This window comes from Leguminivora glycinivorella, chromosome 25, assembly GCF_023078275.1.
Source record: "Leguminivora glycinivorella isolate SPB_JAAS2020 chromosome 25, LegGlyc_1.1, whole genome shotgun sequence".
Taxonomy (NCBI): domain Eukaryota; kingdom Metazoa; phylum Arthropoda; class Insecta; order Lepidoptera; family Tortricidae; genus Leguminivora; species Leguminivora glycinivorella.
The window spans coordinates 7173421-7235037 of NC_062995.1; the positions used below are offsets into that span (position 1 = coordinate 7173421).

Here is a 61617-nt window from a genome sequence, read left to right on the forward strand (position 1 = left end):
ATTATTTTTGAGTGTTTGTAATTTAGAAACATGAAAGATTGCATTAAAATAAGCATCTTTTATAGAATGAAGTTGTTTGAAAAACCTTCTTATTTAGGAGTTAGAGCAGTACGAAGTTGCGAATTTTCCCATAGTATTTCCTAAGGCGCCAGAGACTTAATAAATTTACGATGATTTTTTTTACCAATATAACCTATGTTAATATTGATAAATCATATAGAACACGTTTAAATAAGGATGTTTTGTTATATAAACTTTTTCTTCTCCATTAATATTTACTGAGATATTAGGGTTCTAAGATTAGTAAATGGCACTAGCACTTTAATAAAATTAACGCGTGTCTCGCAAACGGTCTAGGATACAAAATGACGACTTTTATATAGGTATAGGTTAGGTTCGTTAGGTATCTTCAAACGGCCGAAGGCTCCTCCTATTCTGTGCAGTTTCTGTAAGCGGGGCTCCGTCGATATCGCTTTCTGTCTCTGGCGCCTTAGTAATGCTACGGGAAAATTTTGCAACTTTGCACCACTCTAACTCCTAAATTAGTAGGTTTTAAAAAAAACTTTAATTTATAAAAGATGCTTATTTTAATGCATTCTTTCTAATAAGAACAAAACACTATGCTAGAAAGAGTGCAGAGGAAGTTCTGTAGGCACATTTACAAACGACTGTACGGATATTACCCATATATGTATCCATCTCTATTCGTAACAGGAATGGTTGGTCTTCAAACTCTAGAAACCAGACGGAAACTGCTGCATATTATGCATTACCGCCAACTGTTTCACCATAGAGTAGATGACGCATCCGTGCTTGAGAGAATGGGGCTGCAAGTGCCAAGAGCGAATGTGGTGGTTGGCATGCCGGGCGCGGTGCCGGCGCGGCGGCGGCGGCGCCTGTTCGCGGCGGCCGGCGCACCGCTCGAGCCCGAGCTGCTCTTAACCGCATCATGTTGGAGACAGACGATATTGACATATTTGCTGATAGTGTTGGTGTGTTTTACAGAAAACTCTTAAGGTTCATAGACTCTACACTCCTTAGGTGATTAATGTAATAACCATAGTTTAACTTTTAAGTGTGTTTGCTTTTATTTATGTCAATTTAACATGTACATAATTATATTACCACATAAGTGCTTTGGTGAAATACTGTTAACTTTTGTGTATTTTTAATAAATAAATAAAAAAACGTGAAAAAAGTCCCAGAATCGGGCCCCTTTTGCTATACTCTGACCGCCCCTGTCTATACTACTGTAATGTTTGACGTTATCACGTTAAACTACCGTCCGTAAACCGACTTTACAGACAACCAATTTTTTTTAAGAATTTTAAGACTGTCTATTGCCGGCCTTACACATTTAAATTTTATTGTAAAAAAAATCTCAAAGTCATAGACAGAAAACTCTATGCAATTGGTTTGTAAAAAATATTTCTTGGCATAAAGTAGCTAGGACTCGACCTCGATGACACCTGTCAATGTCAATTATGTCAAACACAGCTCGTTTCTCAGATATTGTATAGTGATTTTATAAACACGATTTTGGTTCTTTTAATCCCCAAATATACCTGATTGTTGTTTTTATTGGACCATCAAGATGGAAGAATACCTGTCAACAACTGTTTCGAATTTGGTATGTATTAGAATCGTAATTTACGAAATATACAAATGTGGAATACCAAGTTTTATACACGTTAATGAAATTAATTACTGTTTAAGTTAGTTTCTGGATATAAATTTTGTGCAAAATTTCTGATTTAAAATGCTTTTGGATGTATTTTTGTTGGAAGATCACAAAATATTAAAACTACATGAAAAGTCGGCTATCTAGCAACTAGCAAAATTTGGTTAGGTTTGCAATAAAAAAAAACATTACAATGATATTATTGAAGGAATAACTTTTTACAGTAATAGTTTATACCTTTAAAATATCCATAGTTCATTTTACATTATAAAGTGTACAAAATAGCTTAGAATTTTTTTTTTTCTTAAATGAAGTATTTAGTTATTTTTTTAGATTCTTATTTTGACCAGACTGCACTTACAAAATCATTAACTTTTCATGATTTTTAATTCAATATATTTTTACCAAAATTAGCTAACATCTATTTTGACAGCCTCACTGTTGTAGAAGAATCCGATATAGAATGTATGATCGTCAGGTTCAAAATCCCATATATTAAACACTCCACCTTTTTTATTTTTATTATAAATGGGCTTACCCTTGGCCATAGACTAGTCAATGGAAAAAACGTGGCCTACAATGGAGTGAGCTCGCCCAGAAGATGCCTGTTCACCCTAGATTTGAAGGTGGTAACATGAGCTTATATGAGCTCAGAAATATGGCCGCTGGCAAGGTGCCATCTTTGTTTTTGCCTTTGACATCCTTTCAACATCGGATTGAATAATGTGAAAACACATTCAAGTGTTATTTGAAATTACTTGTAAAACTATCTATCTATCTATCTATCTATTAAGCCCCTTTTTCCTGAATTAGAGAATGTCTCTTAGTTCAGTGTGCCGCTTGGCAAAGGCCTCCTCTAGCTCTTTCCATTAACGTCTATCCTGGGCCACTCTTCTCCACTTCGAGCCCACTGTAAGCTTCAGTTCGTCCTCCCATCTCATTCGGGGATTTTTCTAGCCCCTAATACAACCTCTAGGGTACCAATCCGTTATGATTTGGCTCCATTTCTCCTGCTTGTCTCTGAGCATATGGCCGGTCCATCTCCACTTCTGCTGGTCAATTTTCAATAGTATGTTGGTTACTTGTAAAACTATGATGTTTGAATATTTGTGCAATGTTTTGGGCTATTAATAATTGCTGTCAACTTAGACTTTTCTCACTTTAGTTACACTTTCAGAGATCCACCTACTATTCTACCTTAAATCTAACAATAGGCAATGAAAATTGCAGTTTAGACTCCGCAGTATCCTCCATAGTCTATTCCAAGTTTTTGCACTGGCAACTCGGTCAACTAAAGTGTGGTATATGTAAAAAAGCTGATAAAATTGGACATAAGGACCAGATATTCGTACCCATTTTGAATTTGAATAGAGAAGATTTTGAGATTAAAACTGAAGTGGAGTATTGTGTAAATGAATATGGGATTTGCAAAGAAATGTTAGTTTTTCGGTGAGTGTGGAACGCTTTTATGTACCTAGTTAATGGGCATTTTCAGAATTTGGGAAAACCTAATTAGCGTAAGTTGTTAAAAAAAAATAACTCTCTGTCAGTTTTGTGACGACAATTAAGCATAAAATCTGTCTAAAAATTCACTTTTTCCACATTCTGAATGTAGATTATCGCTTGAAGTTTAGGTAATTAATACAAAAACAATATTTTTATAGAAATTTCAAGGTTAATTATCGTCACAAAACTGACAGATTTTTGTTAACTTATGCTAATTGGGGGGGTCCCAAATTCTGAAAATGCTCTTATATTCAAAGTTGTAGCGGTATCATAGCTTCACACTTACGTAGTTAATAGCATATGTTCAATACCTAATTGTTTACTACAATTCTCTAAATTGATATTTTTTTACTCTGGCCGACCCAGAGTAATCCCAGGTTCCCAACTGGTAGACCTGACACAACCTTTAAGTCTACATTTCCTAATTTTGCCTTTCTTTTTAACGAAAACGGCTTGCCACACTATACATAATTGCTGGTTGCCAGTGCAAAAAACAGCTAAAGACACAATAAAATCTTGTTGTTTTTAATTTACAGAAATCAGAAAACTATGCCGCCCTAAATCTAGTCATAGGTAATGAGAGTTGCGATCTAGACTCTGCGGTGTCCGCTCTAGTCTATGCCAGTTTTTTGAACTGGCGACACAGCCAGATCAAGTGTACGGTGTGTACACGCCCTACACCGGGAGCTAAGGACCTGTTGTGTGTACCGGTCCTTAATGTTGATAGGGAAGATTTTGAACTGAAAACTGAGGTGGAGTTCTGTTTAAGGGAGAGTGGGGTTAGTAAGGAAGTGTTGGTTTTTAGGTGAGTAGGCATGAAAATTACTAAAAATATGTTGTAGGGATAATTAATTAGTGTATAGAGGCGTTTAACGCTTAAACGTAAATGCGGGTTATTTATAGTGACATCTAGCGTCATTCACGCGTCAATCACGCGTCAAATGGCGTAAATTATCAGCACACCACTACTCGACACTAGGTGCCAACAGTATTTGTATTATTAAAAACATTTTACAACTTATATTACAAGCAAAAGGAATTGAAAACAGAGTACTGATTGGGACTATTGTAATATTAGCTAAAAATTATTTGACGCGAGATTGACGCGTGATAGACGCGTGAATGACGCTGGCATACAAATAACTTGCTTTCACTGATGTATGGAGTTACAACTTTTTTCTTACTAAACTTATTCCTCTATGCCTACCACTAAATTAATACCATCTAAAATCTAAATTAAAATATTTACATATTTACTTATTCATATTATAATAAAATACTAGGGTTGCAAAACAACGGTTTTTTCTGGCTTGAAAAAAAAACATGAAAAAAAACAGTTTTTTTTTCTGGAGTATGTTTTTTTTGAAATCTCTAAATTTGCAAAACAGTTAATACTTTTATACGGTTTTTTAGACTTAATGTTAACTATTAAACGAATTTAATCAAATAACTTTAATTTCTGGTCTTATAAAAATAACATTTACGAAATCTGTAGTTGGTACTGTTGGCAACACCACCGCCTCTCCACGCTGCACGCCTCATCGGGGATTCCCCAATAAACATTTGTATACTGAATGTTAATCGAATTAAAACGTACGTTATTGTTATTGAAACACGTTACAACTCACGAAAAACCGTTAATGTCGAATTATTTGTTCATCTGAAAATAAAAAACATGTTTTTTTTCATAATTCTGAAAAAAAAAATCATTTGTTTTTTTTTTCTATTTACAACCCTATAAAATATCTAATTAATTTCTACTTACAACATTACCTAAGATCTTTATGTACCCATGTTTATACAATAAAATATTTTTGATTTTGATTTTGACTTTTTCAGAAACGACTACAATCTACAAGAATTAATAACGAAAACTAAGACCAATGTTGTCTTAGTAGACCATCATACATTAGCTGTCAAAGACAAGTTCCTAGCTCCATACGTGACTGAGATCATAGACCATAGACCCATAGACAAGTCGGAGTGGACCTACAGAGATGATACGAGGTAATTTTTTTTATACTACGTCGGTGGCAAACAAGCGTACGGCCCGCCTGATGGAAAGCGGTCACCGTAACCTATGGATGCCTGCAACTCAAAGAGTGTCACATGCGCGTTGCCACCCCATTAGAAACTTGTACATTCCCTTTTGCTGTGTTAAATACACAGTAAAAATGAGTGTACAAGTTCCAAGGAGGGTTCGGATTGCCGACGACTCAAAGGACAATAGACAGTACTAATTAGTTCCGTAGGTCCTCCCGTCGTCAGCACACTGCACCCTCGTTGAGCTCTGGCAGCCTTACTCACCGGCAGGAACACAACACTATGAGTAAGGTCTAGTGCTATTTGGCTGCGGTCTTCTGTAAGGCGGAGGTACTACCCCAGTTGGGCTCTGCTCTAGATTCGAGCGAGATGATATCCGCTGTGCTGTGCCCTACCACACAAAACGGAATATCATTCGCTATGCCCTACCCCCTACAAATATATTGAATTTATGTATTTAAAAAAAAAAAAAAAAAAAAAAAAAAAAAAAAAAAAAAAAAAAGTAAAAAAGTAAAAATATTTATTTACCAAAATGACCGACCGACGACCGCGGCGGCGGTTTTGACGACCGGTCTGGCGTAGCGCGTCACTACGCTACGCTAATGATTTGTGTGATGAGCACAGATATTTGCTCCTGAGTCATGGATGTTTTCTATGTATATGTATTTGTATATTATATATATATCGTTGTCTGAGTACCTGCAACACAAGCCTTCTTGAGCTTACCGTGGGACTCAGTCAATATGTGTAAGAATGTCCTGTAATATTTATTTATTATTATTATTTATGTATTGAAATATCATGATGTCACCGAAATAAATTACACATATGAAAGAAAAAGTGACCAAAGCCTGCAGTGCCTGAGGCTGGAATCGAACCAGCGTACTCTGCAATCGCGGCAGATGCCTGTTTCCGCTCGGCCACCCAGGCACAGTATAATAAAGAGTACTATCGATACTATCGTACAGTATGGCCACTCCCTCTCCCCGCTGAAAGTGCCGCCCACCCCCTCGCGGTTACCTCACAGTTACCGCCTGTCAAAAACGCGAACAGTCGACCTGTCATATCTCACTCATACAAGCATAGTACGCTTAGACTGTGTGCTAGGAACGCGCCTCTTTCATATATTTGATCGCCAGTGTCCGAGGTGTGACCCAGGTCACAGCTGCTGAGGTCGACATTATTTCTCATATGAGTAATCTTTACAAGGACTCGTAGTGCCCTTTAAGATATCGCGAGTTGAAATATTTTCAATCCATCCATACTAATATTATAAATGGGAAAGTGTGTGTGTCTGTTTGTTTGTCCGTCTTTCACGGCGAATGGAGCGACGACTTGACCTGATTTTTTAGGTGGAGATAGTTTAAGGGATGGAGAGTGACATAGGCTACTTTTTGTCTCTTTCTAATGCGAGCGAAGCCGCGGGGAAAGCTAGTGTGTATATGTTTTGCAGGTCTACAATAGAAGCAGTGGGATCATGTTGCACGTTAGTCGCTCAGAGGATCATTGACATGTCGGCAGTGATGGCAAAAAAGACGGAGTTCTTCGAATCCAACACGATATGCACACAGCTACTGCACTGTAAGTAGGTATTACGGAAATTCAGAAAAAAATATAATATAATATTGTCTTCGGTTACCGCGATAGTTACTCATGAAATAAAAGTATGGAAACGGATTAAATCGCGTATAATGAATCGACGTTTCGAACACTTTACAGCGTTGACCACGAACGTCGAAACGAAACGTCGGGATGAATTGTAAATTCATTATACGCGATTTAATCCGTTTCTATAGTTTTATTTCATAAAATATAGTATTTAAATTGAAGAAAAACATTTACCGGATGACTATATTTACACGGATATATGAAGGAAAGAGATCGGACATGATGGGCGATTTGGATGGAATCTTCTTAAACACACACACACACACTTTTAGATGAACGCTCCTATTGGGCTGTTGCGCAATACACGCGCATCATTTCCATGTCTGTGTGTAAGGTTCAAATCCATAAGCCCTTTCGGAGATAACACGTTTTGTCATCTTCTAAAAAAGTTACCTGCATACTGCGAACTGTTTCATAAATTTGAACCTTATTGCTATCATGATAGTTGCTTTTTAACTACACTGAGACTAGCGCGTGCCGTTTAAATGGGAGCTAGCCGCCATGAATAATAGAAACAAAGGCTTTTGTTTAATATTAGATTACGGCTAAAGCCAAAAAAACCATCTCAGAATATTCATACATGTGAAGGACCAGCGAGTCGTGTCATCACGCACACACACAAGGATAACTGTATGCTCAATGAGCTAACGACTGCGACACGTCCAGGTCCTCCGGCGGCTTGTTCTAGTATTAAAATATGCTCTGAGGTTATTAACCTCATCAAATTAAAGCAAACATGGGCAATTTCCTTACAGTATTTTATGCAACAGGCGTTTAAAGGAGGTCAAAAAAGACGAGTGGCGTGGGTAACAATTTGAGGCGAAGCCGAAAATTGTTATTAAGAAGCCCCGAGTATTTTTTGACTCAGTTAAACACCGTTGCATACAATACTTTTTTACGACCATGCACTTAGTTTTTCCAAATCCAATCATTTATTCGTGATAAACAACATACACATATAAAACAATACAAGCACATTCAAAAGTTAAAAGAAAAAATAATAATTAAAAACAAAGAAAAAGAAAACACATTGATAGAATTGTTTACTACGAAATGGTCCCGCCTCAGCGTAATGCTAACCACAGGGTCAGCGCTGATCTTCCGGCGAGAAGTTTTTAATAGTTTTCTTGAATAACTTTCGTGAAATTCACACTGTTTCCTGTATTTTGACGCAAAGGTTTGCACTGTCTGCTCAGCTGCCCAAAGCCTTCCCGCGACGCGCGCAGTATCGTTATAATGCGTTGCCATGGTTACAGAGCCAAACAATGCGTTTTCAGTTTTTTCGATACTGCGCGTTGCGTGGAAAGCCGGCGGACGCTGGCTTTGGGGAATATACTTTTATGTAGGGTTTTAAAGATCTATGCACGACCCTGTAAATGACGAATAACAGTTCGGGAGTAGAAAAAGTATTTTTCAGAATTTTTCTGTTTCAGCCACAATAATACTCGACACAGTGAACTTTTCTAAAGAAGTGAAAAAGGGCACGCTGCACGATTTGGAAATAGTGAAGTTTCTGGAAGGAATTCTGAAAATAGAGAATCCAGAAGCAGAAAGGTATGTGTTTAAATTGTCATGATTACTTACCAAAACATTTTACAAGTTGATCCTTATAAAGCAAGATTCCAGGGCCGCCAGAACTTCCTCATTTTCTCAAGGATGAAACTTTGGGGTAATGTAGAGTTAGTATCGACGATTAAGGTCTGTAATATACACCCTGTTTTTATTGAATTCCGTTAACTTTAAGGGAAGGTTCTTTAGATCAAATACAATTAATTTCTCTAAGAAACTAGCGTCTTAACTCTTACGGTTATTGAGTTACTAAAAAAATAAAGGTAATTACTGAACACGTTACCAATTCCTAATATTATTATTTTTTGACATGTGCCGTCAATCACTTGACACTAACTTGAATGATATTATTAAGGGTCCCTCACACTAATAAATTCATTTATTATGTATGAAAATGATGAAAAATTTTTTTTTCGCGAATTTAACTAAAACTGATATACAGGATGGTTCCTGATAATAAACCTAACGACGCGATTTAACGGAAAACAAAAAAAACACAGTGTATTACCTAGTTCGGCCCGACGGCGTTTGTTTGCTACACGTTTTTTTTTCAAATACTTTCTTTAAATTCTCAACCCTGATTTTTATGTGTGTTATTTTTATGATAGTGTTAGGTATCATTTCTTGACCATCTTCGTCGGCCGTAACTGTTATAGTATGAATTTTTGCCTTATTACTATTATAATATTTCCTTTTTAACTACACTGAGACTATAGCGCGTGCGCCGGAGACGGGAGCTAGCCGCCGTGAATAATAAAAACAAAGGCTTGTGTTTAACAGATTACGGCAAAAGCCAAAAAACCATCTCAAAAAATTCATACTATACCAGACGCTTGAAAGTCTCTCTAACGGCTCAGCCACGACATTGGTCTAAGCGCGACAGCGGTGAGCGGCGGCCATACATTAGAGCGAGACACAGCGATGGGACTTTTCATTCGCACGTATGGCTGCCGCTCACCGCTGTCGCGCTTAGACCAATGTCGTGGCTGGGCCGTAACCCAAATTTATCAAGCTACGCCCCCATAAGAATCATCGTTAGCGTCTCAGGCACGACAGAGAACAACCCTTTTAGCGCTCTTCAGCGTTCAAAGGTTTAACGAGAGTGCTACTTAGTAACTGCTTTATTCAGAACCTCACAGACTACTTATAGCTAAATCTTATCAATATTACAACTGTCTAATCTAGTTATACAATAGTATGAATTTTCTGAGATGATTTTTGGCTTATGTCGTAATCTGTTAAACAAAAGCCTCAATTCTATTATTCACGGCGGCTGGTCCCGTTTGAACGGCACGCGCTAAAGGCTCAGTGTAGTTAAAAAGCAACTATCTTGATAGTAATAAGGTTCAAATCCATAAAAAGCCGTTTTGGAGATAACACTTTTTGTCATCTTCGAAAAAAGTTACCTGCATACTGCGAACTGTTTCATAAATTTCAACCTTATTGCTATCATGATGGTTGCTTTTTAACTATACTGAGACTTTAGCGCGTGCCGTTCAAACGGGAGCTAGCCGCCGTGAATAATACAAACAAAGGCGTTTGTTTAACAGATTACGGCAAAAACCAAAAAAAACCATCTCAGAAAATTCATACTATAACACTATCTCCATCTACCCTTATCTGAATCCGTGCTTGCGATACCTCACGCTGAACCCGTATCGGCACAACTCAGGTAAAGGACGCCATAAAAGGGTTAAATTTTTTTTGCAGAGAAAACAAGCTATCACACTTGCTAGAGGCCCGGACAAATGTCTCCCGTCTCACGGCGGCCCAGCTTCTCAAGAAGGACGTCAAAATTGTAAAGGAGGTGTATGTGCCTAGCTTTCCTATATTAGTGGAGGTAAGCATAGTCATTACCTTTTGAAGCGCTGGTAGCCACAGTATAATAAAGAGTACTATCGTATGGCCACTCCCGTTCCCCGCTGAAATTGCCACCCACCCCCTCTCGGCCTGTCATATCTCACTCACACAAGCATGGTACGCTACACGAGCTTAGACTGTGTGCTAGGAACGCGCCTCTTTCATATATTTGATTTGATCGCCAGTGTCTGAGGTGTGCTTTAGCGGTAAGTACGTGCGATTTTCGTTCCGAAGGTCTGGGTGATATTTGCCAGTCACTTTTCGGTGAAGGAAAACATAGTGAGGAAACCGGACTAATTCCAATAAGTTCTAATTTACCCTCCGGGTTGGAAGGTCAGATGGCAGTCGCTTTCGTAAAAACTAGTGCCTACGCTAAATCTTGGGATTAGTTGTCAAAGCGGACCCCAGGCTCCTATGAGCCGTGGCAAATGCCGCGGGATAACGCAAGGAGGATGAAGCATTGTCATTATCTTTCTATTTGGAGCCAGGCTCACCGTATTCAGTTCAGATTGAGCGAAAGGACAGAGACAGTGCTATAGCGTTGTCCCGTTCACTCGACCAAAAAAAGGAACTGTTTTATGAAAACGTGTTTTTTTTTAGTTTTTGAATAAGAGTAGTCTGTGGCCAAGAGTTATCATCCCCCTTGCGTTATCCCGGCATTTGCCACGGCTCGTGGGAGCCTGAGGTCCGCTTTGACAACTAATCCCAAGATTTGGCGTAGGCACTAGTTTTTACGAAAACGACTGCCATGTGACCTTCCAACCCGAAGCGTAACCTTACTGGAATTAGTCCGGTTTCCTCACGATGTTTTCCTTCACCGAAAAGCGACTAGCAAAATATCAAATGACATTTCGCACATAAGTTCCGAAAAACTCATGGTGCGAGCCGGGGTTCGAACCCGCGACCTCCGGAACGAAAGTCGCACGTACTTACCACTAGGTTACCAGCGCTTCTTAGTCTGTGGCCAAGAGTAAGCCCGTTTATAATTTAAAAAAAAGAGTAATTTTATAAGTACGGTCGCTAGAGCGCGTCACTGTCGTGCACGTAGCGAATATCGAGAACTGACTTTTGCCTGGTTAAATTATACAAACTTCTACCCCCCATTTTAGAGAAGTAGAGGGTCAAAAAGAGACAAAAAGTAGCCTATGTCACTCTCCATCCTTTCAACTACACTTAAAAAATCACGTCAATTCATCGCTCCGTTTTGCCGTGAAAGACGGGCAAACAAATACACATCTTTCCTATTTATAATATTACTAGGTTTTGCCCGCGGCTTCGCTCGCGTTAGAAAGAGACAAAAAGTAGCCTATGTCACTCTCCATCCCTTCAAGTATCTCCACTTAAAAAATCACGTCAATTCATCGCTCCGTTTTGCCGTGAAAGACGGGCAAACAAACACACGTTTCCCATTTATAATATTAAGTATGGATATGTGTTTAATTTACCGTATCTATCACAGGAATTCTTGTCCAAGCCCGGAGCCCTGCAGGCCGTCCCCGAAGCCCTATTATCTAGTGGGTGCTCCTTAGCGCTACTGCTTGGGATGAGTCTGCAGAATGGATTGAAGCGAGACGCCGCTATATGTGGGAGCGAGCCAGATAAAACTGCCAAAGTGAGTATTTACAAGTAAAGAAATATAATTTAACACGTTCGACACCAAGAACCCGCCTGGTGGGTACTCATGAACTTTTCTCAATTGCTGGAGAACCCGCTGGGCGGGTATGATTTTTTTTTGCTTCTTAGTTAATGTATGTGAAGTCCCTTAAGTTTTTGGTAAACAGTTTTTTATAAATGGCGGAGTATTTTACTGCACAGAATAAATAATAGTAGGTACTAACGTACAAGAAGGACCGAAAACAAGGTCGAATCGAGTGTTTTTTTTTTATGGTACACAAGGTGGACTTAATATAATTTAGGACATGCATATTTCACCAGCAGCTGGCATGCAAAAACACAAACATAATATATACAACTCTAGTTTTCTAAGCGAGACTAAAATTTGTAGGTACATGTCAATTCTTATAATTCCCAAGCTAATAAATATTTAATATGGATATTCTACGAATCCGCACGAAGCGCTTTGCTTCTTCTTTTCTTATGCGCACTGCCAAGGAGTGGAATTCCTTGCCGGCGGCTATATTTCCGAGCTCATATAACCCGGCAACCTTCAAATCAAGAGTGAACAGGCATCTTCTGGGCGAGCTCACTCCATCGTAGGCCACGTCTTTGCCTTTGGCTAGTCTGTGGTCAAGAGTAAGCCCATTTATAATTAAAAAAAAAAAAACAATATGTCATACTTAAACTAATTTCAAATTACAATTGTCCTAGTCTATTAATTATATCTAAAGTAGTCAAAAATTCATCAATTGAATAAAAACATTCCTGTACCAACCAGCTTTTAAGCTTTTAAGCTGGTTGGTATAGGAATCAGAAACAGCGTTGTCCCTATCTAATGCGTGGCACTATCCCTTTCGACTGTTTCCACCTGGTCTCAGAGGAAATTGCCATTTCGTGGTAAACTATAATTAAATATTATACAGTGTTTAGCTATTAAATGTGTTTGTATTGCTATGTTTATTTCATGAAATCATGTATTTTTGGTTCCAGCTAGCCCAATTTCTCCAAGACTGGAGCGCGCCATCTCTACAACTAACACCAACAGATCTCCAATACCCCAACACTTATTACTTCAACCAGCTGTACTTAGGTGCGTCTAGGAAACAGTACATACCGGCTATCAATGCGTTTTTACAAAATCCATGAAATTTTAACACTTTCGCAACCAATTAAAATACCCGTCTGGTGGGCGGTCGCGAACCTTGCTCTGATGCCGGATAACCCGCTAGGCGGGTTCTAGAGCAGGTTTCTGACGTATTTGCTCCATTTTTTGGATTAAGTAAATAATTTACTCGCTAGATGTCGCTATGATACGCGCTAGTTTTTTTTGTATCAAATTACGCAGATTATTATTTAATATTTAAGAGTGAACTAAAATGTATTTAAATGAGAAAAATATCACTAAGCGCCTAAGTCGTATCGTTATGTTATATTCATCTAGTTACTTTTATCTGAATAAACGTTAAAATTCTACTTTTTCATTCATTTATTCAGTCAATGAGATACTTACCCAAACTTTACCGAGTGAGCCTCTTGATTTTTTTTATTATCTACAATTCTACATTTTATACATACATACAGCATACATACAATCACGCCTGTATCCCATAAAGGGGTAGGCAGAACACATGAAAATACTAAAGCTTCAGTGCCACTCCTGGCAAATAAGGGGTTGAAAGAAAACGAAACTGTGACATTGCAGTGACAGGTTGCCAGCCTCTCGCCTACACACACGCGACATTTTATAAACTTGCAAAAGCCCGATGTCCAGAAATATATGACTACGCGCCATCTAGCGGAATTTTATTAGAACTATTTTCTTCATACTATACTGAACTGTTACCGCATACATCAAAATAACAGCGCCCTCTTGACAGCAGTCAAATATTTCAGATGTATTTCAGGTCAACCGTTAAAACCGGCCATGTGGTGCCGGGTTAAGAATTTCACCACCCCCTGTCTTCCCGTGGTTGTCGTAGAAGTCGACTGTAGGAATTGGGTTAAATTGTGGCGTAAGCACAGTATAATAAAGAGTACTATCGTGGCGTAGGCGAGAGGCTGGCAACCTGTCACTGAAATGTCACAATTTTCGTTTCCTTTCAACCTCTTAGCCAAGAGTGACACTGAGACTTTAGTAGTTTCATGTGCTCTGCTTACCCCTTTATGGGATACAGGCGTGATTGTATGTATGTATGTAAATTAAAACCTTAAAAACCGGCCAAGAGCGTGTCGGGCCACGCTCAGTGTAGGGTTCCGTAGTTTTTCGTATTTTTCTCAAAAACTACTGAACCTATCAAGTTCAAAACAATTTTCCTAGAAAGTCTTTATAAAGTTCTACTTTTGTGATTTTTTTCATATTTTTTAAACATATGGTTCAAAAGTTAGAGGGAGGGGGACGCACATTTTTTTCCTTTAGGAGCGATTATTTCCGAAAATATTAATATTATCAAAAATCGATCTTAGTAAACCCTTATTCATTTTTAAATACCTATCCAACAATATATCACACGTTGGGGTTGGAATGAAAAAAAATATCAGCCCCCACTTTACATGTAGGGGGACCCACCCTAATAAAACATTTTTTTCCATTTTTTATTTTTGCACTTTGTTGGCGTGATTGATATACATATTGGTACCAAATTTCAGCTTTCTAGTGCTTACGGTTACTGAGATTATCCGCGGACGGACGGACGGACGGACGGACGGACGGACGGACAGACAGACATGGCGAAACTATAAGGGTTCCTAGTTGACTACGGAACCCTAAAAATGAAGTTCATAGGATGTTATAAAACTTAAAAGATTAACACGTTCGACGCCAAGAACCCGACTGGTGGGCACTCGTAAAATTTGCTCAAATGCCGGAGAACCCGCTGTGCGAGTTCTCGCTATACAAGCAGGCGGTTTTAACACTTTCGAAACCGGGCTCTACGCGGCGCTACGACATTTTCGCTACATACGGGGAAACCCATGTAATCGGCTACGCTTCTACGAGCGGTGTGCCCGACAGTCGGGTTCTTGGTAGCGAAAGTGTTAAATTACGACCAGCTTCTGATGTAGTGCGCCATTTTAAATAGTAAATGTGTTAAGATAAGAATGCGATTCAGGAGGGCCATTTTTTTTTTCAAAGTTGTCCACCTCACTTTTTTTTGGATTTGGCATTTTTATGTGTTTTCCACTCAGAATCGCGAGCTCTTTCAATCCTAATAGGAGAAAAAAAGTGTCCCAAGGTTTTTTTCCCATTCCGTTACCATTTTTTCATACATTTTGTATGGCGGTAACGGAATGGAAGGTTCGAAAAAATGGAATATGGAAATCTTGGGACATTTTTTTTCTCCTATCAGGATCGAAAGAGCTCTCGATTCTCAGTATGAATCGCGTAAAAAATAACCATGTTACAAAAAAAGTGGGATGGACAACAAAAAATGGCCCAGGACCGTATAAAACAGGGCTATCATCGCTTTCTGACAGCTGAGATGGAAATAAAACAAAAATATTACATAAAATATGTATTCAAAATATCATAACAAGATTGTCAAAACTATATTTAATAAAGCACCGCTTACATTCTATTAAGCGTTTAGAATCTATATTTTAGAAGGAGCCTAAACTAACTCTGCCGCGAATTTGAAGAGAAGTTGGTTTGTCAACTATATCGTCACTGGACTATACATATACTTAACAGTCCATTTTGTTCATTACTTTTTAACCCCCGACGCAAAAACGACGGGGTGTTAGTTTGACGTGTCTGTCCGTCTGTCTGTGTGTGTGTGTCTGTCTGTGGCATCGTAGCTCCCGAACGGATGAACCGTTTTAGATTTGATTTTTTTTGTTTGAAAGCCGAGTTAGTCGGGAGTGTTTTTAGCCATGTTTCATGAAAATCGGTCCACTATGTCGGGGTTTTTTTTTTTCAAAATTAGAATTTTGTGGTTAGGTTATGAACAACACTTATGGATACATACCTATTTGAGTTTATTAAATAAGTAAGTATATTTGATCGCTTAAATTATGTCGATAATCTCTTAACTAAATTATAAATCTACTTTGCAAAATGTGATCGTTACCTATTACTTATTATTTTACTCTAAATGCTTACCACAAACACCTAAATTCACATATCGCGGACATCTTTCTCTGTCACTCTAATTAATTTTTTAATTGGAAGAAAAGAGATAGATACCGGCAATTTCTGAACATCGGTACCCGTAGTAGGTCGGTTCATTCATATCTGTCTATCATTCAACCGATGTACACATACAATAATATCTCCGGCATTTAAAAATAACGGACAAATAAATGACTATTCTCCCCGTGATGTCCCTCCGGGTCTCCCCGTGATGTCCCTCCGGGTCTCCCCGTGATGTCTCTCCGGGACATCACGGCGTCCGATTTGCGGATAGGATAGAGGTTCCCTCTAAAATCCCAATTCTCATACCAAAAAAAAAAAAATACTTTTCGTTATTTAACATTTAAGTTCCATTAGAAACAGGGTAGATAACAGTATAATTGAGATTTTTTTTCACATATGGTGTCTGTTACAGTTATTGATTACTAAGGCACTGGTCCCACCGCGAGCTATTAAGCTATGAGCTATCGGCTATAAAAACGAACGAAGGATAATCACTCCCGTGCAAATAAAAGAGACACGGCGATGTTTATAGTTACTCGCCAAGCGGTTAGTTATCAAAATCGCCGTGTCTCTTAATTTTATTTGCACGGGAGTTCTTATTTTTTGTTCGTTTTTATAGCCGATAGCTCATAGCTGGCGGTGGGACCAGTGCCTAAATAGGTTTATTACTTACCTATTAATGACCCACTCTTAACAATAACTACTTTTTTGTTTAATTATTTTACATTGGCTAGAAAAGATCAATTACAATAGTACCTAGAACTCAATAACTGTAGCAAGATCCTATCCGAAAAAAAAAACAGGTCCGCTAAAGACTAACTGACCTTGCATTTTGACAATCCAAAGGGTTGAACAATGTTATTGTGGGATTTGTCTTACTTTAGCCATTGAATTAACACATTTACTGCCAGACAAAAAATGGCGCACTGCTCGAGTAGCCGATAGTTGTATAACCGTTATAGTATAGCGTCTACCCGCCTAGCGGGTTGTCCGGCATCTGAGCAAAGTTCACGAGCGCCCACCAGGCGGGTTCCTGGGGGCCGATTTTTGAATCTCGGCCATTCGATTTCGTGAAATTCGTTCAATAATATCTCCACTACTAGCGATTTAAATTCTACTAACAGAATCGAAAACGAGTGGTCATTACCACTAGTTTTAAATGACTAGCCGTCCTTTTTCAAAAATAGCATTACGTCGTTTTCCACAGGCTTTCGAACGGCGAATTCGTGCGTTCTAAATTCAAAAATTGATCCCCTGGCAGTGAATGTGTTAAGTTTTAAGTTTTTAAACGCTATTTGTCAAATCACAGTTGTTGCCTAAACATGGCGGTGACCTCTTCAACGGTCTTGTTCTTCGTTTCTGGAACCTTCATGCTGATAAAGATGATGAATAGAAGTTGGAAGATCGCGAAAATTACGAACACGTACGCTTTTATCACCAACTGGAAAAGATGGAGTTTATTAATGAAATAGACTAAAATGTAAAGACACTGACATGACATAATATTAAACATGTAAAATCGGGTAACTCACGTAAAATAGTCGGGATACCATGGACATCGCGCGTGCTCGATGAAAATGCTCCCCGTTACGGAGCGAAACATGTCGAGCGATCTTCGACAATTTTACGTGAGTTACCCTATTTTACATGTTTAAGGCTCCCCACAGACAGTCTTAAAAATTCATAATCTTAAAAAAAACTTGTATGCAATCTGACAGTTCAAACTGACACTGACAAGACACTGACAGATCTGAACTGTCAGATTGCATACAAGTTTTTTTTAAGATTATGAATTTTTAAGACTGTCTGTGGGGAGCCTAATATAGAACACCAGAGAATAAGCATCGCCATTCAGCGAGGCAATGCGGCCAGCTTTTTGGGCACGCTGCCTGTTGGTGGCGACTTGCAGGGTGTTTTTGAGTTGTAGGTGTGTGTGTGTGTGTGTGTGTGTGTGTGTTTTTTTTTAAGTATGTACTTTTAGGTTTAGTTTATTGACGATGCATGTTGCGGATTTTCCATTGTCTTACTTTTTGACGAAGCTTGTAGCTAATAACGGATTTTGTATTCAGTTGACGAAGCCTGCGTTGTGGATTTGAGAATATGGTCTCTGAATAAATTATTTCCTAGTGATATAGAACAATATGTGGTTACATATTTAGGAATACATATCATTTCGTTAATTACTAACCATTAAGTATACACGGTGCAACATAGAGAATAGAATAGAGAATTCATTTGCATACCACACATATCGTCACTACTTTTAAAAAATCTCGTATCTCACGCTGTTCCTCAAAGTTAAAACGCAGTAAGTCTATATGCATTCCATACATACTTACTACAATTTTCTTTTCATTGACAGACGAAGATACACGTTTTTTTAAAAGTAGTGACGATATGTATTACATACATGGACCCTGAGGGTGTAGCAAAGTACAAATGTGTCACTTAGGTACTAACTATATACTAATAATTATACAGTTTGCTTATTTATAATATTTATGATCAGAAGTACTATAAAACTACATTGTGTCATCATCTAAAAAATCTGCTATTTTGTAGTAACATTTATCCACCAGTATAGATTTAAGTAAGTCGGCTTATAAAGACTGAGTCTAACCAAACTGATTGGTGGACATCTAATATCACATAGGATCGAATATATACCTACCTATAGAGAATTACTGTGAAAAATGTTTAGTCACAGTGCATAGACTGTTATCTCGACCAAGGATGAAAACATTTAAACCTCAGTTTTGACAATATGGCTTATACTTAATTCTTAACTTGATATAAGTTAAAATTGTCAAATATTAATATTAGAGCCATCTTGCTGAGAACCAACGAAAGGCGTAGCGTAGCGCCATCTTGAGGACTATACTTCTTGATGGGTCCGAGGTAGGTTTTTTCTTAGACTATCTGTCTATCTATACGGAGTTATTGTCCCGGAGCTGTAAGTTCACATTTTTGACACATGACAGCGTCCACAAAACGTAAACTCGCGGGACTTAATGAAATTTTAAATAAAATCCTGTAATAATATTTGTAAAAATCAAGTAGGTACTTAAAAACAATATTTCGCTTACTTTAAAGATAATAAATAAATAAATAAATAATAAATAAATAAATAAATATTACAGGACATTCTTACACAGATTGACTGAGGCCCACGGTAAGCTCATGAAGGCTTGTGTTGTGGGTACTCAGACAACGATATATATAATATATAAATACTTATATACATAGAAAACATCCATGACTCAGGAACAAATATCTGTGCTCATCACACAAATAAATGCCCTTACCGGGATTCGAACCCGGGACCACGGCGTAGCAGGCAGGGTCACTACCGACTGCGCCAGACCGGTCGTCAAAACAATCTAACACATGTTACATTTTTGCGGATCTTCGTTAGTGAGTATTTTACGATATTCATTTATAACGCAGGATTTACTTATTATGTCATTTATCATTCATTTTTATTTTTAAACTAGTGCTGTGGCAAACTTTGTCATTTCGATTCAAATGACATTTCAGTAAGTTGATAGAAATCGTATATTTGTTTAAGCGCCTCCTTGTACATAGGGCCTAATCGATTCAACCAATTCGTAATTAATCGCTAGATTTGGCAAACGATACGTCTTAGCCACATCGCAATACTTCAAAATAAATGTGTCAAAAATGTGAACTTACAGATCTGGGACAATGTGCAGTTAACCAATTGGAACCCTAGGCCACTGTAGAACTATGTCATAGTGACGTTTCAGATTGTAAGAAATCTCTTACTGCTTGTCATTTTGACATGGTTGTACAGTGGCCTAGGGTTCCAATTGGTTGACTGTACATAGGGCCTAATCGATTCAACCAATTCGTAATTAATCGCTAGATTTGGCAAACGATACGTCTTAGCCACATCGCAATACTTCAAAACAAATGTGTCAAAGATGTGAACTTACAGATCTGGGACAATACGCATTTGGTGCTACTGCTCGTACTTACTTGAAGTGGGAGGAAAGTGAGGCCAACTAGGAAGTTGGCCGCCCAGTTGACTGTGACAGCCACTGACGCAGCCGCAGGCCTCGACGATTGGTTGAACAGCTCTGAAAGCATTCGTCATCATTATCATCCGAATGTCTGTTTTATACATTGAGCTCAAATACTACTCAAATAGGACACTTTTACACTACTTTTAGGCTTGTGCCGTTTCGTTCGTTGATCGGAGCGCTCCGATCTCGTTCAATCGCTCCCACGAACTAGTTCGCTCTTTTAGGTCTTTTGCTCATTTACTTCAGCCAGACCAGCGACCACTGCGGTCGGAAAGATCAGAACGAATGGGACCGAATAGTGTCAAAATGATACGAATAGTCCACAGATAGTAACATTCCGGGCCGAAAGGTTGTAAGTAACCGAAGTTTAATATGAAAACTTGACTTTTTTTGTTGCTCTGCTAAGTAGCTATCGCTCTCGGTCGGCGCAGTCACACATTCGTTCTCGATCCCAACCGCTCGCGCTCGCCGATCCTATACTGAACTAAATGAGCAAAGACCGATTCTCAGACCACGGTAAGATTCAGTTCATTTCGGTCATTGATGGGATTTTATTCCTAACAGTTCATAGTTCGTGAACGACACAAGCCTACTACTTATGGACAAAATTGTATCGCCATACCTAATAGGGAATTTGCCGATTCCCACCGGCTTGTCTAAAATGGATTACTAGTACCTAATGTAAAGAAAGGTTTCTTTTTGCTCAGTGTTGCCTAGCAGAAATGTTCACCAGCCGCCACTGCTAGGTAAGGTACCTACTTAAAATAAAATAATATAAAGAAACATTTTTGGAAATTATTAAATCCAATATCTACTTAATGAGTTGGATAGAGATAAGTTGGCCGTGACGTCCCAAGGGTCCCAACTCGACTTCATAATAAATTGACAATTCTTAAAAATAAGCTAATTTCAGTATAATGAGAAGCTAATTTCAGTATATTGTTAAAAGTGGCAATGAAACTTGAGCAGTTTCATGTGCTCTGCCTACCCCTTTTGGGAACCGAGGAGGTTATGTTGTATGGTTCTATGACGTACCAGTGACAAGGAACCAGGGTATGGAGCCGGGTCCCACGGCGAACATGACCACGAAGAGAATCACCAAAGCGATGCACGCGTACGGCATCCATGCGATTGACGTCTGCAACAATAAGATTATTGACAATATATATGCATTCAAAACTAGTTTATAAATCTTCTAAAACAGCAAGCTATAAGATTTCATAAAGATAAAAAGATAAGATAAAAATTGGTTTATTGCACATAAACACAAACATAATAGGCGAGACGACTTATTTATTTAAGTATTTATTTTTATTTTATATTTCCTCGCTTCATTGGAAGATATAATTATTAAGTTTACCTACATATTGTAGTTTATTTAATCTACTGGCAACATATTGCACGCTTATTTTATATCGATCGAACTTCGCTTGCGAAGCTCGTTTGATCATATATTATTTATTTAATTAGTCCGTCAGTTAATTAGATTATCAAAGAATTTTATGGCCGCTGTACACACATGGCCAACAGTTCCACCAACCCCCTTGGCCATGTGTGTAGAGGGCTACTTGGCCGTAAGTTGGCAGTTGGCGCTTGCGCTTGCCGGCCAACCGATTCGTGTCGGTTTTTTGTCCACACATCAAAGGATCTTGGCGCCAATGGCCAACTGCGTTTACACGTTGGCGCTTCATTCAGTTGGTCGTCAGCCGTCAGAGAGGACAGTAGTGATATATTTACGAAAATAATAAGTTTATCTATGCCAATAATAGTGTAGATTTTAGGAAATAAAATAACCTTGCAAATGTTTAATGTATTTCCTAAAAAAGATAAATGTTCTTATCAGAATATTCAAAAAATTGTTAATATTGCAAATAATTTAATTTTACTACGGGGTTATTATTTTTTAATATTTTTTTTCTGACAACGTCTATGACCAAGAATTTCCTAGATTTTTTCATTCCACGTCCATCTTTCATGAAGAGCCAATGCCAAGTGATTGGTTCGCCAATGTGTAAACAGCGGCTCTTATCTTGGCCAAGGGGTTTCACAAAGGGCTGGTGGAACCGTTGGCCATGTGTGTACAGGGGCCATGAGACACGTATTTTTTCTTTTTTAATTAATTATTATAAATGGGCTTACTCTTGGCCACAGACTAGCCAAAGGCAAAGACGCGGCCTACGATGGAGTGAGCTCGCCCAGAAGATGCCTGTTCACTCTTGATTTGAAGGTTGCCAGGTTATATGAGCTCGGAAATATAGCCGCCAGCAAGGAATTTCACTCCTTGGCAGTTCGCATAAGAAAAGAAGAAGCAAAGCGCTTCGTGCGGATTCGGATTTTTTCTCGTAAACGAAAAATGACGACGGTACAGTGCGTCGAAGTTTCGCGTGACGTCACGCCTTGGTACAATTTTTACTTAGAAGTCACGTCACAAGCCCCCACTCCGGAACTTTGATGCTCTATATCTTTGTATTTTTCATTAATTATAAAAAGCGAAAAATATGTGTTCAGTATTTTTGGACGATCTAAGTGACGGACTAAGCAGAATGCCATTTTTTATGTAGTCGTCATCCCTGTTGTTGAAGGATAAGTTTACGTTGATTTGTGCATGTAGAGAGAGGTATTTCATTTGTCAAGTAGTTTTCCCCAACAGATATTAGGCACTCGTGATAGATACATCATAACTCATAACACGCTTAGATTTTTGTAGGGTTAACAAAATGCGGCGTATAGAACGGCCCCGGGTTGCCCGTGTGGTGACGGGTTAAGAATTTCACCACCCCCTTTCTTCCCGTGGGTGTCGTAGAAGGCGACTGTGGGATATGGGTTAAATTGTGGCGTAGACGAGAGGCTGGCAACCTGTCACTGCAATGTCAGTTTCGTTTTCTTTCAATGCCTTATTTGCCAAGAGTGGCACTGAAACTTGAGTAGTTTCATGTGCTCTGCCTACCCCTTCATGGGATACAGGCGTGATTGTATGTACGAGTATGTATGTATGTATAGAACGGCAATAACAAAGTGAGTTTAAGTGACAATGTTACTGTCAGTAACTTTATATTGTCAGCAATATTTTTTTTTTATTGAATATTACCCACAAAACGTACTATTGTAAGATTGTAACTTTGACAACATACATTTTAGCCACGCCCCGTAGCCGAATGGCATTTCTCCGACGCGAAACGAAAACGAAACGCCTCGAAGGGTAGTCTGGTTCTGTCGCGCCAATATGCAAGAGCGATAGAGATAGATATCTACTAGCATTTCGTTTCGTAAGCGTTTGCGCCATTCGGCTACGCGGGCGCATTAGTAAAATTGTCAGCAATATTTTCCTCAATACCACATGTAGCATTGTCTTTATTAGGTACCAAGATAGACCTGATAATCACGTCACTATGCAACACACACCAGTTATCAGTCACCAGTACAAACCAAACAGTCATCGGCAACTTCAGTAAAATTGTCAGCAATATTTCCCACAATACTTACCACAACATTGCCGCTAATAACAAGACTGAGCTGATGAACAAGCCGCTAAAGTAAACACATACCTACACACATATCAATCTTCACAAGTATGAAGCTCACTGTCCATCTTCAGTAAAATTGCCAGCAATATTCCCCAGAATACATTACTATTCCTTGACGATCAGAATATACATTCGCATAGATTAACTTAGAATAATTTATATTATGAAATAAATAAATCTAAATCAATTACCACATATAACATTGCAGCTAATAACAATACAGAGCTGATAAACATGCCGCTAAACCCGAAGTGGAGTATAAGTGGTTTAGTAGAATTGTCAGCAATATTCCCCATAATACTTACCACATGTAACATTGCCGCTAGTAACAATACAGAGCTGATGAACATGCCGCTAAACCCGACGAGGAGTAGCGTCTTCCTGCCAGCTATCTCCACCAATACCAAGCTCACTACGGTCATCAGAACGTTCATGGCTCCTGTGCCTGTGAAAAAGTCATCAAGTTATTTACTCGTATTTATTTATCGTATGGCAAGTTTACAATCTTATAAGCGAATTTCAATTTAAATATAGCATTTCGTAAATAATCGATACCGTCGCTGCTGAGTGAGAAAATTTGAAGTTTGGTCGTTTTACGACAAGCAACAATCAAAGCCCGTCTGAGGGTTGACGTGACGGTAGCGAATATATAATAATATAACATCACTGTTAATAATATGCTTAGTAACAATGCTCTGCTTAACATAGATAAATATTATAAATAATACATTAAAGCACTTGCACCAACGAAAATAGTGGGTTAACCCTGCATTTTCGTTGGTGCAAGTGGCCCTTAGTGGGTTAAACTTGGTCACATTGAGAGGGGTCTACTGTCTGTGACTATAGTTACATTAAGTATAAAGTTATCTTACAAGCAACTAACATTTTATTTGAAATCACTTATAGTGATTTCAAATATAGAAAAAAAAAGATAAGTATTATGCATTTACCATCTTATTCATAAAAAAGTTACTGAACTGATTAGTCAAAAAGTGTTTTGTTCCTTTCTCACAGATACATTAGTCATCACGAAAGAAAGGGACAAAACTACATTTTTATAAATAATAACCCCCTGATAATAAATCAGCTTACCCAAAGTAGCATACTGTGAATAAGGAGGCTTAAGGCTAGCCTGAGAGAAGATGTCAGTAGAATAGAACATAACAGCGTTTATGCCAGACAACTGCTGGGCAACCATGACTGTCATGGCGATGAGGAGCGGTTGCCTTAGCTGGCGGTTGCCGAAGAGCTCGCGGAGTGTGACTTTCTTGCTCACTTTGTTCTTTTCCGCCTCCTGGAAATGACAATTGTTGTGTCAATGTGGGAAATACTGCCAATGTTACTGGCAATATTTTTGTGTCAGGTTTTTCGATAATGTTACGCGATTTGAGACTTGAGTCGACTTCATATTGTCAGTTAAACTGTAAAACGTTATTAGTGAGAAGGTTCGAGCTAATTTTGGCCTTATGGTAAGCGACAATGTGGTAGTTTTTACTTTAATAAATAAATAAATTTTTAATAAATAAATATTGGGGGACACCTTACACAGATCAACTTAACCCCAAACTAAGCAAAGCTTGTACTATGGGTGCTAAGCGACGATATACATACTTAAATAGATAAATACATACTTATATACATAGAAAACATCCATGACTCAGGAACAAATATCTGTGCTCATCACACAAATAAATGCCCTTACCGGGATTCGAACCTGGGACCGCGGCTCAGCAGGCAGGGTCACTACCGACTGAGCCAGACTTTACACTGACCTGGTGCATTTCTTCCATTTCGCCGTGAACAGCTACGTCACCCCTTAGCCAATTTAGAGCTGAAAATATAAAGAAAAACATCAATCAAACAAACATGTCAATGTGACATGGATGACAATTAATGCTGTGTTGTCTCGGGAAATATTGCCACTAGTGTCAGCAATAAGGCCTGATGTAGACGGCGTGCGAACTCGCATGCGATTTTAGATACATTACGGGCTGTTGAGGGTACATATAATTTTGCACAGCCTTCAAATACCGCAATGTAATAAAACTCGTATGCGAGTTCTCGTACCGTCTAAATGGGCCTTAAGTATAAATTTAATCTAATGGAATGAAATCTTAACTAAAAAACTGAGTGGAAGTATTCAGTTTTTAGGATATTGATTTACAAATAACTACATAACCGCGAAAATCATCTTAAATTATAAGTTACAAAGAACAATTCAAATAAATAATTATTCATAAGACATGATTTTAGTATTTTAGTACGTTGGCGCCTTTATACACATTTTGAGTAAACCAACACCAGACACAGCGAATATGGTGTAAAGGTTGGCGGACGCTATTCTTAACAATATAGTACATTACATCAGAGGCCGGGAAAATGAGGATTTCCGGCCAAGTGGCTATATATCGGGAATCCGTTTTCACGCCGAGGCATGTATAGTGCTTTTCTCAAACATACAATGAAATAAAAAAAAAATGCTCTAAAGGACAATATTTTATAAAAAAAAGTTACTTTGCAGGCCTAGGCCTAAAAATAATATGAAATCCCTTTACAGTCCTCTCGAGTTGTTGCGCCCAAAAAGCGATACTTCCCAGCCCATTTTAAGGAACGTAAAGACAATATTTCATTGCATGTTTGAGAAAATGTAATTTGCGGGCATGAAAAGAGTAGACGGCCGATATGTAACTTTAAAAAAAAATATTCATGAGACATGATTTTAGTATGGTGGTAAATACTGTTGACAATACTATTAATTATTTTTAAAAACCGGGACTTAATCGCGTATAACTACATATTAAACTGACCTCCAACGTTTCAAGGACGGCGTTGTCCCCGTGGTCTCGGAGAAGACTGGCTTGAAATGACATCAACACCTTCTGACAGCCGCGCGAGTTTTTCGAACTACCCGCACTTGGTTTTGATTATCAACTTGAACTGTTATCGCACTAGGGATGTTACTCTGTCGACATACAACACTGACGATATTCGATTTAACGACTGTCGATATTATTTTCGGCTTACACTTATTAATGACAGGATTCCATGTGGATGAGATCCTAAAACCTTCGTCCCGATTGAAATTGCGATGTTTTTTGATTTCAATGGCTTCACGCACTTTTCTACTGTAGAAATGGCGTTCCGTGGAAAGGACTTTCAATCGGGACGAAGGTTTTAGGATCTCATCCACATGGAATCCTGTCCATCCATTAATAAGTGTAAGCCGAAAATAATATCGACAGTCGTTAAATCGAATATCGTCAGTGTTGTATGTCGACAGAGTAACATCCCTAGTGCGATAACAGTTCAAGTTGATAATCAAAACCAAGTGCGGGTAGTTCGAAAAACTCGCGCGGCTGTCAGAAGGTGTTGATGTCATTTCAAGCCAGTCTTCTCCGAGACCACGGGGACAACGCCGTCCTTGAAACGTTGGAGGTCAGTTTAATATGTAGTTATACGCGATTAAGTCCCGGTTATGAAAAATAATTATGTGTAATAATCGTGAAAGTTTAAATCAGTGTTTGACAATACTATTATTCAAAGGACGGTATTGGCATTATTTTCTCACAGTAGTTAGTGTCCATTACAATTGATTATTACATTATTAGTAATATTGGAGATTTATTTTTATTAGAAGGTACTGGTAACCTAGGGATTAGAGTTCATTCGGTAAGAGTAGCGGTAGGGTTCAAACCCCGGCTATTATGAGTTTTTCGAAACTTATGTGCGAAATGTCATTTGATATTTGCCTGTCGGTTTTCGGTGAACGAAAACATCGTGAGGAAACTGGACTAATCCCAATAAAGCCTTCGGGTTGGAAGGTCAGATAGCAGTCGCTTTCGTAAAAGTAGTGTCTACGCCAAATCTAGGGTTTAGTTGTCAAAGCGGACCCCAGTTTCTTACAAGCCGTGGTAAATGCCAGAATAATGCGAGGACGACGATGAATTGACTATTTATTACCTTCCTGCGCATGTAGTTCCCTTCCTTTATTCAACAGCAAGTACTTCGGAGACTCAGGACACAGTGGTAACGTCACGCTCTGTATGACGGCCGGTATAGCGCAGACGGCGAGCAGCCAAGGCCAGCCTTCCTCCGTTCCGAGGACTGAGGGCAAGCCGAGCCCTTGCGAGAGGAGAATGGAGATTGTGATGACTAGCTGGTAGACTGTGCCGATCTGGAAAATATATTCATGTTTTTTAGAGCGCCAATAACAAAACTTACGGTCTTTTTAGAATAGAATAGAATAGAAAATATTTATTTGGCATACAGATACATAATAAAAACAAGTACATAATACTTAATAACTAGTACACCAAATAGGATGCCACTCAGCGAATACCGTGTCTTATAGACGCGGCACTGGTTTTCAGGGCACCCAGAAAATTAATAACTAGGTTTTATAACTAAACAGAACGTATGATCACTTATACAGAAACTATGTTAGAGAAAATGTGTGTGTGTGTTAACCTACTGACAGAACATATTATTGTATTTATAAGTGTAAATGTAAATAAATGCAAATGTGGCCGCTTAGTGGTTAATCATTTAGTTGAGATTCAAGTAGATGCTGTTTAAGATTGTGCTTGAAAGAGGTAATGGATTTAATGGATTTCATATTTTCCAGTTAAATCTGTCTGGCGGATAAAAAATATCACTTTCTCTTTCTTTCATCTGCAAGAGGAAAGAGAGCGTGTTATTTTTAACTGACATATATCTTTAACTGGAGATTCTGAAACAGACCCTTGAACGAACATTTGATATTAGACAGTAATTATAGGTAAGCAGATAGATTTTGTTTTCATTTCATGTGCATAATGTTAACAGTTCAACACCAGAATTGTCAGCAATATTTTTCGGGAAATATTGCTGACAATCCATAGTATGTATGTCACTTTATAATTCATATTTTTCCATATTTATTATTATATCAGGATGTAAGTAATTTTGAAAAATTGAGTAATATTGTTACCTGGGTGGCTAGCCGAATGGCACAATCGCTCACGAAACGCTCACGAAACGAAGCGCTAGTAGATATCTATCTCTATCGCGCTTGCGTATTGGCGCGACAGAGCCAGCGGCGTATCGCTTTCGTTTGGCGTCGGAGAAATGCCATTCGGCTACGGGGCCTGTGATGCTATTTTGTAAATTGAAAACCGCCTGCGCGCAACCATGCGCTTTAATATGCATGGATTTTAGGCAAATAAGATTTTAATGTTGTGTTCATATAGTTAACTGTAACATCTGTATATTTAACTCACCGATCCTCGAAGAGACACTGGTGATATTTCGGACAAGTACAAGGGAGCTAGACCCGCGTTCAGGCCGCTGTTAATGCCGATGACTAATCTGGAATCAGATAAGATATATCAGAACACTTTGCTCGCAAAGGGCCACCAAAATATTCAACATAATAAAATCTGCACATTTTTAAATTAAAGGAAAAATGGAAAATACCTACTTATTAAAGTCTGTTTACAGTCTCAACCAATCCATGTGAAATAGTTATTTGTTATAATACGAGGGGGCAAAGTTGTATTTTAACGACGAGTGTGGATTTGAAAAACGAGCAAGTGAAAGGATTCTATAGTTGAACCACGAGCGAAGCGAGTGGTTCGAGAATAGAATCCTGAACTTGCGAGTTTTTTAACACACGAGAACTAAAATACATTTGCACCCGAGTGTAACACAAAACTTTTCCCATCACTAATAACGAGGAAACTACAACGCAAAAAATGCGTTTATCACTGCTTTCAGTAGTTTCACAGGTGGTAAATCATCTTTATTACTAGATTCACCTACTTTTATCAATTTTAAAGCAATGAATTTGACTTTATACAAGGTCAAATTACTTTACCCACTAGTGGATAAAATGCGTTTTTACCCGCTGGTATTAAAGGACAAAACGCGTGTTTCCGAGCTAGTGAGGGGAAAAAATCATTTTGAGTAATTCAGAATCTTTGTCTGCCTTACACAGTTCACAAGAGTTGAACCGTGTTCTTTTTTCAGTATTAAAAAATACAGACCTAACTATATAACGAAAGTTAGCTTCTACGAGTATAATTGTCATCTTGTTCTATAAAGTAATAGTATTTTATGCAACTGGTGGTTAAAAGAGGTCAAAAAAGGTGAGTAGCGTGGGTAACAATTTGAGGCGAAGCCGAAAATTGTTAATAAAGACGCCACGAGCATTTTTTGACTCAGTTAAACACCTTTGCATACAATACTTTTTCTACGACCAAGCACTTATTTTGAAAGAAAATTATAAATCAACAAATACCTACTTTCAGTCATCTTAGTTATCTAGTGGACCGCCTACCATTTTGAATATGCAGTTAGAGTGCAAACATGAAAATAAAACTGTCTATGGTATGGTTCTTTGAAGCCTGGCCACTAAGACGAATCGAGCCGAGTTGAATCGAGTTCTCATACATTTGAATGCGATTCGACGCGTCGCCAATTAACGCAGCAGAAAACGAAGGAGTCTCGACTCTGCGAATTGGTTTGTTAAGTTGGTAGCAATGTATTTACTGAACTGTAACAGCTATATCGTGCTACTTCTACTAAATGTTTTCAGGGTATAGACTAGATAGACTTGTCCTGACATCTTTTATGTAGGGTTTTTAAGTTCTATGCACGACCTTGTAACTCACGAATACAGTACGGGAGTAGAAAAAATGCGCTTACCGTCCAAGTATAAGAAGTTCCGCAGAATTGGCTACCTTTGCCGTCCCCTGGAACGCGGCTGACACAAACACGAGGGCGTTGTTGAGCAGCAGCCCCCCTTTTCGGCCAAATCTGTAAACAAATTATTAATCCATACTTACTAATAATACAGGGTGTAAACCTAATACGGGCGAACCTCTTAACGGTGGTGAGTATAGGACATAAAAAATGGAATTAGATAACTTTTACTTAAAATTGAAATATTTTTTTATCCATACAAATTAATTCGGCTCGCAACGTAATGCAAACACACTCGCGTTAAACGCTCGTTGACAGTTGTCATTGATTGTCATCGCAACCACGTTTACAGTACATTGCTGCTGGGATTTTTTTCAAAAATTCATTATGGGGTGAAAATTAAGAGTAACTCAAAAACACCTCTTAATTAATGATAACAATATTGAATTATATGCCTGGTTTCATTTATCGCCCTCATTACGTTTACGCGCTGTATAAATGGGAAAGCGTGTGCTTGTTTGACCGTCTTTCACGGCAAAATAGAACGGCGAATTGACGTGACGTGATTTGGGATGGAGAGTGACACAACACAGGATACTGTTTGTTTCTTTCTAGCTTTCACTTCGCTAAAATGGGGGGTGGAATTCTGTATGGAGTATTCCGCAATTTTCGAATTTAATGCGAATAAGATACCGCAACGATAAGTCTAATAGTAATGAACAGTTTCAAATATGGGAATATTGCTCAAATGTCAAACATGGAAATATTGCTCAAGTGCCAATAATATTGCCCTAAATTACCTGTCAGCAATAACGCCGGTCAGCATGCCCCCTATCATGCCTCCAACACAGTAGACAGACACTGCGACAGACCAGATGGTGGCCACCTTCGGTTCCTCTGTAGCTTTCATAGTTAGGTTGGTGCCTGACAGAGCGTCGAATTGTAGCCATCGGGACATCACCTGGAATTTAAAAAAAACAGTGTTTATGGTGTTGTTGTTTTTTCGCACTAGTTCGCAAAGCAATACATTTCTTGTTAGATCGAAAGTTCAAAGGACCATGCATAGTAAAAAATACGATATTTATGTGCGAAGATGTCTTATAATAATAAAAAAAAAATATCGCCACTCGTTTTACTTTTCACACTCGCTACGCTCTCGTTCTCAACTTTTCAGTACGTGATACATGTATCCCCCTAAGTCCGTTTTCGCATTATCCGATCCGATATCGGATGATATTTAGCAATAATATGTAAATCCGTATATTATATTAACGTTATAACCAATTATATTTTGTATAGACTCGTGGATCCCACAGTCAAACTGTGTAAACAGTTTTGGGGGACATTGTATTTATTCTTATGTTCATGTAAGATGCTTATTCAATAAACAATTCAATTCAAACGTGCGAATGAAAAGTCCCATCGCTGTGTCTCGCTCCAATGTATGGCCGCCGCTCACCGCAGTCGCGCTTAGACCAATGTCGTGGCCGAGCCGTTAAGGTACCACCTATTATATTTGCGTGTTTGCTTACCATTTGTGGTGCATTGAGGACGCCAGTACTGTATCCGTGTTGGAAGGCCGACCAGCAGGCTGAGGAGACCACGGCAAACGCCAGCCGCAGGTTCATTCCCTGTGACAAACAGACAACACAATTTTGTTTAAACTTTCACGATTATTAGTGTGTATAGTTTCCTTGCTATAGTGAGGGGAAAAGTTTTGTGTTACATTCGGGTGCAAATGTATTTTACTTCTCGTCTGTTAAAAAACTCGCAAGTTCAGGATTCAATTCTCGAACCACTCGCTTCGCTCGTGGTACAACTATAGAATCCTTTCACTTGCTCGTTTTTCAATTCCACACTCGGCGTTAAAATACAACTTTGCCCCCTTGTATAACAAATAACTATTATTAACCGGGACGAGTGGAAATGTAAGGGGGAGGCCTTTGCCCAGCAGTGTAACATTAGTAGACTTGTAATAATAATAATTGTGAGGCTAATCGAGAAGGACAAGTCCAGTAAGTACCTAGACTTGGCTTACGAGATAACCGCCATGTGGGATGTTGATTCGACGATCATTGTCCCGATAGTCGTTTCAGCGAACGGTCTTATAGCGAAGAGTCTCGACCAACATCTCGAGAGACTCTCGCTAGGTGGCTGGATCAAGGGTCAGATGCAGAAGGCGGTGATCTTGGACACGGCGCGGATAGTCCGACGGTTCCTCTCTCTGCAGCCCTAACCACCGGCAGCTTGGGCCCTGCCCCGCTGCTGGCGGCACCCTAGGTTAGGTTTTTTATAATGTGTTTATATATTTTGTATTATTTTGTATGTGGTTTTGTATTTTACTTTTATAATCATATTATAAAAATACCTAGCCTAAGAATTGAAATGAATAAAGAGAATAATAATTGTGAGGCTAATAGCACGCATTATAAGAAAATATATAAAAAAAAGTAATAGCTCCTTCTGGGGATCGATTTTTGAATTTTGAATTTCGAACGCAGGAATTCGCCGTTCGAAAGTCTGTGGAAAACGACGTAATGCTATTTTTGAAAAAGGACGGCTAGTAATTTTAAAACTAGTGGTAATGACCACTCGTTTTCTATTCTGTTAGTAGAATTTAAATCACTAGTAGTGGAGATATTAGCATACTATAATATCGTATAGGTATTGAACTAATTTCACGAAATCCAATGGCCGAGATTCAGAAATCGGCCCCCTGTACCCTCGGCCATAGTACGGGTCTATTGTGAGTGGTGAGTCAGATGTGACTCATCTCATAGCATATGTAAATAAAGTTACCAAGTGGTCTGCGCTATTAGGGTTCCTTACAAGGGTTTCTTACCATTATGTGCGTCCCTATCGCACTTAAAAATAGTGCGAGGAGGACGGACTGACGTGACGTAATACGTGTTATCATGCGACCGTGCTTGCCCGCCTGATGGCAAAAGCAAGCTGGTTCTAAGGCCGTTTTCACATTATCCGATCCGATATCGGATGTCGGACCGACATCCTACATCCGATAAACGCTTCCGATAGTGTCGGATGTCGGTCCGATAAAACGCATTGTTCCAAATCAATGAAGTATGATTTTGTATCAAATAATATTTAAAAAATGTTTTATATTTAACAATTATAAGCACTATATCCTAAATATTATATTGTAAAATTAAAATAACGAGCATAAAAAATACTCAGAGTGTCAGGCAAAATAAATAATTTTACATTCAACTATATCTACTAAAAGATGAAAAAACTAGTATCCGCAATTCGGACCGATGCATTACAACCTTCTTTTTTCCATGGAAATTGTCAACTATTTTGAATTTCGCAAAGACCTTTACAGGGGACAGCTCAATCACATTTTTTGCCATACGAAATTAAACCTTATTACTGAAACAGAAAGTCGATCGTATCAGACTAGCGAAAACGGTCCACATGAGAGGGCATTGTTTGGGCTGGTGTCCCTCTCGCACGTGTTGCCAGTGTTAATGAGGTTCCCATATTAGTAGTATTTTTATCTGTATATTACCTGACTTTATAACTTCTTATTTTATTTTAATGTTATATTCAAACTAGGGTTTCGATATATTTCAAAAAATTTGAAAATAATTATAATGTAATTATTTTGATGCCAGAAAATCAAAGATTTGTATAATTAAAAAATACTTTCAATTGGGTGTCAGTAGATTTTGTAGTAACTTTGAAAATTGACTGGTATCCCCAATTTATGACAGTGATGGCGTCACTGAATAATGTTGACATTGTCAGCAAGTGCGAGAGGGACACCAGCCCAAACAATTACCTCTCATGTGGACACACTTTTTGACCTAACTAAACAATCTAGTTTAATAATTCTAAATCTATGGAATTTCGATCATTAGCAGCTGTTTAATAGACGCCATTTTTTCACACATACTACTACAAACGGATACATACATTATATACGCACACAAACAAATATTATCGGCCGACAACTGGCGGGGGGGTCCGGCATGCCAAAAAATGTCGGAAGCGTCCTGCCAATATCGGCAGTTCGATGGTGCCTCGGACAAAAACTGTTGTAGGAAAGTGCCATCGGCATTAAATCCGCAATTTTTGCGTTTTATATCGTTTTTAGGGTTCCGTAGTCAACTAGGAACCCTTATAGTTTCGCCATGTCTGTCTGTCCGTCCGTCCGTCCGTCCGTCCGTCCGTCCGTCCGCGGATAATCTCAGTAACCGTTAGCACTAGAAAACTGAAATTTGGTACCAATATGTATATCAATCACGCCAACAAAGTGCAAAAATAAAAAATGGAAAAAAATGTTTTATTAGGGTACCCCCTACATGTAAAGTGGGGGCTGATATTTTTTTTCATTCCAACCCCAACGTGTGATATATTGTTGGATAGGTATTTAAAAATGAATAAGGGTTTACTAAGATCGTTTTTTGATTATATTAATATTTACGGAAATAATCGCTCCTAAAGGAAAAAAAAGTGCGTCCCCCCCCTCTAACTTTTGAACCATATGTTTAAAAAATATGAAAAAAATCACAAAAGTAGAACTTTATAAAGACTTTCTAGGAAAATTGTTTTGAACTTGATAGGTTCAGTAGTTTTTGAGAAAAATACGAAAAACTACGGAACCCTACACCGAGCGTGGCCCGACACGCTCTTGGCCGGTTTTTTTTTAGTAATAGTGATCTATTAAATACATAAATGAAGACCTGGAAGCGCATAAATCTTACATTTTACATCCTTCCTACATCCGATATCGGATCGGATAATGTGAAAATGGCCTAGCCAGAGACGTTAAAGTGCGTTTTCATATTTTCCAAACCGATAGTGGATGTAGGACCGATATCCAATATTATAAAGATCTCGGATCGGATAATGTGAAAACGCTATAAGGCTTATTACCTATTACAACTTTTTGTAGTTTTGTAATAATGCATTTTAAACTGAAATAAATGTCATATACAAAGAAAAAATGACCAAGGCCTCCAAGTGTCCAAAGCTGGATTCGAACCAGCGTCCTCAGCGTTATTTCAGTTTATAATTAAAATAGTAGTGTGTCTACTAAAATACAATAGTTATTTGTTATACAAGGGGGCAAAGTTGTATTTTAACGCCGAGTGTGGAATTGAAAAACGAGCAAGTGAAAGGATTCTATAGTTGAACCACGAGCGAAGCGAGTGGTTCGAGAATAGAATCCTGAACTTGCGAGTTTTTTAACACAAACACAAAACTTTTCCCCTCATTATAGCGAGGAGACTACAACGCAAAAAATGCGTTTATCACTGCTTCCAGTAGTTCCACAGGTGGTAAATCATCTTTATTACTAGATTTACCTACTTTTATCCATTTTAAAGCAGTTAATTTGATTTTATTCAAGGTCAAATTACTTTACCCACTAGTGAATAAAATGCGTTTTTACCCGCTGGTATTAAAGGACAAAACACGTGTTTCCGAGCTAGTGAGGGGAAAATTAAATTATTTTCTATGAGGATAATTTATTTTGTTCTAAGAATTAGCATGGCAGCGCCATCTCTCTTCGCTAACTCGTAATCACATGAGTTGATTCAGTTAGGAGATCGAACTAGTTTCAGTTCTACCTCAGAGATGGCCGGGGGCGCCTTAGCCTTCGATAATTGTATCATATACTTGAAAATTTCGACCCTTGCCACCGTCACCGAATGGCCGAGTGGTTTTGAGACATCCGTCGCGATAACGGAGGACGCTGGTTCGAATCCAGCTTTGGACACTTGGAGGCCTTGGTCATTTTTTCTTTGTATATGACATTTATTTCAGTTTATAATTAAAATAGTAATGTGTCTACTAAAATACAAATTAAATTATTTTCTATGAGGATAATTTAATTTGTTCTAAGAATAATGCATTTTTATATTCAATAATTATTAAATTAGAAATAAATATTGCTGAATGTGGACGTTGAAGTTACTTAGACAGACAATACAAAATTCCATCACATTTCTGTCCCTGGTGATATGTGAATAAATAGTACATTACATCAGAGGCCGGGAAAATGAGGATTTCCGGCCAAGTGGGTATATAGGATAGGGATAGGGATACGAGGCCGGGAATCCGTTTTCACGCCGAGGCATGTATAGTGCTTTTCTCAAACATACAATGAAATAAAAAAAAAATGCTCTAAAGGACAATATATTATAAAAAAAAAGGTTACTTTGCAGGTCTAGGCCTAAAAAATAATATCAAATCCCTTTACAGTCCTCTCGAGTTGTTGCGCCCAAAAAGCGATACTTCCCAGCCCATTTTAAGGAACGTAAAGACAATATTTCATTGCATGTTTGAGAAAATGTAATTTTTAACCCCCCACGCAAAAACGACGGTCTGTCTGTCTGTGTGTGTGTCTGTCCGTGGTATCGTAGCTCCCGAACGGATGAACCGATTTAGATTTAGTTTTTTTTGTCTGAAAGCTGAGTTAGTCGGGACTCGGGAGTGGTCTTAGCCATGTTTCATGAAAATCGGCCTACTATGTCGCGGTCGGGGGTTTTTTTCAAAATGTTCATGTTGTGGTTAAGTAGGTTATTTAGTTTTGTAATAATGCATTTATATTCAATAATTATTAAATTAGAAATAAATATTACTGAATGTGGACATTGAAGTTACTTAGATGACAGACAATACAAAATTGCATCACATTTCTTTCCCTAATATGTGGATGAAATATTTTTTTTTCGTGTTTTTGAACACAATTAAGGTAGGTAGGTATTCGAATAGAATTTTCCGTTTTTCACGCTAGGGTAATTTGTCGTTTAGCCTGTTTTAACATTGACCAAACTGGCCGTGAAGGCTATCCATAGGCATTTATAACTCATGGCATACTCCATAATTTCTATTCTTATCAGTAACCGCATAATTAAAATTATTCACTCTGACATTAAACACAAAATCACAGTTTTTTTACACATTATACTTATAGGTACTGTAATATGTGTAGGTACAGTCGACTACAAAGAGATGTAATATCCATTTTTTCACCTTATTGCATTGTATTAAGGTGAAAAAATGGATACATCTCTTTGTAGTCGACTGTATAGAGGATCGAGTATTAAAGAGAGTTACTGTCAAAGTAAAATGTGTAATCACAGTGCATAGACTGCCATCTCTCGACACAAGCTTAAAACTTTTGAACCTCAGTTTTGACAATTTGGCCCATATTCTGAGCTTGTTATGTTTTAAAATGTCAAATATTAATATTAGCGCCATCTAGCCGAGCGTACTCCAAAGGTGTATCGCCATCTAGCTCACCGTACCTTTTTCTGTATGGGGGTTGGGGTACGTTTTTTTCTTAGACTTTATCTGTCTATTGTAAGTAGGTACATAGGTAGGTACTTCGACGATCGGTCTGGCCTGGCGCGTAGTGACCCTGCCTGATACACCGCGGTCCCGGGTTCGAATCCCGCTAATGGCATTTATTTGTGTGGTGAGCACAGATATTTGTTCCTGAGTCATGGATGTTTTCTATGTATGTATTTGTATATTATATAATTATACCTACTCTAATTTCTCTAATACACTTATTGGAATCTATTTTGACATTTTTGATCATTATCGATAAAATAATTTATGAGTTATCCACAGAACCCTTCATTACGCGTGGCACGACTCGCACTTGGCCGATTTTTCCTTTTTTGTCTAAACATGGCCTGTGACGTAATCTTCGCACGGTCGGCTGAACTCGTTTACGTTCTTTATTTAAACTTTTTGCGCCGAAGGCAAAGGGCGTTGACCTTCGACAAACGGTTCATTTTTTTTTCACATTCAGAGGGAGGGAGAGAGAGAGAGATTCCCAGCAGAGTTAGTGTACTTACCTACTGCCGGAATTATCATGTTGTGTTACTTGTCTTGTGTCGTGTCCGATACCCGGAAGTAACCTGAGAATCCGTTGGGCATCGGAGCTGTGTCCATTACGCATGACAAATTAAAGAGGAACAAAACATCATTGTCTTTGATAAGTACAACATGGGTAGCGCCATAGATTAAATATAAGAAGATCTTACCATCCCATACATTAAAATGCGACCGCCTAAGAACGCGCATACACTACACCACACATAGATGGCGCCACAAAAGAATACCTTGCCCCGTAGCCGAATGGCATTTCTCCGACGCCAAACGAAAGCGATACGCCGCTGGCTCTGTCTGGCCAATACGCAAGCGCGATAGAGATAGATATCTACTAGCGCTTCGTTTCGTGAGCGTTTCGTGAGCGATTGTGCCATTCGGCTAGCCACCCAGGTCGAAAGCGTTTGTATGGAGAATTGACCCCTCCTGTATAGTCTTAACGCCAATCTACAAATAATCGATGGCAACAAAGCATTTTTTTTGGCGCCATCTATGTGTGGTGTAGTGTATGTGCGTTCTTAGGCGGTCGCATTTTAATGTGCGGGATGGTATGATCTTCTTATATTTAATCTATGGTAGCGCTTAGTCTTTTAATCCTTTTTATGAGATAAGAGGCAAACGATACGACCTTCAGACCTTCAAGAAAAGGGCGTACCTACACCCATCTTAAAGGCCGGTAACGCACCTCCAACACTTCTGGTGTTTCGGGTGCATGCGCGGATCCAGGGGGGGGGGGGGGGTCTGGGGGTCATGACCCCCCTGGAGCCTAAGTTGGCCATACAAATAGACCACGTGACCCCCCCCCTGGGGCCCCGGGCACGAAGCTGGATCCGCGCTTGTTCGGGTGGCCATGGGCGGCAGTGATCGCTTACCATCAGGCGACCTGTCTGCTCGTTTGCCTCCTATCCCATAAAAAAACGAGCAAACAGGTCGCCTGATGGTAAGCGAATTACAATATTCCCTTTTTTACGTTTTTCATAAGGTACCATCTTTGTTCTGGGGCCAAAAACAAACTGCCCTAACAAGTAACAAGAAATAAAATTACTTTTCTCAAACATGCAATGAAATATTGTCTTTACGTTTCTTAAAATGGGCTGGGAAGTATCGCTTTTTGGGCGCAACAACTCGAGAGGACTGTAAAGGGATTTCATATTACTTTTTAGGCCTAGGCCTGCAAAGTAACTTTTTTTTATAAAATATTGTCCTTTAGAGCATTTTTTTTATTTCATTGTATGTTTGAGAAAAGCACTATACATGCCTCGGCGTGAAAACGGATTCCCGGCCTCGTATCCCTATCCGTATATACCCACTTGGCCGGAAATCCTCATTTTCCCGGCCTCTGACGTAATGTACTATTCATAGAAAATATTTAAATTTGTATATTTAGGAGTACCTACCTCGATGTAATAATTCAACTAAATTGCAGGTATTGGAAGTTCTTCAGGCAAGTACGGTCGCGCGATAAATGATATCCCTATCTCTAGGTGCGATAGGAACGGCCAGATGTTTTATCATTTTTTCTACTCCCGTGTTGTTATTCGTCATTTACAGTGTCGTGCATAGATCGATAAAACCCTACATAAAAGATGCCCGCCCCCGCCCAGCGCCCCGCATTGTTAGGAAGCCTTTAAGGGATATAGCGTGGGTGCGCGGGGCGCCGGGGGCTGGCGGCGGCGGGGGGAGTGCGAGCGACAGGGTGAGTGCAGGAACAGAGGTGGCCGACAAGTCAAAATACAGGAAACAGTGTGAATTTCACGAAAGTTGTTCAAGAAAATTATTAAAAACTAAGCGCATGGTCGTAGAAAAAGTATTGTATGCAACGGCGTTTAACTGAGTCAAAAAATACTCGTGGCGTCTTAATAACAATTTTCGGCTTCGCCTCAAATTGTTCCCCACGCCACTCGTCTTTTTTGACCTCCTTTAAACGCCTCCTGAACTCTTTCGGAAAACAGGAAAACATGATTCAAAACATACGTTTGGAATAAAAAAACATTTGCATAACATATGCTAAAATATTTTTAGCATAACCTACATTGTTCATGCAAATCTTGTGATCTTTCAGGTCTTTCCCGACAGGGGGCAAGATTTCGTCAATATTTACAGATACACAGCATATGGAGCTCAAGCAGTATATTAAGTATTCTTATGGCGTTAACCTATTTGAGTTTAGCTCCTGCGGGCCGATTTTTAAGTCTCACGCGTTCGAATTCAGAAAATTGTCACTGAAAATAATAGGCAAGTCACCGTTTTCAACCGGTATTTTAGTGACAGTGAGACTCAAAAATCGGCCCCCTGGGGCTGATTTTTGAATCTCGAACGCATGAATTCGCCGTTCGAAAGTCTGTGGAAAACGACGTAATGCTATTTGTGGGAAAAGGACGGCTAGTAATGTTAAATCTAGTGGTAATGACTACTCGTTTTTGATCCTATTAGTAGAATTTAAATCGCTAGTAGTAGAGATATTATTGAACGAAATTCACGAAATCGAATAGTCGACATTCAAAAATCGGCCCCCTGCACCAGTCTAGGCTTTTTTCAAGGATCAGGGTTCTTTATTCAGTTTTTAAGCACTCGCCACATCCGCATATGATAATGATGATTGAAATTAACCCTATCTGAGCCACACATTTGCTTATACGGGTAGAGCATTTTTACATTATCCGATCCAATATCGGATGTAGGAAGGATGTCAAAGGCAATGATGGCGCCTTTATAATGTATAGGATATCGGTCCAACATCCGACTTACTGATAATACATTCAATAGCAGACAAAAAAAATTGAAAAAACCCCCGACACAGTAAACCGATTTTCATGAACCATGGCTAAGAACACTCCCGACTAACTCAGCTTTCAAACAGAAAAAACTAAATCTAAATCGGTTCATCCGTTCAGGAGCTACGGTGCCACAGACAGGCACACATACAGACAGACACACATACAGACAGACAGACAAACAGGCAGACAGACACGTCAAACTTCTAACACCCCGTCGTTTTTGCGTCGGGGGTTAAAAATGGCGCAATTGGCGCACTACGTCAAAAACTGGATGTTACCTATGACCGCCCGCATATGGCGATGGCTTAGTCCGGCATCTGAGCAAAGTTCACGAGTACCCATGAGTACCAGGCGGGTTCTTGGTTGCGACTGTTACGAGTGTTAAAATACTGGTCACGATAATTATGCTACACAGTAGCTATCAGTATGTAAACATAAGAGATTAGGAAGACACATTCAGGACAAAGTCTTCTGTTTGCCCAATTTATATAACGGTAATAAAACTAATAAACTAAAGGCACACCTCGGACACTGGCTATCAAATATATGAAAGAGGCGCGTTCCTAACACACATTCTAAGCTCGTGTAGGTGAACGCGTACCATGCTTGTATGAGTGAAATATGACAAGCCGACTGTTCGCGTTTTTGACAAGCGGTAACTAAGGTAACCGAGAGGGGGTGGGCGGCACTTTCAGCAGGGAGCGGGAGTGGCCATACTGTACGATAGTACTCTTTATTATACTGTGCCTTTGTTCTCCCGGCTCTCAATTCTTAATCGATTTTGTGAATGACCGTCTAAAGTAAGTGTATTTTCACATTATCCGATGCCATATCGGACCGACATCCCGTATAAGTGTTTTCAGTACAGATGGTGTTTTTTTTACGCACTAGTGCGAGAAGTGGTTCATTATATGCCAGGTCGAAACTTCGGAGGGCCACCTGTACTGAAAAACGTCATACTATACACGTGCAAAAAGGAAATTCGTAGCTCGTGTCAATTTAAAACACTCCCTTCGGTCGTGTTTTAATTTATCGCCACTCGTTTCGAACTTCGTTTTTTTCGCACTTGTATCGTAATGTACTATAAAGGCGCCATTGATTTTTGCCATCAGACCGTATAATGTGAAAACGTTCTAACGATATGAGCGATAAAATCAAGATAACTAACCTACCTAACCACAAAATTAAAATTTTGAAATAACCCCCGACTGCGACACAGTAGACCGATTTTCATGAAACATGGCTAAGAGCACTCTTGACTAACTCAGCTTTCAGACAAAAAAAACTAAATCTAAATCGGATCATCCGTTCGGGAGCTACGATGCCACAGACAGACACACACACAGACAGACAGACAAACAGACAGACAGACACGTCAAACTTATAACACTCCGTCGTTTTTGCTTCGGGGTTAGAAATAAAATCATTAGGTAAATAAACAAGCAAAGTCAAGGGAAAAACAAAACGTAGATCAGAAGTCGCGCCAAAGTAATCCAAAAATAACAGAAATTAACACCGATAACTTTTTACACGACGTTTTAAATCGTGTTATCCGGTAAATAAAGTTCATACTGGTATGTTTTTTTTTTTTTTTTTTTTTATGGGATAGGAGGCAAACGAGCAGACAGGTCGCCTGATGGTAAGCGATCACCGCCGCCCATGGACACCCGAAACACCAGAGGTGTTGGAGGTGCGTTGCCGGCCTTTAAGATGGGTGTACGCTCTTTTCTTGAAGATTTGAAGGTCGTATCGGTCCGGAAATACCGCAGGCGACAATTCATTCCACAGTTTAGCTGTGCGGGGCAGGAAGTTTCTGGAGAAACGCACAGTTGAGGACTGCCACGTATGTTACGTATTTGCCCTATATTTCTACCGTTTCGGTTGCTTTTCTTGGCTTTCTGGCCCTTGGCTGTTATTTAACAAAAAAAATATTTATTTCTTTATTTACATGAACATATATATCAGTGTTTTTCAAAGTGTGGGTCGCGACCCCCAGGGGGGTCGCGGCATCTATCCAAGGGGGTCGCGAAGTTCAGCTTTATGATAAACTGGTTACGTTTTTTTTAACTTAAAAAAGTCAAATTCTTGAAAATTAAAAGGTTAACCTTAAAAAACTATTTTTATGATAAATAAATAAATTGTGTTTATTTGTTGAAGACGTCAGCTCGCATAAATATGAAGTAGCAAATGGGATCAAAACTTTAAGGGCTTCTTTTACTAAATGCAGCCATTATTTTAACCCAGAACGCATCAATTGAAATGGTGCTTCTTTCACCGAGGCGTTAAGATCGGCCAGCTCAACGGACTTAATATTTAAAAAAATATTCAAAATCCAACTTTCCATCACCAATCAATGTTTCAGTTGAGAAATAACTTTGGAGTTGGTTTTTTAAACTTTGCAAGCTCTCCACCATATCTGATGATATTTCTTGAACGATTTTAGTCATGCAAGGGAAATAATCAAACTGCATACACATACGCAAACTGCATGCTGTGTTAAAATGTAGTCCACAACTCAATTTTTGCTAGAAATCCGTTAACTTTATCTTTTTCTCTAATTATGTTTTCGTCCCTTTCTTTGCAGACTTGCGATCATAAAATTTATGTGGTCAAAGATACCGGCAAGATATGCTACTTTCAATATCGTAACATAATCAGCAACAATATTGTAAAAATATTAATAATTCTGATTGAAGCTCTATAATGCGTGTCAAAACCCTTCCTCTCGAAAGCCATCTCACCCCTGAGTTATAAGTAAATAAATAAATATTGGGGACACCTTACACAGATCAACTTAGCCCCAAACTAAGCATGGCTTGTACTATGGGTGCTAAGCGACGATATACATACTTAAATAGATAAATATATACTTATATACATAGAAAACATCCATGACTCAGGAACAAATATCTGTGCTCATCACACAAATAAATGCCCTTACCGGGATTCGAACCCAGGACCGCGGCTTAGCAGGCAGGGTCACTACCGACTGAGCCAGACCGGTCGTCGAAGTGATAAAGTACACCCATATCTAGATACGCATACTATTCGCAATAGATAAATCGACACGAGTTACGAATTTCCTTTTCGCACGTGTATCGTGCGACGTTTTTCAGTACAGATGAGCCTTCGATGTTTCGACCTGGCATATAATGAACCACTTCTCGAACTAGTGCGTAAAAAAACGACCATCTGTACTAACAAATTTATTACATCGTTCAGCAGTAAGTTATAGGTAATATTAGAAACGAGGTATGGGGGTCGCGAAAAAATTTGAGAGGTCATAATGGGCCGTGGCACCATAAAGTTTGAAAAACACTGATATATATGAACAAAAAAAACATATAATATTATTCGGAATTTACGAAATAGTTATTTATTGTACAAGGGGGCAAAGTTGTATTTTAACGCCGAGTGTGGAATTGAAAAACGAGCAAGTGAAAGGATTCTATAGTTGAACCACGAGCGACGCGAGTGGTTCGAGAATAAAATCCTGAACTTGCGAGTTTCTTAACACACGAGAAGTAAAATACATTTGCACCCGTGTGTAACACAAAACTTTTCCCCTCACTATAGTGAGGAAACTATACGATTACACACTGTATGTGATCGCAGTTATTAGTAATGTTCTCTAACAGACCCTTTTTGTGCTAAATAAGCCTTCTCACGTAGAAATATCATCACAGTAAAATAATGGATCACATTGTTTTTATTTTATTTACTCACTGACTTACTTACCTATATAAGAATAGTTATTTGTTTTATAGTACGAGTTCTTAACCAGATCTACAGTCCGGTCTGGCAGAAAGCATGAAACTTGGCATGTATTGGGTTGGCACAAAAGTAATGACACACTCTACAAAACTCTATACATTTCCTTTCTTAAGTTAATTGTTTTCGATAATATTCTAGTATGTTGTAGAACATTCTAGGTACTTCTAATGTGAGGGTATATAAAGCCGCCCTCGTGATTGGTTTAGTGAGATTGAAATAAAATGGACGAGCGACAAGTTCGAACACTTTACTTATACGAGTACTTATTAGGCCACAGTGCGCGGGCTGCGGCTGACAATATCAACACTGCATTGGGCGGTGGAAGTACAAGCCATGCCACGGTGTCCAGGTGGTTTGACCGTTTTAAATCAGGAGGCAGGAACCTTGAATGTCAGTCACGCTCAGGGCGACCACCTGCATTCAATGATGACGATTTACGCCGCGAACTACAGTCGAATCCTGATGCTATTACTCGTGAATTAGCGGAAGCACTTAACTGCAGTCACCACGCTGTGGAATACCATCTGCATGAGCTTGGGTATCGAAAAGTTTTGGCTCGATGGGTACCGCACATCCTTACCGACGCCAGTCGTGCAGTCCGTGTCGCCATCTGTCAATCACTTTTGCTGCGACCCCGACGTAAAGAGTTTTTGACTGATCTGGTTACGGGAGATGAATCAAGGATTTATTATGAGAACATTACACGTCGTGCTTTTTGGCTGCCTCGAGAAGAAACGCCACCAACTCAACCGAAGCTGAGTCAAAAGAACCGCTTAAAAGTTTTGCTTTGTTGTTTCTGGGACTCGCAAGGCATGCTGTTTCATGAACTATTACACAATGAAACTGTAAACGCTAACAAATATTCAACACAGCTCACCGAACTATCTTCTGCTATCAAGAAAAAACGACGAAGACGAGCCACTGTAATTTTACTACATGATAACGCTCGACCTCATGTCGCATCTACCGTTCACAAACAGCTGCAGAACTTGAGCTGGGAGACGATACCCCACCCACCTTATTCTCCAGACCTCGCACCATCAGACTTTATTTGTTTAGAGCCCTGAAACGACATTTGCGGGGTAAACAATTCAATGATTTCCATGATGTACAGATGGAGTTGAACAACTTTTTCGAGGGACAGCCATTAGAGTTCTGGGTGAAAGGCATCCAAACTTTGCCGGATCGTTGGCAAGAAGTCATAGATGCTAATGGTGATTACACCACAGTGCTGTCCTGAGTTCAGGCTGGACATCACCTCAGTAACTAAGTTTATGACAGCATCAGTAGTGTTCTTCCCTTTCCTGAAGCCGTACTGACATGAAGTAAACAGGTTGTATTTCTCGAAATGCTTCTCCAGTCTTGTAGCTATACACTTCTCAAATATTTTTGATACTACTGATAAAAGAGATATAGGTCTGTAGTTGTTCAGATCAGAACGGCTTCCTTTTTTGAATATTGTAACGACCTTAGCTTTTTTCAGAGCATCGGGGTAAATACCCTCTTCTAAACATTCATTAAAAATAATACATAATGGCGTACATAAGAACATTATATTATCTTTGACAAATTTTGTATTGAGGTTATCTGGTCCACTTGAGTTGCTGTTTTTAAGGTCTCTTGCTATTTTGACAATTTCTAACTCAGTAATAGGACTTAAGAAAATCGAGTTACCATTTTTAATCTTTACTTGATGCAGACGTTCCAAGTGACTCCTACACACAGAGTCATCGGTTGCCTTCCCCACTCTCAAAAAATAGCGATTAAATGCGTTCGCAATAGTATTTACATCATCAGTTTTACCATTATCCAGTTGTATTACTAGTTTAGGCATGGTCTTACTGCTTTTGCCCGTACTCTCATTTATTAGATCCCAAATTGTTTTGACCTTGTTTTTAGCAGCAGAAATAGTTTTCTGAAAATGCATTTTTTTAGCGCAGGTTATGACTGTTTTAAGTGTATTTTTATACAGTTTAAAATACTCTGTAAACTGGTCATCATTCGTCTGTCGAGCTTTCATTAATAATTTACGTTTTGTACGACTTGATATTCTGATACCTTTTGTAATCCATTTATTAGGTTTTGTTCGGGATTGTACTGTTTTAAGTGGATCACAGAATACTTCTTAGCAAGCTGGAGTATTACGGAGTTCGTGGAACAGCCCTTAGTCTCTTTGAGTCTTATCTGTCTGATCGTACACAGTATGTTGAAATTTCGTATGGAGATAACGGCATTAAGTATAGATCTGATGAAGGTATAATTAAGTATGGGGTGCCACAGGGCTCAGTACTTGGGCCCCTATTATTTCTTATATTTATAAACGACTTGCCAGCGAATCTTACTCACGGCTCACCTTACTTATACGCCGATGATACTAGCATTATACTAAATGCGAAAACCACTCACGAGTTTTATACGCAAATTGAAAGATGTTGGAAGGAACTCGAAAGTTGGTTTACAAGCAACGGATTAAAAATAAATTGTGGAAAAAGTTTTTACACTATCTTTCGCCGGAGCTCTAGGAGTACTGATCTAAGCTGTAATCTACCTATAGAAAAATCTGACTGTATTCGATTTTTGGGAGTAGATTTAGATCCATACTTAAGGTGGCATAACCAGTTAGAGACGGTATGCAAAAGGTTGGCTAGTGCGTGTTACTCGTTGAAAAGTATTTCCAAAATTGCAGACACCAAAATTTTGAAAACTGTGTACTTCTCATATTTTGAAAGTATTATTAGGTACTGTGTCGAAGTATGGGGCAACGGCACTAATATAAATTCGGTATTACTCTTACAAAAAAAGGCGTTAAGACTAATTACTAGATCAACAAGCATACCAATTACTCATAGAGATATGTTCAAAGATCTTAAAATCATGACGATCACCTCAATGTACTTGTATCGCATATGTATATATGTATATTTAAATAGAAATAAATATCCCACTTCAGGTGAAAGTCATAATTTCAACTTGAGGAACAACAATAGACTAGCCCGAACCAAATCTAGCTTTGTCCACTTTGATCGCAGTTTTAATAACATGACAATCAAAATTTTTAATAAACTAAGTAATGACATCAAAGACTGCACTAATTTCAGAATATTTAATAGAAAATTAAAGGATTATTTTACTAATAGGCCATACTACTCAATTAATGAATATTTTGCTAATGCTCTTAATTAATCTTTATTGACTTTTTTTTTGTAATTATTTAGTTGTAACTTGTAACATGACATTATATGTAATAATTTCATTATTTTAATGGACAACTTCATGATCTTGTACATCAGCATAGAATAAGTAATCCTAGCATGTAAGTACTTAGAGTATGATTTGTAACTATATTTGCATGTATTTATACTTGTAATGGCAAATAAATCATCTGAATCTGAATCTGAATCTGAACATCATCGACTAAGCTTTTTACATACATTATATATAATAAACTGCCACAATATTTAAGAGATATGCCATTTATTAAATTTAAACGGGCAATCATAGCATTCTTAAGTAATCATAATTTTTATAGCGTTAAAGAATATTTAAATGGAGACTTTAATTAATACTGACATTTTATTATTAATGAATTTTATTTAAATCTGTAATTATTATTATGTAAATTATTATGAATCAATAGTTTAACTTTAATGAATGGTATAAATATGTAATATAATGTAAATAGCTTTAATTAATAACATTTGCATGCCTACTAGTATAAGGTATTGACATTATCTGGACATAACACTAATGATATTACCAACTTATCTGTACATAATGTTAAGCAAATAAGGTTCGTTCTCAAAAAAGTGGCACCGTCAGGGTAAAGTGAATGAAAAAAAAATTAAAATGGTTTTTTGTACCTTTTTGGATTTAAATATGTTTTTGAGTGCATCAATGATACGGAATTTTCAGGAGGGAACGAAATAGTCGTAAAAATGTAGAACTTATAGCGAGTTGAAATTTTAGACATACAGGAGAAAGTGAATAGACAGGGTAGCAGGGAAAACGTGGCAGGATAAAGAGAGTTTGAATAAAAAAACAAGTTTACCACTAATAATTCAACGTATATCGACTATTATGATTTCGTTAGGATTCAATTTTTTTTCTTTAAGTAGAAACAAAAACAAAAAAAAGTATTTTTTTAAACAATATCCATTATTTTTTATTCAAAACAGTTGAAGTACAGTAAGTGATATCTGATTATTATTTTCAGTCACGATGCCTGCAGTGTTTGACTGGTAGAGAATGCCTTAAGGCATTATGTACACCATTTTGTACTTTTTTATGTGCAATAAAGAATAAATAAATAAGTACCTACAATCATAGTCTTGTAAAACAACAAAGCACATATCATGATTCACAATGTGAGTTGTACTTGTGCATGTAATGCCTGCAATGGCTGCCCCAGTGGAAGAGTTGGTTCCTCTCCTTGATGTCTCCTTGGTAACATATGTCGAGATAATGAGGTCAGTATTTAAAATGAGGGCCACTCTAGGGCCGGACGGTGTGCCTTGGCTCTTTAAACATCTTGGAAGTAGATTACGTGGCCACATTGACGACTGCCTCCGAGAGGGTATATATTCTCGTTGGAAGGTGGGCAGACTGTGTCTTTCGAAAAAAGGGTAGTCCAGCTGACTGTCCCTTAGGATACCGTCCCATTGCCCTCCTAGATGAAACTGGCACGATGTTGAGCGCATCATCGTAAGTCTCATCTACTGCTGTGCACGCATTTTGAAAGACACGTGCCCAAACATCAGAGATCGGGTTCTGGGAGAAGCGATAGACGCAATTGATGCGCTGCATAAATACAGCGGTCTGGTAGCAGAGAAAAGGCAGGGAGCTATCGCAGTATCTCTTGACATTGCCAATTACTTCGGCTTTCTTCCTTATGTGATAATAAAATAGGCGCATTGCTTCCACGATGCGCCTTTCTATTTGAAGATCATCATTCACCATAGGGCATTACCTTGCAGATAGAGTACTGCTCAATGAATCAGGAGGAAGATGCCTAGAAAGACGAATGGAGTGTGGTGTTCCTACCGGCTGCGCCATATAAACGTATAGGGACAGGTCAATGAGACTACGTGCTCAAATCAAGACTGACTTCTTTATTCTTCTTCTTACCCACATGCATATTCATAATAATCATAACCTACCCACAGTTTTCCACAGGGGTCGGTACTGGGCGCCTGCTCTGGAGCATCGGCTTTGACTTGGCTATCAGAGTAGTCCAACTTCTCCGCATGATCACCATTTGTTATGCCGATGACACAATAGTAGCCGTGAGGGGAAGAAAGTACCAGGATAATAAGAAGAGCCACAGTGGCAACTGAGCTCACAGTTAGGCGCATTAATTTGTTTGGGCTTGCGGTGTTACTTGCCACAACCGATGACGTGGTTTTCGAAGGAAAGGTTGGCTTCTGTCCGAAGAAAGTGATTGCTGCCGACCTAGCCAAAATGATAATCGTTGACGCTATACGCCGATCGAAATGCAATCTGGTTCTGTAATGCCTATATACAAGAGCGATAGGGATGTTGCCTTGCCTATTGGCGGTGAGGCGGTCCCTCTTACGCCCCAAATTAAGTACTTGGGCTTAAATTCAAACCAAAATTGGTACTCCGAGGAACATTTTATCAAATTGGTTCCTAGCCTCGACGGGACTGCTTCGGCGCTGAGCAGACTATTGCCCAATATCGAAGGACCCAATGCCCCATATCGGCGCTTATATGCGAACGTGATCCGTAGCGTGTATACAAAATTTCAGCTCAGTCGGTTGAATATTTCTGCTTCAAATTGGGTTGCAAGATTTGACCTCAACATACATACAAACATACATACATGCATACATTGCAAGTTAGTAAAAACCATGTCAAAATAGCTTTTTTTTACTTGTATTTCTTTATCCTGTCAACAGTCACTTTACCCTGCAGAGTGATGGCAGGATAAAGTTACACAGGGTGTAGTGAAAATCCGATTAACTAGATATTATCTCCGAAACTGTTGATAATACAACTGTCATAATTTTAATATACATAGTTATACTTCAATACAATATTAAAATGTTATTGGTAAAAAAACTGCCGTATTAATATTTTAAAATAATCATGCCAGAATAAAGTGGACATACCTGTTACAAACTCCGAACGTCACACTTTGAAAACTTCTAACCACAAGACCGCAGCACCTCACACACAAACCTTTACACCGGCGGCTAGAACCATACTGGCTACGTGTTTTACGTATATTAGGGCCTCAATAAGACTTTCTGTGTGTGAGTGAGGTGCAATACCGCGGACGCACAGGATATGGAGAAAATATCGCTGGACAAACTTTGAAGGTGAAAATTAGTGTTCAAAAGTAATTGAAACATCCCGTGCAACGTATATTTAAGAATATAGTAGTCTATTCTCTACAAAAAACGATATTTTATTATCATAAAACTGCAATTTAATAATTTATAGAGCGAAAACTTGAGCAGTGTCGCGTTGTGACAAGGCAGGGTACAGTAGAAAACGGTCTTCTTTATTTTTTTTTTACAAAAGTATTATATTTATAGAAAAAATATGTGTTGGCCTCGATGTGTCACGTTAATGCCTACTTATGAAAATTTTAATTATATGTGAAAATTATATATTTCGCATACTTTCTATTCAAAAACGTGATGGCAGGGTACGATGCCACTTTTTTGAGAATTACCCATAAATGCATTTCATTTCATTTCATTTTGTATTGTAATAATAATAAAAAAATATAAAACGTAAACCAAGTGTCTCATTACTTTTGTGCCAACCCAATATATAGCTTATAGGTTTATAAGAAAATGTAGAAGAAACACGCCGAGGTCTCAATGTTTCCCCTCTTTCCCCCCACTTTTGTATCCCTGATTTCAGTTTTTTTAATATTTCCATGAAAACCGTGAATCAACCATCACGATGTCTAGGAGAAGTTTATTCTTCATAAAATTCTCTACAATATTGTCTATACCATACTATTCAATATACTCGTACTCTATGGGGTGAACGCCCGCAGCCCGCCCCGCCATCCGCTCCGCTCCGAGCGTTCACTCAGGCTTAAACTTACATTTACGGCCCGGCCACGACATTAGTCTAAGCGCGACAGCGGTGAGCGGCAGCCATGCGTGCGAATGAAAAGTCCCATCGCTGTGTTTCACTCCAATGTATGGCCGCCGCTCACCGCTGTCGCGCTTAGACCAATGTCGTGGCTGAGCCGTTAGTCTTCTTTTTATGGAGACTGGAGAGCCACATTTACTGTAAATCATCTACAGCCTTGACAGTTGACTCGTATGATTAAATTAGCATTATCATGCGATTCTGCGTCATTCTGAATATCATTGTATCACATTAGATCATCTGTTGTCATAAAGACAGAGACTATAGTAAATATGTAGTAGACTGCAAATCACAGAGGAATAAATAAGGAACGAGTTGTATTGTAACTCCATACATCAGTAAATTCAAGTTATTTGTAGTGACATCTAGCGTCATCCTCGCGTCAATCATGCGACAAATAGCGTAAATTATCAGTACCACTACTCGACAGCTCGACACTAAATATCAACAGTGTCTCGTCTGCCAAAAAAATAATATTAAAACAGTTTACACAACTTACATTACAAGCAGAAGGAATTGAAAACAGAATTCTGATCTATACTAATGTAATATTAGCTAAATTGTTGAGCATTAGACTTTTCGTTCGTTGGGACATCTATTGACAAGTAGCAGTACTGATAATTTACGCAATTTGACGCTAGATGGCACTACATATAACTCGCATTTACTGATATATGGAATTACAACTCTTTCCTTATTTAAAGCTCGGCCACACATGCTCGTTTTGAGAGCGTAGGCGGAGCTTTAGCGGCGCGTTGGCGGAGCGTTAGCGGAGCGCAATGATAGCGGTGCGCCGGACGAATGCTGGCTTGATACGCTCGTATAGATATCTATCTCTATCGCTCTTGCGTATTGGCGCGATATATCCAGACTACCTTTCGCGGCGTTTCGTTTCCGTTTCGCGTCGTAGATATGCCATTCGGCTACGGCACCAGAAGTGCCTTAGCCTAGCCACTTCTGCTACGTATTATCCTCATCATCATGTCAGCCCTTTATCGCCCACTGCTGAGCATAGGCCTCTCCTCTAGTACGCCACTTCTCCCGGTCCTGAGCTAGTCTCATCCAGTTGCGACCCGCAATTTTCCGGATGTCGTCGACCCAACGAGCCAACAGATGCCAGGCGTTTCTTACATTTGTAAGGGGCCACCATAGGGTTGCAAAAAAACGGTTTTTTTCTGGCTTGAAAAAAAAAACATGAAAAAAAACAGTTTTTTTCTGTAGTATGTTTTTTTTCTAAAGGACGAAATTTCAAAATTTGCAAAACAGTTAATAATTTTATACGATTTTTTAGACTTTATGTTAACTATTAAACGAATTTTATTTAATAACTTTAATTTCTGGTTTTATAAATCTAACATTTACACGATCTGTAGTTAGTACTTACTTAGTTGTCGCTATTTACTGTTGGCAACACCACCGCCTCTCCATCCTACGCCGCATCGGGGTTCCCCAATAAACGTTTGCATACCTACTGAATGTTTATCGAATTAAAATGTACGTTATTGTTATTGAAACGTTTACAAATCGCGAAAAACCATTATTGTCGTATTATTTGTTCATCTGAAAAAAAAAACATATTTAGAAAAAAACCATGGTGCTCGGTTTTTTTTTCATGTTATTTTTTCATAATTCTGAAAAAAAAATGTTTTTTTTTCTATTTGCAACCCTAGGCCACCATTCTGTTAACAGTATACAGCCTAATAAGCAGGCGAGGATTTCAAATGAAATGATATATGTGACTTAGGTATTTTGAACACCTTGCCCACTTAGCGACTTCTGCAGCGGTTTGTAATAGTACATTGTGCAACAAGGGGAGGAAGTTGAATATTACTAACGAGAGTAAGTTAAATCGCGACGGCTTGCCGGAGCGATTTAAAGACTCGAGTTTGTAATATTCATACTCCCCGAGTTACACACAATGTTTTTCATCACACTCGCAATGTAAAAAATATGTAAATAGATGTAAAAAAGTTAAGTACGGTACAAGAAATTTCATTATTCCCTTGGGAGAACGATTTTTCTATAACTCACGCTCCGCCTGCGCGCAATAGCACATTTAAAGTGCGGGTGTGATGAAAAAATTATTCGTGCTTAGCGGTGACGGTGACTCGTATATTATTTGTTCTTATTAGTTGCTTGTCTCTGCTTAGCAAGACGATCGCGTGCTAATTCGCCACTCCAATTTGCAGGGGTCCAGGCCTGGGGTTAGATTATCTACTTAATGTGGCGTTCCGGATAAACAAGTACCTACATAAGAGTTTTGAATGATTCACGGTTATTTTCATTAGACTTATATTGACCGGGATATAGACCGTGATTACCTTTTTGATTTTTGTCGAGCTCCCGATATTCAGACCATCGAGTGTGAACGCGACCAGTGGTAACGCTGAAAGTGAACGCAGCCGACGCGCGCAAGGGGGGTAGATCGCGCGCTGTCTATACAACTTTAACATCCACCCGCCTTCGTCAGTTTTCCGTGATCATGATGCATGCAACTGCGTCGAAATATCGGGAGCTCGACAAAAATCAAAAAGGTAATCACGGTCTATATCCCGGTCAATATAAGTCTAAAGTACCTACATAAACTGACGCCTACGTGGATCATCCCTTTTTACCCGGATCGACACATGTTTTTGCAAAAAAGTTTTCTGGCCCTCTAGCAGGCGACTCACTCCGCGATTCTATCGCCGAGCAACAAGTACGTATATCAGCTCAATGGCTGAGAACCTTAGACATCAATTTGTGACATACTTTTTATGATATAAAATACTGTATACCTGTGAACCTATTTATGCCATACGATTAAATAAATAAGTACGTATATGCCAGTGGTAGTCGCGGCCCATTCAGTGGTGACGACCTTCGCGCGTCGTAATAAAACTCAGTGTCGGCTGCTCGCGTGCGGTCCGTTTGTTAAAGCTCGGCCACACATGCGCGTTTTGAGAGCGTTGGCGGAGCGTCAGCGGAGCGTCAGCGGAGCGTCAGCGGAGCGTCGGCGGAGCGCATTGATAGCGGTGCGCCGGACGAACGCTGGCGTTGCGCCTAGCGGACGCCGGCGGGAACTAACGAGCGCGGATTGCGAGCGGAATGCGCGTGGATTACGAGCGGAACGCCAGCGTTCGTCCGACGCACCACTATCATTGCGCTCTGCTAACGCTACGCTATCAAAACGCTTTATGTGTTTCGGAGGCTTTAATGTAGGTAAGAATTAAGAAAGGCGGCATTTTGTGAACATCAAAGCAGTGAGCCTTCTGTACTTATACTATTATACATATATCAGTGGTATGAGGTTCCTTTTCCCCGGCACGCCATATTTTTCTTGACCGCGGCGCGCCGTTTCTCGGCAACCATGCGGAAAGTCCGTTACTACGATCTATTTTTAGTGCCTCGCGTCGCGCTTCCAGCTCCAACCATGTGTTATGTTAACCATATTCAGGAATACTGTGGGATTATCTCGAATGTGATCATGATCACGACTGGGTAACGTATTCGAAAATGTCAAAAACTCATGGTAGCGGCTCTTACCGATTAATTATTTTAATAATTCCTTCAAACAGAAACGGTTTTCGACAGAAATTTACGTTAATTACTGCTCGCAACCGCGAAAATGTTAACAACATGTAAACTTTTTTCTGCGAATCGAATGCATCGTATTACTTTTTATTTATAAACAACATTGCCCCGCCACGTTGCCCCGCCTGGTCACCGAAAGGCTAAGATAGCTCCTTGTAGATGCAACGCGCACTAGGCCCCAATGCATCGTTCATTTTTAATTCACATTCGGGCAGTCAAGAGGGCCTATTTGGGTCGTCCAACTGGACGCCGTCCTGCTGGACATCCTAAATCGCTGGACGGATAGAGTGGAGACAGATCTCCGTGAACTCGGCGGCGAGGGCTGGCGTGATGTCGCTGGTGTTGGCGGCGCTTATCTTGGGTCTTGTTCAGTCGTTCCCTCAATGCTAAGGATCATCACATCATGTCATTCTGTTGAAGACTAGGTCCCTCCATAGGCATCTGTTCCTCGCAGTGCAGTTTTAATCGCATGGGTGCAGTAATTTGAACGCATCATCAAGTAGGAGGAGGAGCCTGAGGTCTTGTGCCTTCAACTTTGCCCGTCATAATTAGGTACTCTCTCCAGGCTGTCTGGCGAGCGACGTGAGATGTGACCGAAATTACTAAGGATTAGGTCCAGCGGGCCGATTTTTGAGTCTCACGCGTTCTAATTCAGAAAATTGTCACTGAAAATAATAAGAAGTCACCGTTTTCAACCGGTATTTTAGTGACAAAATCCCGTATGCGAGATTCAAAAATCGCCCTCCTGGTGGTTTGGATTTGGATTTGGTTTGGTGTTGGTTTTGTCATCTTGGTTCATCGCCGGTCGGTCGTCAATGTAAGTTAGTGGACGCAAGCCTTAATACAGTCAATACTTTACTTTTTCGAATTCATTTTCCAGCTAGAGCGAGATGACAATGTCGGTTAGCTATTAGCAATAATGTCGGTCTCACTCTCGTGGTAGGGGCACGTGGAATACCCGAATATTTATGAACAGGAAACGTTCAAAACGTTTGGAATGTGGTCGTCGCTTGTACATTTTTAATTCGTTAGCTTTCTGATTTGCATCTGCTTTCACAGGATATGCATCCGTAAACATGTATGTCACTTATGCATAGCAATCACTACAGTAAAATAGAATACCTACCTAGTTCATAAGTTTTGTAACTTTGTATTTCCGGGTAATAATATGATATTTATGTATGGAACTCCGTGCACTCGATCAGATTTTTGTAAAATTATGATTTTTTTTAATTTTAAGACTGTGTGTGGTGTGGTGTGCCCAATAGTGAGTTTCGTTTACTAAAGGCCAGTTCAGACAGGAGCAATTTTTTGCCAGTCCGATCAAGTGACCAAATAGTTCTTTTGACATTAACGCTAATTTTGGCTCATCGATTGCGATACAATGAAGATGGAAAATACCGATTTGTGACGTAAGAAAGAGTGCTCAAGTAACTCGTTCGAATTGATCAACCCGTCTGGACTGGCCTTAAGAGGGCTCGTGAAGAACTAAAAAAAATGCACACAGGATTTATCGTTTTTCAGCTGGTTGGGAATTGTTATATTAATTTAATTATTCTAATAAGTTAATTAATTTAATTAGTTAAATCTATGTTCCCACAATGGAATAGATTATGTGGTTATCAAAATGCCGCAACCGGAAGCGGAAGTGTGATATCCGCGTCTGCCTTAGATTTAACTGCCAACTAAGCTATCGAGACTTACCCCTGAACATCGAATGTTTATCACGTCCTGTCCTAGCAGGCAATCAACGCATTAAATGATAAAACATCTGGCCGTCCCTATCGCACTTACAAATAGAGTGCTATAGGGACGGCCTGATGTTTTATCATTTATCGCGCGATCATAATTGCCTGCCAGTTTATACCACGTCGGTGGCAAACAGGCATTCGGTCCACCTGATGGAGAGCGGTCACCGTAACGTATGGACGCCTGCAACTCAAGGGGGGGTGGGTGTTTTTACGCCCCAACTTTATTGTTGGAATAATGTTACAAGTTGATATGGTGTAAGGTTTTTTTTACATTTTGTTATTGAATAAATACTGTTTATAAAGATAAAGGGCCTATTCATTAACTGTAACAATGCGCGCCTGTGTTGTTACAAAACAGGTTTTATAATAGCCGTCCTTAGACGACCTTTCATTTTCTTTACAATACTTATAGAAGTTAATTATTTTTCTTACGATACATTTGATAAATATTTTTTTGATTAAACGTTACTTAAAACTAACATTAATTTAAAATTATTTCGGTTTTTTAATTTGTGCGACAAGATTAAGGTACAGCGGGGCAAATCTCGACTGAGGGACAATTGTAACTAATCCATTTTTCCCATTATTACACTATGATGTTGAGTTCTACATATATCCAATGTACATGATGCCTACCTTATATAACCGATGGACACTCTATTTAATAATGCAAATATTGTAAAATATGGAAAAAATGAACCAGTTACATTTGCCCCCAGTCGAGTTTTGTCCCGCTGTACCATTTTTTAGTATGAATAGGTTCTTTCCTTTTTTAGCTTCATTACTTATTTCTTACTAATTATTCATTAATTACAGCTAATTAGAATAAAATCATAAATTAAAATAAAAGTATCATGATTTGTATTGCATTTTTTTTAAATCCATATATTTTTACTTTATTACCTCTGCGTAATGTATAGAAAAAAATAAACATTAAATACTTTTTTGTGGGAACTCATTTTAGCGATAACACCCATCTTTCACAAATGACATAATCGGAAAAAAAAGTTGTAATCCGAAACATCCATTCACCGCCAGGTAAAAAAACAAATAACTTACCGCCATCCTGTCGAAAAATCCAAATAAACAACACCACTGCACAATAACACAATCACTATACTTTTACAGTGTTTTTAACACTTATTTCTAAAGAAAAAACCTAGGTTTTAGTCACAGAATTTTAAAAAGTCGTTGTATTGTCACGCTTGCCGTCCGCTCGCGTCCGGAATCGTTCGATATTTGAAATTGTGTGACGCGCGCGACGTTCGGCGGAGGACGGTCGGTCGACGTCATAAAACAACCGGTTTGGCAGACACACATAATGTGACTTAGCGGTAAAAGCGCTGTAAGTTTTTAGTTCATAAATTACTAGCTTTTGCCCACAGCTTCGCTCGCGTTAGAAAGAGACAAAAGTAGTCTATGTCGCTCTCCATCCCTTCGACTATCTCCACTTGAAAACTCACGACAATTCGTCCCTCCATTTTGCCGTGAAGGACGGACAAACCAACAGACACACACTTTCCCATTTATAATATTAGTATGGATAAATATTACAGGAGTTCTTACACAGATTTACTGTTGCCTAGCTTATATATATGATGATGAGGGTTATATGTAATATAATAAACAAAAGAAAACATCTATGACTCAGGAACAAATATCTGTGCTCACCACCACGCAAATAAATGTCCTTACCGAGCTTAATACGCAGGGTCATGTGCTAGGCCAGACCGGTCGTCAAAAGTTTTTAGGGTTCCGTAGTCAACTAGGAACCCTTATAGTTTCGCCATGTCTGTCTGTCCGTCCGTCCGTCCGTCCGTCCGTCCGTCCGTCCGTCCGCGAATAATCTCAGTAACCGTTAGCACTAGAAAGTTGAAATTTGATACCAATATGTATATCAATTACGCCGACAAAGTGGTAAAATAAAAAGTAGAAAAAAATGTTTTGTTAGGGTACCCCCCCTACATGTAAAGTGGGGACTGATTTTTTTTTTCATTCCAACCCCAACGTGTGATATATTGTTGGATAGGTATTTAAAAATCAATAAAGGTTTACTAAAATCGTTTTTTGAAAATATTAATATTTTCGGAAATAATCGCTCCTAAAGGGAAAAAAAGTGTCCCCCCCCCCTCTAACTTTTGAATCATATTTTTTTTCATAACACTTCTTTGGAAAGAGGACATTTCTTCCCAGCTATGAAGGAGCAAATTGGCACTTTTTCCCTGCTAGGAGCTTAAAGTGCTTTTAAGGCACGTAAACAAAGGTTGCCATCGAGTGACACACAACATTTTTCACAGTAGACAGATTATGGCGAATTGTTTAATATTATAATGTGAATTTATTCAATAAATAAAAGTTACTAATATGTACAATCTTAAACAAATATAATATAAAAATTACAACTAAACTAAGTACCTTAAAAAATTAAATAAAACTAAATTAAAATATATAAACTAATCAAAAAGACCTCCGCGAGCTGTACCGGGTGCAAAGGTGTCCATCAAACTTGCCGCATTGCCACGTTGGATGACAATGGACAGCCTTTGCACCAGGTACGAGCCCGCACGAGCATCGGAGGATTCGGAGGTCCTCTCTCTCAGCTTATGTCCCAACTCCCGTATAAACGCTATGGCATCTGACCCCCAACACCCCGTTGTCTCGAAGGCGAGGGGTACAAAATAATATTTTATTTATACTCGAGAGCAGAATATTTTGCTCTTTTTACCAGAGCTGCAGATTTAATGTGAATTTTATTCATAACTTTTTGACATATTTGGTTTATTTTAGTTTAAGATTCTATTGATACTGCGTATCCACTACTGCGTGGATTTGTCCTTATTTGCAATAAAGAGTTGAGTATTGAGTACTAGCTTGTGCCCGCGGCTTCGCTCACGTTAGAAAGAGACAAAACGTAGCCTATGTCACTTTCCATCCCTTCAACTATCTCCACTTAAAAAATCACATCAATTCGTCGCTCCGTTTTGCCGTGAAAGACGGACAAACAAACAGACACGCGCACTTTCCCATTTATAATATTAGTACTTATGGATTGGTATTTAGCGAAGAGCATGGCGCCGCGGGTAAAGTTGTTTTTAGAACGACAGCGCTCCAAAGCGCTTGATTCGCTCAACGATCGTTCACACAAAGGGGCTCGTCTTCTACGTAGCTGCGCGTGCGACTCGGATTCAAAAAGGGCGTATGCGCCGTGGAAAATGCATCGGTTACGTCATTTTAATACTGAGAGGTGGTGCTTCTTTTGAAACTGAAACTGTATGACCATGACTTCCTAAATGAACTTTAGTCAGGTGCCCCATGAAGACAGCAAATGTAGTTGAATCGGTTGTATAATGGTTTTTTTGTTCTTTATTCAGCTAATTGTGTAGTAAAAAAAAAGTATTCCTTGTTCAAAGTATTCCAAGTGACATATATTTTTTAATTTATATTTCCTTCGCTCGCGTTAGAAAGAGACAAAATGTAGCCTGTCACTTTCCATCCCCTATTTTCCTCAAAAAAATCACGTCAATTCGTCGCTCCGTTTTGCCGTGAAAGACGGACAAACAAACAGACACACACTTTCCCTTTTATAATATTAGTATGGACGACGGGTTGTTATAAGTTTGACGTGTCTGTCTGTGTGTGTGTCTGTCTGTCTGTCTGTGTGTGTCTGTCTGTGGCATCGTAGCTCCCGAACGGATGAACGAACGAACGATTTGGATTTTTTTTTGTCTGAAAGCCATTCTTAGCCATGTTTCATGAAAATCGGTCTACTATGTCGCGGTCGGGGGTTTTTTCAAAATTTTAATTTTGTGGTTAGGTTATGTGTAGTAAAATAGGTATTCCTTTGGGTTGGAAGTGCGTTGATCTTTAAGATGGGTGTAATAAGGTTTGAAGGTTTCAGATACTTAAGAGCAAATTGCACGTTTCAATATGCAATTGTATCTAATAAAAAAAAACTGAATAAGTATTAAAATTCATTTATTCAATAAAACATTAACACTATTTACATTTGTAGTTAACGTGACCAGGGGACTGATTTTTGAATGTCGACCATTCGATTTTGTAAAATTCATTAAATCATATCTTTACTGCTAGTAGTTTAACAGAACTGAAAACGGGTAATCAATAGCACTAGATTTCAAAATTCTAGGGCTCGTTTTACAAAAATTGCAGTTCACCGTTTTCTGCCGACTTTCGAATGGCGAAATCGTGCAATCGAGAATCAAAAATCGGCCCCCTGTCGAAGGTCTTACAAGCATGGCACTCGTTCATCTACACGAGCTTAAACTGTATGCGTAGGAACGCGCCTCTTTCATATATTTGATCGCGATTGTCCCGAGGTGTGACACAGGTCTGTCTCAGAGCATAATTGGTTAGTTTCCTACTAGTCAAATCAGCTTCTTTTTAAGAACTGTCAAAAC

At 38.9% G+C, this 61617-nt stretch overlaps 2 protein-coding genes across 3 annotated transcripts; one reads left to right on the forward strand and one right to left on the reverse strand.

Annotated features, from left to right (window-relative positions):
- The first annotated feature begins 1494 nt into the window (after nt 1-1494).
- LOC125239262 (exopolyphosphatase PRUNE1) lies at nt 1495-13417 on the forward strand. Of its 2 annotated transcripts, none has more exons than XM_048146793.1 (8): nt 1495-1630; nt 2859-3130; nt 5027-5194; nt 6684-6811; nt 8332-8452; nt 10178-10307; nt 11787-11939; nt 12935-13417. In XM_048146793.1, the coding sequence occupies exons 1-8, from the start codon at nt 1595-1597 to the stop codon at nt 13088-13090; spliced, it is 1164 nt and encodes a 387-aa protein (XP_048002750.1). In that variant the 5' UTR covers nt 1495-1594; the 3' UTR covers nt 13091-13417. The 2 variants fall into 2 exon arrangements, with proteins under 2 accessions (XP_048002750.1, XP_048002751.1); XM_048146794.1 differs by lacking the exon at nt 2859-3130 and adding an exon at nt 3724-3992.
- Nucleotides 13418-17238: 3821 nt separating this feature from the next.
- On the reverse strand, nt 17239-58434 carry LOC125239190 (solute carrier family 2, facilitated glucose transporter member 1-like). The gene is made up of 12 exons (XM_048146706.1): nt 58259-58434; nt 31857-31955; nt 31125-31285; nt 30328-30438; nt 28902-28989; nt 27604-27817; nt 25416-25474; nt 24736-24937; nt 23949-24088; nt 21155-21257; nt 20073-20173; nt 17239-17514 (listed from the first exon to the last, which is right to left on the reverse strand). Exons 1-12 carry the CDS (start codon nt 58262-58264, stop codon nt 17377-17379), a joined length of 1422 nt encoding a protein of 473 aa, XP_048002663.1. The 5' UTR covers nt 58265-58434; the 3' UTR covers nt 17239-17376.
- Nucleotides 58435-61617: the final 3183 nt, after the last annotated feature.

What these genes read in the sequence shown, in the direction of transcription:
- LOC125239190 (XM_048146706.1), bottom strand. An exon ending in GGAACTACATGCGCAGGAAG is followed by an intron (nt 25,475 to 27,603) that starts GTAATAAATAGT and finishes TTATATTTTCAG; the next exon opens with CTCTAAATTGGCTAAGGGGT. An exon ending in AAATGGAAGAAATGCACCAG is followed by an intron (nt 24,938 to 25,415) that starts GTCAGTGTAAAG and finishes TGTCATTTCCAG; the next exon opens with GAGGCGGAAAAGAACAAAGT.
- LOC125239262 (XM_048146793.1), top strand. Translation starts at nt 1,595, where the DNA reads ATGGAAGAATACCTGTCAACAACTGTTTCGAATTTG. An exon ending in CAACAACTGTTTCGAATTTG is followed by an intron (nt 1,631 to 2,858) that starts GTATGTATTAGA and finishes TTACACTTTCAG; the next exon opens with AGATCCACCTACTATTCTAC. An exon ending in ATGCACACAGCTACTGCACT is followed by an intron (nt 6,812 to 8,331) that starts GTAAGTAGGTAT and finishes TTTCTGTTTCAG; the next exon opens with CCACAATAATACTCGACACA.